Here is a 72,089-nt window from a genome sequence, read left to right as displayed (position 1 = left end):
GAGATGTTTGATATGGGTCTGGAAGGAGAGTTTACAGTCTAACCAGACACCTAAGTATTTGTAGTTGTCCACGTATTCTAAGTCAGAGCCGTCCAGAGTAGTGATGTTGGACAGGCGGGTAGGTGCAGGTAGCGATCGGTTGAAGAGCATGCATTTAGTTTTACTTGTATTTAAGAGCAATTGGAGGCCACGGAAGGAGAGTTGTATGGCATTGAAGCTTGCCTGGAGGGTTGTTAACACAGTGTCCAAAGAAGGGCCAGAAGTATACAGAATGATGTCGTCTGCGTAGAGGTGGATCAGAGACTCACCAGCAGCAAGAGCGACCTCATTGATGTATACAGAGAAGAGAGTCGGTCCAAGAATTGTACCCTGTGGCACCCCCATAGAGACTGCCAGAGGTCCGGACAGCAGACCCTCCGATTTGACACACTGAACTCTATCAGAGAAGTAGTTGGTGAACCAGGCGAGGCAATCATTTGAGAAACCAAGGCTGTCGAGTCTGCCGATGAGGATGTGGTGATTGACAGAGTCGAAAGCCTTGGCCAGATCAATGAATACGGCTGCACAGTAATGTTTCTTATCGATGGCGGTTAAGATATCGTTTAGGACCTTGAGCGTGGCTGAGGTGCACCCATGACCAGCTCTGAAACCAGATTGCATAGCAGAGAAGGTATGGTGAGATTCGAAATGGTCGGTAATCTGTTTGTTGACTTGGCTTTCGAAGACCTTAGAAAGGCATGGTAGGATAGATATAGGTCTGTAGCAGTTTGGGTCAAGAGTGTCCCCCCCCCTTTGAAGAGGGGGATGACCGCAGCTGCTTTCCAATCTTTGGGAATCTCAGACGACACGAAAGAGAGGTTGAACAGGCTAGTAATAGGGGTGGCAACAATTTCGGCAGATAATTTTAGAAAGAAAGGGTCCAGATTGTCTAGCCCAGCTGATTTGTAGGGGTCCAGATTTTGCAGCTCTTTCAGAACATCAGCTGAACGGATTTGGGAGAAGGAGAAATGGGGAAGGCTTGGGCGAGTTGCTGTGGGGGGGTGCAGTGCTGTTGACTGGGGTAGGAGTAGCCAGGTGGAAAGTATGGCCAGCCGTAGAAAAATGCTTATTGAAATTCTCAATTATGGTGGATTTATCAGTGGTGACAGTGTTTCCTATCTTCAGTGCAGTGGGCAGCTGGGAGGAGGTGTTCTTATTCTCCATGGACTTTACAGTGTCCCAGAACTTTTTTGAGATAGTGTTGCAGGATGCAAATTTCTGCTTGAAAAAGCTAGCCTTGGCTTTTCTAACTGCCTGTGTATAATGGTTTCTAGCTTCCTTGTACAGCTGCATATCACGGGGGCTGTTCGATGCTAATGCAGAACGCCATAGGATGTTTTTGTGTTGGTTTTAAGGGCAGTCAGGTCTGGAGAGAACCAAGGGCTATATCTGTTCTTGGTTCTAAATTTCTTGAATGGGGCATGTTTATTTAAGATGGTTAGGAAGGCATTTAAAAAAAAATCCAGGCATCCTCTACTGACGGGATGAGATCAATATCCTTCCAGGATACCCCGGCCAGGTCGATTAGAAAGGCCTGCTCGCTGAAGTGTTTCAGGGAGCGTTTTACAGTGATGAGTGGAGGTTGTTTGACCACTGACCCATTACGGATGCAGGCAATGAGGCAGTGATCGCTGAGATCTTGGTTGAAGACAGCAGAGGTGTATTTAGAGGGCAAGTTGGTTGGGATGATATCTATGAGCGTGCCCATGTTTAAGGCTTTGGGGAGGTACCTGGTAGGTTCATTGATAATTTGTGTGAGATTGAGGGCATCAAGTTTAGATTGTAGGATGGCTGGGGTGTTAAGCATGTTCCAGTTTAGGTCGCCTAGCAGCACGATCTCTGAAGATAGATGGGGGGCAATCAGTTCACATATGGTGTCCAGAGCACAGCTGGGGGCAGAGGGTGGTCTATAGCAAGCGGCAACGTTGAGAGACTTGTTTTTAGAGAGGTGGATTTTTAAAAGTAGAAGTTCAAATTGTTTGGGTACAGACCTGGATAGTAGGACAGAACTCTGCAGGCTATCTTTGCAGTAGATTGCAACACCGCCCCCTTTGGCAGTTCTATCTTGTCTGAAAATGTTGTAGTTTGTAATTCAAATTTCAGAATTTTTGGTGGTCTTCCTAAGCCAGGATTCAGACACAGCTAGAACATCCGGGTTGGCAGAGTGTGCTAAAGCAGTGAATAGAACAAACTTAGGGAGGAGACTTCTAATATTAACATGCATGAAACCAAGGCTATTACGGTTACAGAAGTCGTCAAAAGAGAGCGCTTGGGGAATAGGAGTGGAGCTAGGCACTGCAGGGCCTGGATTCACCTCTACATCGCCAGAGGAACAGAGGAGGAGTAGAATAAGGGTGCGGCTAAAAGCAATAAGAATTGGTCGTCTAGAACGTCTGGAACAGAGAGTAAAAGGAGGTTTCTGGGGGCGATAAAATAGCATCAAGGTATAATGTACAGACAAAGGTATGGTAGGATGTGAATACAGTGGAGGTTAACCTAGGTATTGAGTGATGAAGAGAGAGATATTGTCTCGAGAAACATCATTGAAACCAGGAGATGTCACTGCATGTGTGGGTGGTGGAACTAATAGGTTGGATAAGGTATAGTGAGCAGGACTAGAGGCTCTACAGTGAAATAAGCCAATAAACACTAACCAGAACAGCAATGGACAAGGCATATTGACATTAAGGAGAGGCATGCTTAGTCGAGTGATCAAAAGGGTCCGGTGAGTGGAGAGGTTGGTTGGGGGTCACGGCGATTTAGACAGCTAGCCAGGCCATCGGTAGCAAGCTAGCATAGGATGGAGGTCTGTTATTAGCCACCTCTTGCGTTCCGTCAGTTGATTAGTGGGGTTCCGTGTGGTAGAGGGGATTAATCCAAATCACACAACAACAACAAAAATAAAAACAATAGATATAGTTATAGAGGCCCAAGAAGAAAAAAAAAATATAATAATAATACAAATAAATAAATAAATTGTCCGATTATCTATTCAGATAGCAGCCGATAAGACAGCTAACGGTTAGCAGGCCGCAGATGGGCGTTCAGGTAACGTCGCGACGGAGGAGCCAGCCGGATAACTCCTTCGGGTAGATAACGTCGGCAGTCCATTTGTGAAGGCCCGATGGGGCAGTAAAACGGGTCCGGATAGGTGACTGCAGCCCAGGAGTGATTGATGGAACTCTTCAGCTGGCTAGCTCCGGAATAATTGATGTTTGCTCCGGAATCGAAGAAAGCCGATAGTCACACGGATAGCAGCTAGCTAGCTGTGAGATCCAGGTATGAATGTCCAGAGTTAGCGGTTGAAATCCAGGGACATGGAGAGAAAAATTGGTCCGGTATGTTCCGTTCCGAGCCGCGCTGCGCCGTACAAAACTGGCGATAGATTTTCGAGCTAAAGGATAGCTGATGACCACAAACCGTGGTTAGCTGAATACTAACGATTTGCCAGTAAAGAAGCTAACTAGCTTCTGAACTAGCTTCTGAACTAGCTTCTGATTAGCTTCTGGATTAGCTTCTGGCTAGCTCCTGGCTAGCTTCTGGCTAGTTTCTGGCTAGCTTCTTGGAGTTTCTGGCTAGCTTCTTGGAGGATTACAGATTTGAGGTAAATAATACTTTTTTTATAAATATAAATTGGTGAGGCGGGTTGCAGGAGAGTGTTTTGAAGATGAGTTTATGGAAAATTTAAAAAAATGTATGTGAAAAAAGTTGTACAAAAAAAAGTTGTAAATATTTATATATATACGGGACACGACAAGACGAGGACAAAAGACGTCTGAACTGCTATGCCATCTTGCTGCAGTAGTTTATGTGTCGGGGGACTAGGGTCAGTTTGTTATATCTGGACTACTTCTCCTGTCTTATCCGGTGTCCTGTGTGCATTTAAGTATGCTCTCTCTAATTCTCTCTTTCTCTCTTTCTTTCTCTCTCTTGGAGGACCTGAGCCCTAGGACCATGCCTCAGTACTACCTGGCATGATGACTCCTTGCTGTCCTCAGTCCACCTGGCCGTGCTGCTGCTCCAGTTTCAACTGTTCTGCCTGCTGCTACGGAACTCTGACCTGTTCACCGGACGTGCTACCTGTCCCAGACCTGCTGTTTTCAACTCTCTAGAGACAGCAGGAGCGGTAGAGATACTCTTAACGATCGGCTATGAAAAGCCAACTGACATTTACTCCTGAGGTGCTGACTTGCTGCACCCTCGACAACTACTGTGATTATTATTATTTGACCATGCTGGTAATTTATGAACATTTGAACATCTTGGGCATGTTCTGTTATAATCTCCACCCGGCACAGCAGAAGAGGACTGGCCACCCCTCATAGCCTGGTTCCTCTCTAGGTTTCTTCCTAGGTTTTGGTCTTTCTAGGGAGTTTTTCCTAGCCACCGTGCTTCTACACCTGCATTGCTTGCTGTTTGGGGTTTTAGGCTGGGTTTCTGTACAGCACTTTGAGATATCAGCTGATGTACGAATGGCTATGTAAATACATTTGATTTGGTGTCAAGTAGTGACCCAATCAGTTCTTTAAAATTGATTTTCAACTGTTCTGAGCTGCCCTTCATAATGTTATTGAATACCACATGAACTATGATATACTCAATTTCCTGATGCTGGTTTAAAATGTTTGGGAGCAGCTTATTGATGTCCTGTACTCTTGCTCCTGGCTAGCACAAAGTTTTTGACATTCCTCACTGTTGAACTGCCCAATACAACGGCCGGAGAAGGGAATTGAGAAAAAAATTACAGCAGGCCAGATTTACTAAATGAACTGGTTTCATTCAAACGCAAACGCTATGTAAATGGCTTTGCTTCTGAGTGTGCGCGCCTGTCACAAACGTATAGGGGGCAGGGAAGTCAGGCGCAGGAGAATAAACTCGGTAAATGGAGTAATTTAATAAAACAAAACATAACTCCAAAACCATAAATACAAATGAAACAAATTGGTTACGAGGACCGGTCGCGCACCAAATACAAACAACATGAAACTGAAACAAGAAACAATCTCTGACAAAGACATGATGGGAAACAGAGGGTTAAATACACAACAGGTAATGAATGGGATTGAAACCAGCTGTGTAGGAAGACAAGACAAAACCAATGGAAAATGGAAAATGGATCAATGATGGCTAGAAGACTGGTGATGTCAACCGCCGAGCACCACCCGATCAAGGAGAGGCATCGACTTCGGTAGAAGTCGTGACAGTACACCCCCTTTGATGCGCGGCTCCAGCAGCGCGCCAACACCGGCCTCGGGACGACCCGGAGGGCGAGGTGCAGGGCGATCCGGACGGAGACGGTGGAAATCCCGCAGCATAGAAGGGTCCAACACGTCCTCCTCTGGAACCCAGCATCTCTCCTCCGTGCCGTACTGCTCCCAGTCCACGAGGTACTGAAGGCCCCTCGCCCGACGTCTCGAATCCAGGATGGATCGAACGGAGTACGCCGGGACCATCCCAACAGAACACAGAGGGTTCTTTAATGGAAGCCTGTCTAACATAATCCTGGTAGAATCAGGAATTCCCTGGGGCAGCTGTCCAGCCCCTTACTTTTTTTCAATCTTTACTAATGACATGACACTGCCATTAAGTAAAGCCAGTGTGTCTATGTATGCGGATGACTGAAATGATTGCAACACTTAACAAAGAGCTGCAGTTAGTTTCAGAGTGGGTGGTAAGGAATAAGTTAGTCCTAAATATTTCAGAAACTAAAAGCATTGCATTTAGGACAAATCATTCAATAAACCCTAAACCTCAACTAAATATTGTAATGAATCATGTGGAAATTGAGCAAGTTGAGGTGACTAAACTGATTGGAGGAACCCTGGGCTGTAATCTGTCATGGTCAAAACATATTGATACAACAGTAGTTAAGATGGGGAGAAGTCTGTCCATAATAAAGCACTGTTCTGTCTTCTTATCAGCACTGCCAACAAGAATAACAATTATAGCACATTCCTCGGTGCGGTGGGTAATGATGGTGGTGCTGCAATTTTTCTCACTCACTGCTTGAAACAACCTAGAATGAGAACGAAACAGTCAGTGGGGGCAGGGGAAGTGACTCTTGTTCCAGCAGCGGAGGCCTTTTCTAAATAAAAGTCCCTCAACAAATCTAGAAGTCTTGCGCTTGTATTACACCTCTGGGGGGAGGTGGGCATTTCCCCCTGTCCACCCCAGCCTCCTGCACCCTTGTCATTGCATCTTTCGCAAGTGATACAATTGTGGGGAGAATCTTCTCATGTGAGTAACTGCTATTAGTCCTTTCTCTCTCTTTCATGCACGCACGCACGCACGCACACACACACACACACACACACACACACACACACACACACACACACACACACACACACACACATACATACATACCCTTTGAGTGGAAAATAAGGAGGCCCAGGTGTTAGCACAGCTAATGAAGCGCTGCGCCACCGGGTATTCAGAATAATGACCTGTGACATAAACCAATCTCTATCAAACATCTGTTTACAACAAGGGCAGGGAGGAAATGGGAGGGAGCGACATGGAGGGAGGGAGATATTGTAGGGTAGGTGTGAGTGGGTATACATAGAAAAGGAGAGGAGACAAGGAGAGAGAGAATACATAGAAAATATGAAGTTAGTGACAGAGACAAAAGGAAGGAGTGCGTAGTGCACCCTCAGCATACTGCAGCAACAGAAACCGTGTCCTCTGAGAAGATGAACTTCCTCAATGCCCATTTGGGGGCACGTAGTGAGGAATGATGGCACGCTTGGTCCTCCCACACTCACTGCTCTTCCTCAGACTCTGGTGAGGAGGCAGGGAGGGAAAAGGCCAGGGTTGAGGGGAAAAGTTAGAGAGGAGATGAGTGATGTTGTAGGGATGAGGGACAAAAGTTGAAAGGATGTGTATGTGAGAGAGAAACCATGTTTGTGTGTGTGTGTGTGTCGTCTGTGTCTGTGCCGTGATGTTCGTTGGCATCTGGCACACGTCTTGCCACAGAACAGGAGAGCTGACAGGGATACGCACACCATTACACTCAAAGCACATGGTGGCTTTCACACACACACATACACACCACTACAGTCTAGATACATAGGACTGACGCACACAAGAGTAAGACTAGTAGTTCACCATATAGTTACTTTCAAAATGAAGGCCTCCTGGGGACTCATGTCCATAATCAGAAGAACCTGAGGGGGGAAACAAACAATAGAATACACATTTAAAAATACAAAGCATAAACATTTCAGTCTCCCTCAATCTCCTCTCTTCCCTTCCTCCTTCCCTACCTTTCCTCCCTCACTCTTAAATATTTTCCGTTGAACTTGCCTGGACCCCCTCCCTTCCTCTCTCATTTCCTGACATCTTCATATATTTTCTCTTTCACTTCTCCTCCTCTCTCTGACATCTCCATTTCTCTCCTGCTCATCCCGTCAGGGGCGAGCTGGAACATATGTGGCGGTTTGTGTGTTATTCTCGCTGTGACACTGGCTGGGCCCAAACAGGTGCACGCTAAATAGATATGAATGGAGTTGTGAGTAAACAGAGTGAAAGTGCTAGCCAGGGTGCTAATATAATTAACACACATCAGGGATGAGCGGAGAAAAGAGGGGAGGGGGGAGGAAACGCAGGGGTGACCAGCTCTTTCTATCTATCCAATTAAAAGTGAGCGAAGGAGAATGAGAGAAATGTTGTAGGGAGAAAGAGATAAATCTTGTCTTCTGTATGCCGTTGTGTTCGTTAGTTTAGAAACAATGACTTTCGTTATCTTTCGTTAGACACATTTTTTATTTTTTTATTTTATTTTAAATTTTTTCCCCCTTTTCTCCCCAATTTTATGGTATCCAATTGTTAGTAATTACTATCTTGTCTCATTGTGCGTCACCCTACAGACCTCCTGGTCGTGGCCAGCTGCGACAGAGCCTGGGCGCAAACCCAGTCTCTGGTGGCAAAGCTAGAGCTGCGATGCAGTGCCATAGACCACTGTGCCACCCGGGAGGCCTCGTTAGTTGCATTTTGATTTGCACAGAGGAATGGAGAAAATTTCCTACTGGCATTTAGTAGTGTTGCTGAGTTGTGCGTAAACATAGTATGGATTTAGTTTTGTGTAGAACTACAACACTGTAGCACATGTTGTGTGTTGTAATGTGTCAATATTATTTGTGTGTTGGTTGTGTTCATAGAGCTGTGGCACTGGCCCGTGTTGAGCTCCATTGATTCTGTGTTGTGTAATGTCTGCTCTGCCAGCCAAGTCATTTCATGCTCCAGTGCTGGAGTCACTTTGCCAACAGCTGTTTGAGAGGACCAGTAATCTAAACTGACCTTGTGGCACCCCTAACAACACACACACTTCCTTCACTGACACACAGACACACTGCATTTCAACGGTTAGTATTACACACTGGCTTACATTCCCCTTCTCGTTGCCTTGAATCTAGCTGAATTTAAAGACCTGGATACAGTAGGTGAAAACAGGTAACACAAAAGTCTTTCTAGGAGATGAGATGAGTACAGGAAACCACAGGGTACATCTCAATAGTCTAAAGTGGTTTCCTTTCATTGACTTCTCGACTTCATCTGCACCGAGCTAAAATAAACCGTCTCTTTGACTGATCTTTAACTCCTTCCTCCCCAGACTGACCTTATCAATGACCCTGTAGGCCCTGAGCTCCCCGGCTGGACTCTGCTGGCCCCCTCTGCTGATGGGGGTGGAGCACTGTACCCCCAGGGCCTGAGATAGATGGACGTTTACAAAATATTTATTTGAAATAACCTTTATGTAGCCAGGCAAGTCATTGAGAAGAAATGTTGTATTTTACAATAATGACTATCAGGGTGCATCAGTAGCCAAAGAGATTGTCTATAGCCACTTACCGCTGCCTGTGTTGACCTTTGACCCATGTTTCTTCTCAGATGTTGATTGGATATCTGCTCAGCACGCATCAGATACTCAGCCATCCTTCTCTTCACCGCCTCCTGCATTGTAGAGCTGGGCTCGCTTGGAGAGGGAGAAAGTCGCTCCAGCCCTGACACCCACCTTCTCAGATTCTTCTGAAATTATTTCTGTAGTTAGAAACAGGTACGATTGGCTTTCCTGAAACAGTATTTTGTTGAAATGTAATTGTATCTTGGAGATATTAAGCTAATTGTTTGCACCAAATTGGCCATTTTAATTTATAGGATTCAGGCCACATTCTATAAATATAATACCCAACATCTGATGTGGACCAGACTTCCTCCTACCAATGAGTAAGACATGAGGAATACAAATTATAATAATCAAAAGCCACCCACGGACCCCCACACCCAATGCCAATCCCACCCCACCGACGGACACCCACACCCAATGCCAATCCCACCCCAACAACAGACCCCCACACCCAGTGCCAATCCCACCCCACCCACAGACCCCCAAACCCAATGCCAATCCCACCCCACCGACGGACACCCACACCCAATGCCAATCCCACCCCACCGACGGACACCCACACCCAATGCCAATCCCACCCCAACAACAGACCCCCACACCCAGTGCCAATCCCACCCCACCCACAGACCCCCAAACCCAATGCCAATCCCACCCCACCGACGGACCCCCACACCCAATGCCAATCCCACCCCAACAACGGACCCCCACACCCAATGCCAATCCCACCCCAACAACGGACCCTCACACCCAATGACAATCCCACCCCACCCACGGACCCCCACACCCAATGCCAATCCCACCCCAACAACAGACACCCACACCCATTGCAAATTCCACCCCAATAACCAGTAAACAGTATCAGTTCTCTATGTTTGACAAGTAGCATGAACCTGCAGCTTGGAGTATTGCTTCTCCACTCCTTGTAATGTATTCCCTGTGAATCTGGTGATGGATTTTTTTCCCATTACAGAGAAATTTGTAATGGAAGTTGCTTTCATTATTTAGTGTGAAAGTAGCAGGTTTTGACCACTGTCAAATGCTGTTGAAGTAATATGGCTACAGGTTCACCTGCCTCACCTAAACCCGATTCTGGTAGGAAGCTGCTATAGACCAACAAGTGCTAACAGTCAGTATCTGGATAATATGTGTGAAATACTTGGTAATGTATGTGATATCAACCGGGAGGTATATTTTCTGGGTGACCACATATTGACTGGCTTTCATCAAGCTGGCCACTCAAGAAAAAACTTCAACATCACTGTTAACAGTGGCTGCATCCTGGTTCAGCTTATCAGCCAACCTACAAGGGTATTTACAAACAGTACAGGAATAAAATCATCCACTTGTATTGACCACATCCTTACTAATGCTGCAGAAATCTGCTCTAAAGCAGTATCCAAATCCATCGGATGTAGTGATCACAATATAGTTGCCATACCTAGGAAAAACAGTTTCAAAGGCTGGGCCAACTATAGTGTATAAGCGGTCATACAACAAGTGTTGTAGTGATTCCTGTTTTCAAGATGAAAATAATATTTGCTGTTCAGTGTTGTGTGATAAGTTAGCAACCAAATGCTGCACTTGACACATTTTTGAAATTGCTTATTCCAGTTACTTATTCCAGTTACTTCAGGAGGCTGAATAAATTTGGCTTGGCACCTAAAACCATTACAATATTTTACAGATGCACATTTGAGGGCATCCTGTCGGACTGTATCACTGCCTGGTAAGGCAACTGCACATCCCGCAAACACAAGGCTCTCCATAGGGTGGTGCGGTCCGCATCACCGGGGGCAAACGACTTGCCCTCCAGGACACCTACAGCACCCGATGTCACAGGAAGGCCAAAAACATAATCGACGACAACAACCAACCGAGCCACTGCCTGTTCACCCCGCTATTATCCAGAAGGCTTGGTCTGAACAGCTGCATCAAAGCTGGGACAGAGAGACTGAAAAAAAGCTTCTATCTCGAGGCCATCAGACTGTTAATTAGCCACCACTAGCACATTAGAGGCAGCTGCCTATATACATAGACTTGAAATCACTGGCTACTTTAATAAATGGAACGCTAGTCACTTTAATTATATTTACATATCTTGCATTACTCATTACTCATCTCATATCTTGTATATATTGTATTCTATACTATCTACTGTATCTTAGTCTATGCCGCTCTGACATTGCTCATCCACATATTTACACTACCGTTCAAAAGTTTGGGGTCACTTAGAAATGTCTTTGTTTTTGAAAGAAAAGCATAACACCAAATCGATCAGAAATACAGTGTAGACATTGTTAATGTTGTAAATTACTATTGTAGCTGGAAACGGCTGATTTGTGATGTAATATCTACATCGGTATACAGAGAGAGGCACATTATCGGCAACCATCACTCCTGTGTTCCAATGGTACGTTATGTTAGCTAATCCAAGTTTATCATTTTAAAAGGCTAGTTGATCATTAGAAAACGCTTAAAGAAGCAATACAAATGTCCTTCTTTAGACTAGTTGAGTATCTGGAGCATCAGCATTTGTGGGTTCGATTACAGGCTCAAAATGGCCAGAAACGAATAACTTTCTTCTGAAACTCGTCAGTCCATTCTTGTTCTGAGAAATGAAGGCTATTCCATGCGAGAAACTGCCAAGAAACTGAAGATCTCGTACTACGCTGTGTACTACTCCCTTCACAGAACAGCGCAAACGGTCTCAAACCAGAATAGAAAGAGGAGTGGAAGGTAGTCATTAAGATAGTGTCACGCCCTGACCTTAGTTATCTTTGTTTTCTTTATTATTTTGGTTAGGTCAGGGTGTGACGAGGGTGGTTTGTTTAGTTTTGTATTGTCTAGTGGTTTTTGTATGTCTAGGGTTATTGGAAGTCTAGGTGTTTATATGTCTATGGTTACCTAGATTGGTTCTCAATCAGAGGCAGCTGTTTATCGTTGTCTCTGAATGGGGACCATAGTTAGGTAGCCATATTCCTTGGGTAGTTTGTGGGTTCTTATTCTATGTTTAGTTACCTGTTTGCAAGAGCCATATTAGCGGCATGGTTCGGTTTTGTTGTTTTTTGGATAGTTTGTTCAGTGTTTGTTATTTCATTAGGGAGTGGGTATGAGAAAATAACTTTTTCAATGGGAATGCTATTTTTTCCCACAATTTTTATTGAGATAAACAGTACCATATTGTAAATGTATCTGTTAAAAGGATGCTGTTTAGTGGCAACCCAATTGTCTGCCTTTTTTGTACTGAGGTTTACCAAACGGGCAACCGAGATAAAAGGCAGTGGTGCTGTCGGCTGGTGAGTGATGCCAAATAATAAGAGTAAGAGAGGGCAGCTTTAAAAAGCATTGCTCTGATTTATAACCACATGACCCTGTGGAGACAGTCAAATAAAACTGCACATAGCGATCATTATATCTGCAGCCGAGACGTTTTTGGGCCACCAAGACTTAAAGGTAGAACTTTGAGGACTACTGTCGCCTGGAAATGTCCCGCTATCACAGGATCCATCTGAGCCTGGGTAGGGACCTGATTAAAACAGATCAGCTGGCTGATTTAGCTTAATTAACATGTTGTTGCTGACAGTTTGCATGGAATTTGTCATTTGTTTTTTAGATTGATTTTTTTTTTTCTACTTTTTGGATCCTTATCCACCTGTACAGTAAGTGGCAGGATATGCACATATAATTGGTGCGAACTACTTTATTTCAAAGAAGTACCTTGTGATTGTGGCTACTGCTAGGAAAGTTTGAAGTAACGTCACAGTCAATCAACCTCATTCTAAATCAAAACAATACAGAAATGGCATATGCTCAAGACGACAAGCTTTACATGGCAAAAGTGGACATGCATCTTTGCAAGAAATGCCAAGAAACCATTGCAAAGGATTCTCTGCGAATGGTTGTCATGGTGCAGGTAACGTGGAGCATCTCTTTCATTCCGCGAAAACTGCAGAAATGTAACTGTATAAAACCCTTATATACGGTTATGATGTTGATTCTGCGCTAAACAGCCCATTATTGATATGTTGTGGATTTCCTTTACGAATACAGAATGTTTTGGCGATAAGCCCTCAGTAGCTTTTAAATGGCTTCTGAAGGATTTCATGTGAAAGCACGTTGATTCCTTAATGCATGTAGCGGCAGATTCCTTGCTGACGTTATTTACTTTACCGAAAATCACTCAATTAGTATTTCTTCAGATTGCCATCAATTGTGAAGTGATCTTGATGCATTAATTTGCTTTCCTATAGGCCCTTCCAAGGAATTTGACGTCAGGTGCCATTGTCACCTTGACCCATTTACAAATTAGCTAAGGGAGAATGTATTATACATTATTCTTTGTCATATTGACTTTTTAGTTAACCTATACAATTCCTGAGACTTGTGTGAATTGTGGCAAGAATTTTACATGGGCCAATGTTTACACTTCACAAGTGTAACGAGAAGCTAAAATTGCAAGTGTATGTTGCAGAGCTTCAAGTTCCTTGGTGTCCACATCACCAACAAATTCAAATGGTCCAAACACACCAAGACAGTCGTGAAGAGGGCACAACAAAGCCTATTCACCCTCAGGAAACTAAAAAGATTTGGCATGGGTCCTCAGATCCTCTAAAGGTTCTACAGCTGCAACAAAGAGAGCATTACTGGTTGCATTACTGCCTGGTATGGCAATTACTCAACCTACGACCGCAAGGCACTACAGAGGGTAATGCGAACAGTCCAGTACATCACTGGGGCTAAGCTGCCTGCCATCCAGGACCTCTACACCAGGCGGTGTAAGAGGAAGGCCCTAAAAATTGTCAAAGACCCCAGTCACCCCAGTCATAGACTGTTCTCTCTACTACCGCATGGCAACAGTTTTTACCCCCAAGCCATAAGGCTACCCGGACTATTTGCATTGCCCCCCCAACCCCTCTAAAATGCTGCTGCTACTCTCTGTTTATCATATTCATAGTCACTTTAACTATACATTCATGTACATACTACCTCAATTAGCTTGACTAACCGGTGCCCCCGCACATTGGCTAACCGGACTATCTGCATTGTGTCCCGCCACCCGCCAACCCCTCTTTTATGCTACTGCTACTCTCTGTTCATCATATATGCATAGTTACTTTAACCATATCTACATGTACATACTACCTCAATCAGCCTGACTAACCGGTGCCTGTATATAGCCTCGCTACTGTTATTTCTTTACTGTTCCTTTTATTTCTTTACTTATCTATTGTTCACTTATCTATTGAAAATTGCACTGTTGGTTAGGGCCTGTAAGTAAGCATTTTACTGTAACATCTACCTGTTGTATTTGGTGCACGAGACAAATACACTTTGATTTGATATGTGCTTGCTGGTGACTACAGTTTTTTTGTTGTCATATTTGCCTAAAACCTTGACTATATGTACAGTATAGTGGTGGTTCCCTCAGGTGTGATTCTACTCAACCCACCCTGACTCTCTTATTTTATTGTCCCCAGTCACCCATGTTTGACGATAAGGTGGCCCCTGGCAACACTTCTCCTGCTTCTGCCTGCGAGCGGCCGCCCAGTCTCATGCGGACATCGCTGGGTTCTCTGACCTGCGCTTAGGACTAGGAGAAGGTCAAGAAGGCCATCGAGACTGGGGGAGCCACAGGAGGTAAGGCTTTAACTTCTAACCGTTAACCTTTCCCCCAGCATGAAGTCATCTGTGTATCCCTGTGACGCAATTGAAAAGGCACACCCCAAAAAAGTGAATGCTCATTGACTGGAAGTCAAAGGTCAAATAACACGTTGGCTTCCCTCTTCCTCACGGGAAAAGTTGACGCAAAGGGTGGGGCAAAAGAAGAGAAGACTCTGAATGACTTTGCAGTGGAGTATGCCAAGTTCAACAGCAGCACATGCAAAGAGTGTGAGGAAAAAATTGAAAAGTTTAGAAGCCATTATTTACATCTGTTCATTATCTGATATACATCTGGCTGCAAAATGAAGTTGCCCTACATCTATTCTTTAACATCTGTTCAATGTGAAAAAAGGTTTAAGAATAAAGAGATTGTTAATTTCCATAAATGCATGAATAGCTACCCTACATAAACCCAAATTGACACTATCATAACAGCCCTAACACCTCTGTGCTCCAGGACTAAATCCGTGTGTTTAACAAGACCGTGGACCCAGAGAAGCCCCAGCTTGGGTTGATAGACCGCTGGTACCATACGGCCTGCTTCGTGGGTCTTCAAAGCAGAGTACAGCGCTGCCCAGCTCAAAGGCTTCAACACACTCAGGGGAAGACAAGGAGCTCAAGATGAGGCTGCCTGCCATTAAATCTGAAGGGTAAGGCTTTGGTTAGTGATGTAATTAAAGATGGAGTCTATTGTCTACGAACTTTAACTTTACTGGAATGTACATAAGTCAGGAGCAGTGTCCCTGATATTCTAGCAATGCATACATGTTTCACGTAAAGAGAGCAATGGTTGAGGGAATAGGGTATGTTCTTCCTAAACAACTGAGGGAGCAGAACTTTTCAGTCAGAAACATGTAAGAAACGAAATGGTTGAAATTATGTTGAAGCTTCAGCACGGACACCGCAATAAACACTTGCTGTGGTGCCCTTTTGCTGCAGCAAGGAGGAGAGGGACAACGTGTGCCAGTCACACAGGCAATTGCTTTCTTTTTTTTCTTTACACAGCTTGGCATCAGGCTCCCTCGAGTCATTTGTCTTAATTGTTTAATAAAACAGTGCGCTTAAAGCATCAGACAAGCTCAGTGCATATAGTTGATTTTATTAAAACACATAGGGTGTTTTGGAAGGACAGACAAAAAAAATTTCAGGGACAGCCCTTATTTCCAAATTTGACATCAACTTTGATCTCCCAGAGGAGATGGAAGGAGACATCAAGTCATCTGGCAAGGCCATGCAGGAGCTGGTCTCCCTGAACACCATCTACACCTGGAGGACAGAGGTCAAACTAGAGACCCATGCTACAGCAGTAGCCTCCAAGTCTGGAGCCATGGCTGCCAAGAGCACTAGGAAGGTAAGGAATCGGATGTAGCATTGATGAGTCATTTAACTGATTGGTATGGTAGAGTAATATGTTGCTATGTATATAGTAGTTGGGGTCAATTCTACTTTTTTCTATTTTTGCAGGTGGTAGCAAGGCCAGTAAAGAAGATGAAACTGACTGAAAGGAGGGGCAGCAGTGGACCCAGATTCTGGTCTAGAGAACAGTGCTCACGTCCTGGAGCAAAACGACAAGATCTTTAGCGCTATGCTGGGTCTGGTGGACATCGTCAGGGGAACCAACTACAAACTGCAGCTGCTGGAGGACGATGTTCAGAAACGGGTGCCACTTTCTCTCTTCCTCTCATCACTCTCTTTATCCTCCCCATTCACCACTTGTCTCCTCCTTTCCCTTGGCTACTCACTACTTTCCGTGAATTTCTCTTCCTCTTCTGCCTTTGTCCTTTTCCGTTTCCCCTCATCTCACCCTTCTCTCTTTCCTCTCCCTCGGTCTCCTGGCTTCTGTCCCTCCTCACCTTCTCTCTTTCTCCTCTGTGTGTAGGTACTGGGTGCTCCTGGGGCAGAGTGGGCACCACCATCGCGGGGCAATAAGCTGGATAAGTTCCATGAGAAGAACTCTACCATGGACAACTTCTTTGGTGTGTATGAAGAGAAGACAAGCAACACCTGGGGTTCTTCCCACTTCACCAAGTACCCCAACAAATTCTACCCTCTGGCAATCGACTATGGACAGGTACAGCTAGAACTTGCAGACACTGCTCAAGCAATGAAATCAGCTACAAGGATTGTTTGTGTTCATATTTAAGAAACATGTTGTGCATTTGACTTGACAGGACTACTTTTTAATGAGAAATGTTTGTGGACTACCCTGACTGGCCCATCCTCATTGGTTGTTTCCTCCACCAGCATGAGAAGGCAGAAATTCCTTAGCATTTCCCCCCCCCTTGTTGTTTTTTTAAACTATATTGTGCGTCTTCTGTGGTGTCTCGCTTCCGCCCTCTCAGATCTTCAGAATCGTTAGGGAGGGAGAGTACCAGGGGTACTGCCCTTTCAAGGATCTGCCCAATCTTCAGCTACTGTTCTCGTGCCACCAACTATGCTGGTATCCTGTCTCGGGGTCTGCGCATCGCCCTGCCAGAGGCCCCCGTGGTAAGTGTCCACCTCACGTTACAGTGCTGTCTAATGCATGGGATGCATAGCCCAAGTTCCTTTGTTTGTTTTTTTAATTAGAAGGTCTAGTGCATGTTATTTTTCGTGCAGTTCATATTTATCATTATATGACAACAGCTCCAGCTCAAATTCAGCTTTACTACATTGTGACATTTTGAAAAATGCTCACAATGTTTTGACACTTTCCAGATGGATTACATAGTGTCCAAGTTCGCCAACTACTGCCACACCGCCCAGTCCAACCCTACTGGCCTCATTCTACTGAGAAAAGTTGCCCTCTGAAACATATGCGTGACAGCTCAGGTTCTTAGAATGCTGTTAATATTCCATATTCTCTGCAGTCAACGACTATTGTCATTGATTATATATATATTTTTGTAAAGGCATGAACGTAAGAAGGCCCCGCACATCACAAAACTACCCAAGGGTAAACCAAGTGTGAAAGGTATGGCTTGATTTGAGGTAATATCAAAATGATCGAAAAGGCAGTATACAATCATGCACTATTTATACCAAAAAGTATATTGTAGTAACTTTACTTGCCATTTAACTCATTATTTTCTTCCGTCTCTCCCTGTTAGGTTTGGGTAGAAATGCCCCAGATTCTAGTGCCATTGTCACTTTAGACGGGGTGCAAGTGCCTGTGGGAAAAGGAACCAACACCAACATTGATGACAAGTCTGCTGTACAACGAGTATCCTTTGCTTCCTCCGAGGGCCTAACTTCTGACTGAGTCTTATACTTTCACATCCAATTGAGTTTGTGCATTGCACTTGTTATTGCAGCTCTACTACATTGTTATTACAAATGTATAAGGTTGGAACATAACCTCAAAAAAGAAACGTCCTCTCACTGTCAACTGCGTTTATTTTTAGCAAACTTGTGTAAATATATGTATAAGAGTCAACAACTGAGACATAAACTGAACAAGTTCCACAGACATGTGACTAACAGAAATGGAATAATGTGTCCCTGAACAAAGGGGGGGGGGGGGGGGGGGGGTCAAAATCAAAAGTAACAGTCAATATCTGGATAATCTCCTCCTCATGGACTGCACCAGATTTGCCAGTTCTTGCTGTGAGATGTTACCCCACTCTTCCACCAAGGCACCTGCAAGTTCCCGGACATTTCTCGGGGGAATGGCCCGAGCCCTCACCATCCGATCCAACAGGTCCCAGATGTGCTCAATGGGATTGAGATCCGGGCTCTTCGCTGGCCATGGTAGAACACTGACATTCCAGTCTTGCAGGAAATCACGCACAGAATGAGCAGTATGGCTGGTGGCATTGTCATGCTGGAGGGTCATGTCAGGATGAGCCTGCAGGAAGGGTACCACATGAGGGAGGAGGATGTCTAACCTGTAACGCACAGCATCGAGATTGCCTGCAATGACAACAAGCTCAGTCCGATGATGCTGTGACACACCGCCCCAGACCATGACGGACCCTCCACCTCCAAATCAATCCCACTCCAGAGCCTTGGTGTAACGCTAATTCCTTCAACGGTAAACGTGAATCCGACCATTACCCCTGGTGAGAGAACCTCGACTCGTCAGAGAAGAGCACTTTTTGCCAGTCCTGTCTGGTCCAGTGACGGTGGGTTTCCAATGATGTCTGGTGAGGATCTGCCTTACAACAATCTGCCTTGCGGACAGTCTGAGCACTGATGGATGGATTGTGCGTTCCTGGTCTAACTCGGGCAACTTGTTGTTGCCATCCTGTACCTGTCCCTCAGGTGTGATGTTCGGATGTACTGATCCTGTGCAGGTGTTACACGTGGTCTGCCACTGCGAGGACGATCAGCTGTCAGTCCTGTCTGCCTGTAGCTCTGTCTTAGGCATCTCACATCTGCAGTCCTCATGCCTCCTTGCAGCATGCCTAAGGCACGTTCACGCAGATGAGCAGGGAACCTGGGCATCTTTCTTTTGGTGTTTTTCAGAGTCAGTAGAAAGGCCTCTTTAGTGTCCCAAGTTTTCATAACTGTGACCTTAATTGCCTACCGTCTGTAAGCTGTTAGTGTCTTAACGACCTTTCCACAGGTGCATGTTCATTAATTTTTTATGGTTCCTTGAACAAGCATGGGAAACAGTGTTTGAACCCTTTACAATGAAGATCTGTGAAGTTATTTGGATTTTTAAGAATTATCTTTGAAAGACAGGGTCCTGAAAAGGGATTTTTTTTTTTTTTTTTTGCTGAGTTGACGTGTCATATTTTTGTTTTTTGCTCCAGGAATGTAACTTGCGTTTAATTTTATGCCATGCCCCCATACTGTACTCCCTAGTCCCTATTTCCCTTAACCTCCCCTCCTCCAGATACATTATGCATGATGTGGCAGAGGTGAACCCGAAGTACCTGCTGAAGATCAAGTTCAACTACCAGACGTCCCTGTGGTAAAGGGAACCGTAGTAGCCCACCACCACTCCTCCAAAAAGATCCAGCTGACCACGTAGCAACCCCACCGCTTCCAGCCCATGCCCCACAACAAAAGACATCTTTGCCCCCCTTTACCATCTTCCCAGCATAGTACCATGTTATGTTTTAAAATCCTTGCCACTATATACATGGCTTATTGCAATAGCAGATGGCTATAAATTGGATTGATGTATTGGCCTTGGTTTTATTACTCAGTACGTACCTGTTTGTCTTTACTAAGTTACTAATAAGACTGTGGATCATAAGGTCACAATTTGCCTTTCAGAATGGCTGAATTGAGGTACATGTGGAAAGAGATTCTCATTAGATAACAATATAAAATTACTTGTCTGTAAAATTGTACATGTGTACCCATAGTCCTAGGTAGTATTTGAGGTAAAAGCAATGCTGTGTTATTTACTCTTAACTGCAATTTGGCACAGTTATGGTATTAGTTTGGGCTAAATGCATTTAGACCACATTCTGTGAAATAAATTATTTACTTGGAGTAATTGTTGGTGTTATCAATCTTGTCATGACTTAATGATAACCTCTGGGGTTGCATGTACAGTATGTCTGGAGAATTAATGTCTACACCTAATATGTCAAACATCCCCAGGTGGCCCACTTACTGCATGTCTGTCATTTGGGGGTATCCTTTGAATCCTGTGTGAAACAAGGGGAGATTCTCTGCATGGTAAGGCAATTTAAACAGCATTCTCATTAATGTATTTTTGTCTTATTTGTGTGGTTGAATTATACAACAGGGATCATTGGAGTGTATCCCCCCCCCCTTCAAACAGGACGTTTGAGGTCTGTGCCAGTCTTCTCAAAGTTTTATACAACTATAGCTAAATACATTAATTTCATTGTAACTCAATTTGAACAGCCCTTTCCATAAATTATATATCTGAAAATAATAATGTACTGGTTTATTATAAAGATGACCGCTGAGTTAGTTGTATGCTCCAGACACCCTCTGTCCCAGAATGCATCTTGACAATACATCTTTGAAAAAACGGCGCGGCTAATTCAAGATGGCGGAGATGGACCAGCTGTTTGATGAGAGTAAGTAATAACACGAATTTTACAACACGTTTAAGCTACCAATGCCATTCTGTGAGGTAATTTGTTGTTTAAAACCTGATATGTTATTATTCACTGAATACTTGTCGCACCCTCCCCCAATGAAGTGTTTATAAGCTCACGATTTCTAGACTCAAAAGCTAGTGAGCTAATAATGCTTGTTAGTTACTAAGGTTAGCTAGCTAGTTATTTGCAAACGTTAGCCAGCTACACTAAACATAATTAGGCGATGGTCATAATGGTTAGCGAAATTATAGCAACCTTCTAGTCCTTTAGCTAAAGACTAAACTAGCTCATGCTAGCTGAGTTTTGTTTGTTTCTGAATCTTTTTATCCACTCATTTTTGAGCCAAGGGTGTAACTAACGCTAATTTATGGGATAATAATTACCCAACCACGATGAGCAGTCTAACTTACTGTTGTAATAACACATTTAGTTAGCTATTTGCTTACATTATCCACTGACACTGACAGCTGTCTAGTGGGTGATGTGAGGCGTCATACTAAGTTGGCTTGCTGTATGACATATTTTTCTGTATGGGGTGGACTGTATCAACTGTATTTTGTGGGCTCCCGATTGGCTCAGTGGTCTAAGGCACTGCATCTCAGTGCATCACTACAGTCCCTGGTTCGAATCCAGACTATCACATCAGGTTGTGATTGGGAGTCCCTAGGGCGGCGCACAATTTGGCCCAGCGTTTGCCCGGGGTAGGCCGTCATTATAAATAATTTGTAAAATAAATAAATCTCAAATTCATAGAGCTAGCTATTTCAATTAATTCTCCACTCCAATACCTTGACTTGGTTGTCCATAACTTTCGAAGTATGCTTGGTGTCATAGTCCATTTGGAAGCTTTAACTTCCTGACTGATGTTGCTTCAATATATGCACGTACAGTGCCTTGCGAAAGTATTCGGCCCCCTTGAACTTTGTGACCTTTTGCCACATTTCAGGCTTCAAACATAAAGATTGTATTTTTTTGTGAAGAATCAACAACAAGTGGGACACAATCATGAAGTGGAACGACATTTATTGGATATTTCAAACTTTTTTAACAAATCAAAAACTGAAAAATTGGGCGTGCAAAATTATTCAGCCCCCTTAAGTTAATACTTTGTAGCGCCACCTTTTGCTGCGATTACAGCTGTAAGCCGCTTGGGGTATGTCTCTATCAGTTTTGCACATCGAGAGACTGAAATGTTTTCACATTCCTCCTTGCAAAACAGCTCAAGCTCAGTGAGGTTGGATGGAGAGCATTTGTGAACAGCAGTTTTCAGTTCTTTCCACAGATTCTCGATTGGATTCAGGTTTGGACTTTGACTTGGCCATTCTAACACCTGGATATGTTTATTTTTGAACCATTCCATTGTAGATTTTGCTTTATATTTTGGATCATTGTCTTGTTGGAAGACAAATCTCCATCCCAGTCTCAGGTCTTTTGCAGACTCCATCAGGTTTTCTTCCAGAATGGTCCTGCATTTGGCTCCATCCATCTTCCCATCAATTTAACCATCTTCCCTGTCCCTGCTGAAGAAAAGCAGGCCCAAACCATGATGCTGCCACCACCATGTTTGACAGTGGGCATGGTGTGTTCAGGGTGATGAGCTGTGTTGCTTTTACGCCAAACATAACGTTTTGCATTGTTGCCAAAAAGTTCAATTTTGGTTTCATCTGACCAGAGCACCTTCTTCCACATGTTTGGTGTGTCTCCCAGGTGGCTTGTGGCAAACTTTAAACAACACTTTTAATGGATATCTTTAAGAAATGGCTTTCTTCTTGCCACTCTTCCATAAAGGCCAGATTTGTGCAATATACGACTGATTGTTGTCCTATGGACAGAGTCTCCCACCTCAGCTGTAGATCTCTGCAGTTCATCCAGAGTGATCATGGGCCTCTTGGCTGCATCTCTGATCAGTCTTCTCCTTGTATGAGCTGAAAGTTTAGAGGGACGGCCAGGTCTTGGTAGATTTGCAGTGGTCTGATACTCCTTCCATTTCAATATGATCGCTTGCACAGTGCTCCTTGGGATGTTTAAAGCTTGGGAAATATTTTTGTATCCAAATCCGACTTTAAACTTCTTCACAACAGTATCTCGGACCTGCCTGGTGTGTTCCTTGTTCTTCATGATGCTCTCTGCGCTTTTAACGGACCTCTGAGACTATCACAGTGCAGGTGCATTTATACGGAGACTTGATTACACACAGGTGGATTGTATTTATCATCATTAGTCATTTAGGTCAACATTGGATCATTCAGAGATCCTCACGTAACTTCTGGAGAGAGTTTGCTGCACTGAAAGTAAAGGGGCTGAATAATTTTGAACGCCCAATTTTTCATTTTTTGATTTGTTAAAGTTTGAAATATCCAATAAATGTCGTTCCACTTCATGATTGTGTCCCACTTGTTGATTCTTCACAAAAAAATACAGTTTTATATCTTTATGTTTGAAGCCTGAAATGTGGCAAAAGGTCGCAAAGTTCAACGGGGCCGAATACTTTCGCAAGGCACTGTACTTTTCCTCATCACAATGTCATCTATTTTGTGAAGTGCACCAGTCCCTCCTACCGCACCCTCCCACAACATGATGCAGCCACCCCCGTGCTTCACAGTTGGGATGGTGTTTTTCGGCTTGCAAGCCTCCCCCTTTTTCCTCCAAACATAACGATGGTCATTATGGCGAACAGTTCTATTTTTGTGTCATCAGACCAGAGGATATTTCTCCAACAAGTACGATCTTTGTCCCCATGTGCAGTTGCAAACCGTAGTCTGGCTTTTTTATGGTGGTTTTGGAGCAGTGGCTTCTTTCTTGCTTAGCGGCCTTTCAGGTTATGTAATATAGGACTCGTTTTACTGTAGATATAGATACTTTTTTACCTGTTTCCTCCAGCATCTTCACAAGGTTCTTTGCTGCTGTTCACTTCGCAACAAAGTACGTTCATCTCTAAGAGACAGAACACGTCTCCTTCCTGAGTGGTATGACGGCTGTGTGGTTTCATGACATGACATAATTTTCTGGAAATGTCCAATCTCTTTAAAGGCACAGTGAACTTAGTGTATGTACACTTCTGACCTACTGGAATTGTGATAGTGAATTATAAGTTAAATAATCTGTCTGTAAACAATTGTTGGAAAAATGACTTGTCATGCACAAAGTAGATGTCCTAACCGATTTGCCAAAACTATAGTTTGTAACAAGAAATTTGTGGAGTGGTTGGAAAAACAAACAAGTTTTAATGACTCCAACCTAAGTATGTAAACTTCCGACTTCAACTGTACTCACTCTCACACACACAACCCACACACATTCACATAAGCTTCATTCACACACACGCATACCGACACAACACACATACACTTACACATAATTTGCTGCTACTACTCTGTTCATATTTCTCTGATCTGTTCTGATGCCTAGTCACTTTACCCTTCCTTCGTGTACAGTGTATTCGGAAAGTATTTAGACCCTTCCACTTTTTTAAAGTTTTCATAATCGGTAATCTGCATTTTTGGATGCCGATTATGGCCGATTACATTGCAATCTAAGGGGAGACTTCGTGGCAGACTGACCACCTGTTATGCGAGTGCAGCAAGGAGCCAAGGTAAGTTGCTATCTAGAATTAAACTTAACTAGTGACTATATTAAGATTTATTGTTAACTTCACATGGTTGATATGACTAGTTTAACTAGCTTGCATATAGTCAATGTAGTGCCTTTTAATTTATCTTCGAATCACAGCCTACTTCGCCGAATGGGTGATGATTTAACAAAAGCGCATTCGCGTCAGGGTTTGTTTCTCTTAAAGTCCTTTCGATGCCTTTTGGCAAACTCCAAGCGGTCTGTCATGTGCATTTTTTACTGAGTGTCTTCTGTCTGGCCACTACCATTATGGCCTGATTGGTGGAGTGCTGCAGAGATGGTTGTCCTTCTGGAAGGTTCTCCCATCTCCACAGAATAACTCTGGAGCTCTGTCAGAGTGACCAACGAGTTATTGGTCACTTCCCTGTCAAATCAAATGTATTTATATAGCCCTTCGTACATCAGCTGATATCTCAAAGTGCTGTACAGAAACCCAGCCTAAAACCCCAAACAGCAAGCAATGCAGGTGTAGAAGCACGGTGGCTAGGAAAAACTCCCTAGAAAGGCCAAAACCTAGGAAGAAACCTAGAGAGGAACCAGGCTATGTGGGGTGGCCAGTCCTCTTCTGGTTGTGCCGGGTGGAGATTATAACAGAACATGGTCAAGATGTTCAAATGTTCATAAATGACCAGCATGGTCGAATAATAATAAGGCAGAACATTTGAAACTGGAGCAGCAGCACAGCCAGGTGGACTGGGGACAGCAAGGAGTCATCATGTCAGGTAGTCCTGAGGCATGGTCCTAGGGCTCAGGTCCTCCGAGAGAGAAAGAAAGAGAGAATTAGAGAGAGCATACTTAAATTCACACAGGACACCGGATAGGACAGGAGAAGTACTCCAGATATAACAAACTGACCTAGCTCTCCGACACACAAACTACTGCAGCATAAATACTGGAGGCTGAGACAGGAGGGGTCAGGAGACACTGTGGCTCCATCCGAGGACAGCCCCGGACAGGGCCAAACAGGAAGGATATAACCCCACCCACTTTGCCAAAGCACAGCCCCCACACCACTAGAGGGATATCTTCAACCACCAACTTACCATCCTGAGACAAGGCCGAGTATAGCCCACAAAGTTCTCCGCCATGGCACAACCCAAGGGGGGTGCCAACCCAGACAGGAAGATCACATCAGTGACTCAACCCACTCAAGTGATGCACCCCTCCTAGGGACAGTATGAAAGAGCCCTAGTAAGCCAGTGACTCAGCCCCTGTAATAGGGTTAGAGGCAGAGAATCCCAGTGAAAAGAGGGGAACCGTCCAGGCAGAGACTGCAAGGGCGGTTCGTTGCTCCAGAGCCTTTCCGTTCACCTTCACACTCCTGGGCCAGACTACACTCAATCATATGACCCACTGAAGAGATGAGTCTTCAGTCTGCCTACCTATGTGAGAGACGCAAACTCGGTCTCAACCTTTAAGTCTTTACTGAAGAGATGAGTCTTCAGTAAAGACTTAAAGGTTGAGACTGAGTTTGCGTCTCTCACATAGGTAGGCAGACCATTCCATAAAAATGGAGCTCTATAGGAGAAAGCCCTGCCTCCAGCTGTTTGCTTAGAAATTCTAGGGACAATTAGGTGGCCTGCGTCTTGTGACCGTAGCGTACGTGTAGGTATGTAGGGCAGGACCAAATCAGAGAGAGAGGTAGGAGCAAGCCCATGTAATGCTTTGTAGGTTAGCAGTAAAACCTTGAAATCAGCCCTTGCCTTGACAGGAAGCCAGTGTAGGGAGGCTAGCACTGGAGTAATATGATACATTTTTTTTGGTTCTAGTCAGGATTCTAGCAGCCGTATTTAGCACTAACTGAAGTTTATTTAGTGCTTTATCCGGGTAGCTGGAAAGTAGAGCATTGCAGTAGTCTAATCTAGAAGTGACAAAAACATGGATTAATTTTTTTGCATCATTTTTGTACAGAAAGTTTCTGATTTTTTCAATTTTACGTAGATGGAAAAAAGCTGTCCTTGAAACAGTCTTGATATGTTCTTCAAAAGAGAGATCAGGGTCCAGAGAAATGTCGAGGTCCAAAAAATCAAATAAAAAAGACAGCAATACTAACAATGACATTCATTGTACTGTTGAATGGGATGGCCAATTTTTAGAGGACAAAACAGTGTAGTAGTGTAGTTAAGCCAAAAATAGATATTGAGTGGAGTACAGCACAGAGTAGCAGCAGATCGTCAACCCCGTTATGAAGCGGGACTAGACCATTTATCCAGTATCGGCTGCCATATTTTGTAAAACATTGGACTTCTATTGGAGGTATTGTATCGAATCTTTTCCATATGTATTACATTTCCTAAATCCCGTAACCACATTTCAAAGGTAGGTACAGTCTCCAGTTTCCAAAATTGCAATATGAGCCTTTTGGCTAATAGAGTACAAAGAGAGACAGCTTTCCCTTCGTGATTATTCCCATCAACTGTGCCAAACAGAGCGGTCAATGGGTCTGGGGCTAGAACTCTATCAAAGGCTCTAGATAAATAATAAAAAATGAGAGACCAGTAAACATGTAACTTAGGACATGTCCAGAATAAGTGGGTCAACGTCCCCTCATCCTGCTTGCACCTCTCACACAGTGGTGAGGTGTCCGGGAATATTTTATGCAGTTTTACTTGTAGCACATCATACAGGGCTTGTAGCACATCATACAGTCTAGAGACCGACCCTTTTGAATGGGGTTTGACAAGGATCAAGCTATCTAATGTAGGACTATTTGGCTTCATGCCATACTGTGGGATATGTGTCCTTACGAAATTCCTGATTTGGAGGTATCTGAAAAAATGTGTTGTTGGCATGTTGAACTTTCCCTGTAATTGTTGAAATGAAGCTAACTGACCATCTATGTATAGATGACCAATTGTTGTGAGCCCCTTCTCCCTCCACTGTGAAAACACCACATCATCCAATGCTGGGTAGAAAGCATGATTCAGGCAAATCGGGCTGTCAATGTATACAGTGGGTATGTTAAGAAAATACCTAATCTGTTTCCAGATCCTAAGCGTATGACAAATGACTGGGTTAGAGTCATAAGTGGATTTTTTTCACATATGATGGGCTATTAACAAGTGCAGGGAGTGAGGAACATTGACAGGAGGCCTGCTCAATCAAAAGCCATGCAGGCATATCCTTCTGTCTCATCACAGGTAAGCTTTCCCTTCAGAAAGACACAATGTTCAGATTAGCAGCCCAATAATACAGTTTAAAGTGAGTAAGGCCAAAGCCCCCCTCTATTTTGCACTTGCATAAATGCTTCTTTGAAATTCTGGCTGCCTTGTTATCCCATAAAAATGGAGTTACTATTCAGTTTCCAGTTTCTTAAAATAGCTTTGTGGTATGAAATTGGGTAGACATTGGAAGAGGTAGAGAAACCTGGGTAGGAGAAGATCTCTTTGTTTCTTGGGACCTAGAACAAGCATCTCTGTTTTCTACTTTTAAACTCGGACAAAGTTTGCAGCCATCCACTTATGTCTGAAACACATGCTTCTAGCGAGGGCAATTTTGGGGCTTCACCATGTTTCATTGAAATGTACAGCTGTGTGTCATCCGCATAGCAGTGAAAGTTAACATTATGTTTTCGAATGACATCCCAAAGAGGTCAAATATATAGTGAAAACAGTAGTAGTCCTAAAACGGAACCTTGAGGAACACCGAAATTTACAGTTGATTTGTCAGAGGACAAACCATTCACAGAGACAAACTGATATCTTTCCGACATATAAGATCTAAACCAGGCCAGAACTTGTCCGTGTATACCAATTTGTGTTTCCAATCTCTCCAAAAGAATGTGGTGATCGATGGTATCAAAAGCAGCACTAAGGTCTAGGATGCCATTAAAAGGTAATTTACCACCTTCACAAGTGCCGTCTCAGTGCTATGATGGGGTCTAAAACCAGACTGAAGCATTTCGTATACATTGTTTGTCTTCAGGAAGGCAGTGAGTTGCTGCGCAACAGCCTTTTCTAACATTTTTGAGAGGAATGGAAGATTTGATATAGGCCGATTTTAGTTTTTTATATTTTCTGGGTCAGGGTTTGGCTTTTTTTTTTTTTTTTTCTCCAAAGGCCCTTCTCCGCATATTGCTCTGTTTGGCCAGGCAGCCAGCTCTAGGAAGAGTCTTGGTGGTTCCAAACTTCTTCCATTTAAGAATGATGGAGGGAACTGTGTTCTTACGGACCTTCAATGCAGCAGAGATTTTTTTGGTACCATTCCCCAGACCTACCTTTCCCCTCAACACAATAATTTCTTGGAGCGCTAATGACAATTCCTTCAAACTCATGGCTTGGTTTTTGCTCTGACATGCACTGGCATCTGTGGGATCGTATATAGACAGGTGTGGGCCTTTCCAAATCATGTCCAATCAGCTGAATTTACCAAAGGTGGACGCCGATCAAGTTGTAGAAACTTCTCAAGGATGGTCAATGTAAACAGGAAGCACCTAAACTCTATTGTGTGTAAATTATAAGGCTCTAAATGTAACAATGTGGAAAAAGTCAAGGTCTGAATGTTTATTTATTTAACTAGGCAAGTCAGTTAAGAACAAATTCCTATTTATAATGACGGCCTACACCGGCCGAACCCTAACCAGGACGATGCTGGGCCAATTGTGCGCCGCCCTATGGGACTCCGGATCACGGCCGGTTGTGATACAGCCTGGGATCGAACCAGGGTCTGTAGTGCCTTAGAATGCTGAGCCACTCGAGCCAATACTTTCCAAATGCATTGTATCTACCTCAAATGTCTCATACTTATGCTCACTGATTTGGTACTGGTACTCTTTATACAGTTCATACCCTTTATTAGTATTCATACCTCTTATTCAAGATGTTATTTCAGCCTCAATTCAAAATGGATTAAATAGATTTACACAATACCCCATAATGACAAGGTGAAAACAGGTTTTTACAATTAGTTAGCAAATGTATTGAAAATGTAAATACAGGTATCTCATTTACATTAGTATTCACACCCCTGAGTCAGTACTTTGTAGAATAACCTTTTTGGCAGCCATTACAGTTGAGTCATTCTGGGTAAGACTCTAAGTGCTTTACACACCTGGATTATGCAACATTTGCCCATTTTTTTTTTTACTTCCAAAATTCTACAGGGTCTGTCAAATTGGTTGTTGATTCATTTTCAGGTCTTGTCATACATTTTCATGTAGATTTAAGTCAAAACTGTAACTTGGCCACGCTAACGTTCACTGTCTTTTTGTTAAGCAACCCCAGTGTAGATTTGGCCATGTGTTTTAGGTTATTGTCGTGCTCAAAGGTGAATTCATCTCCCAGTGTCAGGTGGAAGCAGACTGAACCAGTTTTTCCTCTAAGATTTTGCTTAGCTCCCTTCGATTTATTTTCTTATGATATGGCTATGCTTGAAATTATGGAGTGGTACTCAGTAATGTATTGTATTTGCCCCAAACATATTCAGGACAAAAAGTATTGCTTTGCCACTTTTTTTTTTTTTTTTTCAGTATTACCTTAATGCCTTGTTGCAAACAGGATGCATGTTTTGGAATATTTGTTTGTTCTGTACCGGCTTCCATCTTTTCACTGTCTTTTAGGTTAGTGTTTTGGAGTAACTACAATGTTGTTGATCTGCCCTCAGTTTTCTCCTATCACAGCCTTTAAACTATATTAAACTCTGCAACTGTTTTAAAGTCACCATTGGTCTCATGTTTAAATCCCTTCTTTTCCGGTAACTGAGTTAGGAAGGACACCCGTGTCTTTGTGGTGACTGTTTTTTTTTTTTTTTTTTACACATCTACCAATATATGCCCTAATTTATGAGGCATTGGAAAACCTCCCTGATCTTTGTGGTTGAATCAGTGTTTGAAATGCACTTCTCTACTGGGGGACCTTACAGATGATTGTATATGTGGGGTACAGAAATGAGGTAAACATGAAAAACAATGTTAAACACTATTAGATTCCTTATGTGAGTTTTTAAAATGTTTATTTAACTAGGCAAGTCAGTTACGATCAAATTATTTGCAATGACAGCCTACCCTGGCCAAACCCTCCCCTAACTTGTTAAGCACATTTTTACTCCAGAATGTATTGTAGCTTGCCGTAAGAAAGGGTTTGAATACTTTTTATTACTTAAAAAAATATGTATAATTCCACTTTGACATTATGGGGTATTGTGTGTAGACCAGTGATACAAACATCTTAATTTATACTATTTTTAATTCGGGCTGCAACACAATAATGTGGAAAAAGTCAATGTGTGTGTGAACTTTCTGAATAGCTCCATTCTTGTGTATTTAATTTTTTTCCTGTTCTTACTATTTTTATCTTTAAACTCGGCAATGTTGGGAAGGGCTCGTAAGCAAGCGTTTACTGTGAAGTCTACACCAGTTGTAAATCACTATTTAATAGAAAAACAACAGAATTGGATGTTCTAAGTGAACAACAATGCTTAAACCACATTGAGGTCTTTTTTGTGTTACCTTTTTAGTTCAGGTGCGCACCATCCAGACTTGTGGCTAGTGGTGTTGTAGCATACTTGTGATGGAGTTTTCTACTCAAATGGCCACTGGATTAATGCAAGTATGTGATTCTGCCAGGTAGGCATCGGTTACATTGTTGATACCTTTCAATTGCCCGAAAAGGGTTAAGCCAGTGGTCACCAACCTTTTCTGGGTCAAGATCACTTTTGCAGTTTTACCTTAACCTCACACAAACAGTTTTGTAGGAATGAGGTTTGGGCAGTAGGCCTAATACATTATCACAGCATATTGGGTTTATGATTGGCCTGCCAATATTGTAAATCAGACCATATTATTTTTCAAAACTCGAGCTTTGATGAAATGGATCAGTTGGTTGAGCACTTGTAGAGCATGAATTGAAATAATTTGCTTTTTTATTTTACTGTACTGATGGTACCTGCATCTGATGGTCAACGAGGTCAAATCACAAAGTCGGTGATCTTCAGGTCAGCGCTCTAGAAAGATGCCCGAGTTTCCGACTTGGTATTCCGATTTGGATGACTGTTCAAAACAAATTTTCCCAACCGCCTCTCACGGTCCCTGCTCTCTCCTTCCTTTCCTCCAGTGAGACAGACCAGAGAGCGGGGATACCGTCTTCCACCTGATGGTGAAACTCGAGTCGAACCGCATGTCTCATCCACAAATTCATGTTGTTCCTATGACCAGAGAATGTTAAATGTTCCTTAATATTAAAATCAACACGACGAGCTGTTAATAATAATAAAACGCTGGGCTTTCGATACTTGGCTACTCATTCATTGCAGCTGCAGCCCGAGCAGAAGTACGGAGAAGTGTTTTGTAATAGTGTTGAATTAAAAACTTTAACATGAATTCATAAAAACAGCAACTCTTTGCTGTATTCGTTGAGTCTCTCTGTGTTCAAAGTTTTAAAAGTTATTAAATCTTACGTAGGCTAGTAACTATTTAACAACAAGCGCAACAGACAACACCCTTCAATTGAAGCCGTGGGAAACAAACGAAAGCGCCTACATCCGTAATAAAAACTGATCATGGTTCGAGTGGCGCAATGGTCTAAGACATTGCATCTTAGTGCATCACTGAAGTACCTGGTTCGAATCCAGGCTACATCACATCTGGCCGTGACTGTCCCATAGGGCGTGCACAATTGGCCCAACATCGACTGGGTTTGGCCGTGGTAGGCCGCCATTGTAAATAAGAATTTGTTCTTAACTGACTTGCCTAGCTACATTTAAAAAATAAATATATGTTTATTTTTAAAATATTTAAATATATTTTTATTTTATTTAGACAGCTTAAGTCATTTCAAGCCTTTATTCATACAGTTTTGTTGAATAGGAAATGGATCATATGAAATATTTTATCATATTTGTACTGTGTACTTGAGCTTGTCCTCAAGTGAGAACACCTCAGCAATTCTATAACTATTCTTACCAGAAAGGTGAGATTAAACCTTTCTTGGAGCATGCACATTACTAGGCATTGTTTATGGGCCTCTCATGCTAAATCATTTAAAGTGTGCCTTCCCTCACCTAAAAAAAGAATACTACACCGCTAATCATAACATGGAACATCTTTCCTACCCCTACTACTGTCGGTCTTTGCCTCACAACAACACACAAATTCCGCTGGCACTCTTGCGACCAATAAAAAAACTTGTCACACTACCAAGTCAAATCAAATCAAATTTTATTTGTCACATACACATGGTTAGCAGATGTTAATGCGAGTGTAGCGAAATGCTTGTGCTTCTAGTTCAGACAATGCAGTAATAACAAGTAATCTAACTAACAATTCCAAAACTACTGTCTTGTACACAGTGTAAGGGGATAAAGAATATGTACATAAAGATATATGAATGAGTGATGGTACAGAGCAGCATAGGCAAGATACAGTAGATGGTATCGAGTACAGTATGTACAAATGAGATGAGTATGTAAACAAAGTGGCATAGTTTAAAGTGGCTAGTGATACATGTATTACATAAGGATACAGTCGATGATATAGAGTACAGTATATACGTATGCATATGAGATGAATAATGTAGGGTAAGTAACATTATATAAGGTAGCATTGTTTAAAGTGGCTAGTGATATATTTACATCATTTCCCATCAATTCCCATTATTAAAGTGGCTGGAGTTGAGTCAGTGTCAGTGTGTTGGCAGCAGCCACTCAGTGTTAGTGGTGGCTGTTTAACAGTCTGATGGCCTTGAGATAGAAGCTGTTTTTCAGTCTCTCGGTCCCAGCTTTGATGCACCTGTACTGACCTCGCCTTCTGGATGATAGCGGGGTGAACAGGCAGTGGCTCGGGTGGTTGATGTCCTTGATGATCTTTATGGCCTTCCTGTGACATCGGGTGGTGTAGGTGTCCTGGAGGGCAGGTAGTTTGCCCCCGGTGATGCGTTGTGCAGACCTCACTACCCTCTGGAGAGCCTTACGGTTGAGGGCGGTGCAGTTGCCATACCAGGCGGTGATACAGCCCGCCAGGATGCTCTCGATTGTGCATCTGTAGAAGTTAGTGAGTGCTTTTGGTGACAAGCCAAATTTCTTCAGCCTCCTGAGGTTGAAGAGGCGCTGCTGCGCCTTCTTCACGATGCTGTCTGTGTGAGTGGACCAATTCAGTTTGTCTGTGATGTGTATGCCGAGGAACTTAAAACTTGCTACCCTCTCCACTACTGTTCCATCGATGTGGATAGGGGGGTGTTCCCTCTGCTGTTTCCTGAAGTCCACAATCATCTCCTTAGTTTTGTTGACGTTGAGTGTGAGGTTATTTTCCTGACACCACACTCCGAGGGCCCTCACCTCCTCCCTGTAGGCCGTCTCGTCGTTGTTGGTAATCAAGCCTACCACTGTTGTGTCGTCCGCAAACTTGATGATTAAGTTGGAGGCGTGCGTGGCCACGCAGTCGTGGGTGAACAGGGAGTACAGGAGAGGGCTCAGAACGCACCCTTGTGGGGCCCCAGTGTTGAGGATCAGCGGGGAGGAGATGTTGTTGCCTACCCTCACCACCTGGGGGCGGCCCGTCAGGAAGTCCAGTAACCAGTTGCACAGGGCGGGGTCGAGACCCAGGGTCTCGAGCTTGATGACGAGCTTGGAGGGTACTATGGTGTTGAATGCCGAGCTGTAGTCGATGAACAGCATTCTCACATAGGTATTCCTCTTGTCCAGATGGGTTAGGGCAGTGTGCAGTGTGGTTGAGATTGCATCGTCTGTGGACCTATTTGGGCGGTAAGCAAATTGGAGTGGGTCTAGGGTGTCAGGTAGGGTGGAGGTGATATGGTCCTTGACTAGTCTCTCAAAGCACTTCATGATGACGGATGTGAGTGCTACGGGGCGGTAGTCGTTTAGCTCAGTTACCTTAGCTTTCTTGGGAACAGGAACAATGGTGGCCCTCTTGAAGCATGTGGGAACAGCAGACTGGTATAGGGATTGATTGAATATGTCCGTAACACACCGGCCAGCTGGTCTGCGCATGCTCTGAGGGTGCGGCTGGGGATGCCGTCTGGGCCTGCAGCCTTGCGAGGGTTAACACGTTTAAATGTCTTACTCACCTCGGCTGCAGTGAAGGAGAGACCGCATGTTTTCGTTGCAGGCCGTGTCAGTGGCACTGTATTGTCCTCAAAGCGGGCAAAAAAGTTATTTAGTCTGCCTGGGAGCAAGACATCCTGGTCCGTGACTGGGCTGGATTTCTTCCTGTAGTCCGTGATTGACTGTAGACCCTGCCACATGCCTCTTGTGTCTGAGCCGTTGAATTGAGATTCTACTTTGTCTCTGTACTGGCGCTTAGCTTGTTTGATAGCCTTGCGGAGGGAATAGCTGCACTGTTTGTATTCGGTCATGTTACTAGACACCTTGCCCTGATTAAAAGCAGTGGTTCGCGCTTTCAGTTTCACACGAATGCTGCCATCAATCCACGGTTTCTGGTTAGGGAATGTTTTAATCGTTGCTATGGGAACGATATCTTCAACGCACGTTCTAATGAACTCGCACACCGAATCAGCGTATTCGTCAATGTTGTTATCTGACGCAATACGAAACATCTCCCAGTCCACGTGATGGAAGCAGTCTTGGAGTGTGGAGTCAGCTTGGTCGGACCAGCGTTGGACAAACCTCAGCGTGGGAGCCTCTTGTTTTAGTTTCTGTCTGTAGGCAGGGATCAACAAAATGGAGTCGTGGTCAGCTTTTCTGAAAGGGGGGCGGGGCAGGGCCTTATATGCGTCGCGGAAGTTAGAGTAACAATGATCCAAGGTCTTTCCACCCCTGGTTGCGCAATCGATATGCTGATAAAATTTAGGGAGTCTTGTTTTCAGATTAGCCTTGTTAAAATCCCCAGCTACAATGAATGCAGCCTCCGGATAAATCGTTTCCAGTTTGCAGAGAGTTAAATAAAGTTCGTTCAGAGCCATCGATGTGTCTGCTTGGGGGGGGGAAATATACGTCAAATGGTATATAAAATTAAGCTACTGGAAACAACTCATCTGGCTATAGCCTACCTGCTGATTGGGTATGGAGCAGTTTTGTACTTCAAACAATCAGTGTATATGGACATTTGTAGGTATACCGGATGAAGTTGATCATTTCCTAGGCGCACTACATGGCAAAAGCGCAAGAGATCACTGTAAAAACTTCCAAATGGTGAAAATCATTGGATTTTGAGAATGGTGAAGGTAGCCAACAACACCTCCGCCACACTGATCCTCAACACGGGACCCCACATATGTTCTTAAGGTTTTGTACACTGTGTATGTTTATATACACTATATGTATATACACTGAGTGTTCAAAACATTAAGGACACCTGCTCTTTCCTTAACATACAGTCTGACCAGGTGGAAGCTATGATCCCTCATTGAAGTGGATTAAACATCATTCAGTATGGGGAAGATTTTTAAGCCTTGAGACATGGATTGTGTATGTGTACCATTCAGAGGGTAAATGGGAAAGACAAAAGATTTAAGTGCCTTTGAACGGGGAATGGTAGTAGGTGGCAGGCACACCGGTTTGTGTCAAGAACTGTAATGCTGCTGAGTTAGTAGTAGGATATTGGCACCGGAGGAGTTGGCTCCCGTTTTAGGGGCTCCTAACCAATTGTGCTATTTTGTGTTTTTTTTTTTTTGGGGGGGGGGGGGGGGGTTGTACTTATTTTGTACATAATGTTTCTGCCACTGTCTCTTATGACCGAAAAGTGCTTCTGCATACAGGACAGCGATTACTGGCCAAAGATTGTTTTTCTTTAATGAGTCGGACGCGAAGGATTTACTGCTGATACCAGCACAGGCCAAGATCCCCTTAATTCGTATGAAAAAAGACACCAATACAGGGGACGCCTCTACCATCCGTCCAGCGTTCAATCATTGGAGAATAAACTGGATGAGCTCTGTTCAAGACTATCCTACCAATGGGACATTAATAACTAATATCTTATGTGTCACTGAATCGTGGCTGAATGATGACATTGATAATATACAGTTGGCTGGGTTTTCCGTGCATCGGCACGACAGAGCAGCTGCCTCCAGTAAGACAAGGGGTGGTGGTCTGTGTCTATTTGTCAATAACAACTGGTGCGCAAAATCTAATATTAAGGAAGTCTCAAGATTTTTCTCACCTGAGGTAGAGTATCACATGATAAGCTATAGACCACACTATTTACAGAGAGAGTTCTCATCTATATTTTTCACAGCTGTCTATTTACCACCACAAACTGATGCTGGCACTAAGACCGCACTCAACGAGCTGAATAAGCCCATCAGAATAAAGAACATTTTCATCTAGAGGCGGTGTGCCTAGTGGCCGGGAACATTAATGCAAGGAAACTTAAATCCGTTTTACCTCATTTCTACCGGTATGTAGAGGGGAAAAAACTTTACTCCACACACAGAGATGCGTACAAAGCTCTCCCTTTGCCCTCTATTTGGCAAATCTAACCATAATTACGAGCAAAAATTAAAGCAGGAAGGGCCAGTGATTCTTAATATGAAGTGCTCAGATGAGCTAGCTACGGGACTGTTTTGCTAGGACAGACTGGAAATTGTTCCGGGTTTCATCCGATGGCATTGAGGTGTATTAGTCACCAGCTTCATCAATAAGTACATCGATGACTTCGTCCCCACAATGACTGTACGTACATAACCCAACCAGAAGCCATGGATTACAGGCAACATCCACACTGCGCTAAAGGGTAGAGCTGACACTTAAAAGGAGCGGGACTCTAACCCAGATGCTAATAAGAAATCCAGGTATGCCTTCTGACGAACCATCAAACAGGCAACGTGTCAATACAGGACTAAGATTGAATCCTACTACACCGTCTCCAACGCTCGTCGGATGTGGCAGGGCTTGCAATCTATTGCGGACTACAATAAGTCCAGCCGGGAGCTTCCCACTGACACATGCCTACCGGACGAGCTAAATTACTTCTGTGCGCGCTTTGAGGCAAGCAACACGGAAGCATGCATGAGAGCACCAGCTGTCCCAGACGACTGTGTGATCACGCTCTCCGTAGCCGATGTTAGTAAGACCTTTTTAAACAGGTCAACATTCACAAGGCCCCAGGGCCAGACGGATTACCAGGGCGTGTACTCTGAGAATGCGCTGACCAACTGGCAAGTGTCTTCACCAACATTTTCAACCTGTCCCTGATTTGAGTCTGTAATACCTACATGTTTCAAGGAGACCGCCATAGTCCCTGTACCCAGGAACACCAAGGTAACCTACTTAGATGACTACTGATCCGTAGCACTCACTTCTATAGCCATTAACTGCTTTGAAATGCTGGTCATGGCTCACATCAACACAGTCATCTTAGAAACCCTAGACCCACTCCAATTTGCATACTGCCCTGACAGATCCACAGGTGGTGCAATCTCTATTGCACACCACACAGCCCCTTCCCACCTGGACAAAAGGAACACCTACTTAACTTCTTGGTGACAGGGGGCAGTATTTTCACGTCCGTATGAAATGCATGCCCAAATTAAACTGCCTGCTACTTATCCCCAGAAGATAATATATGCATATTAGTATATAGTATATTTGGGTAGAAAACACTCTGAAGTTTCTAAAACTGTTTGAATCATGTCTGTGAGTATAACAAAACTTATTTAGCAAGCAAAACCCAGAGGACAAACCATTGAGATTTTTTTTTAGGTCACTCTTTTCAATGGGTTTTCATTGGGAATCCTTCTTGCATTTCCTATCTCTTCCACTGGATGTCAACAGTCTTTAGAAATTGGGTGAGGTTATTCCTTTGTGTAATGAAGAAGAACGGCCATCTTGAACGGGGGTCACTTGAAGTGTACTGTTAGAGGCGTGTGACCAGAAAGCATGCTACAGTTTGTTTTACTCCTGTATTTAAAAAATAATAATAATAATAATAATAATTTTATTTCACCTTTATTTAACCAGGTAGGCTAGTTGAGAACAAGTTCTCATTAGCAACTGCGACCTGGCCAAGATAAAGCATAGCAGTGTGAACAGACAACAGAGTTACACAAGGAGTAAACAATTAACAAGTCAATAACACAGTAGGAAAAAAAGAGAGTCTATATACATTGTGTGTAAAAGGCATGAGGAGGTAGGCGAATAATTACAATTTTGCAGATTAACACTGGAGTAATAAATGATCAGATGGTCATGTACAGGTAGAGATATTGGTGTGCAAAAGAGCAGAAAAGTAAATAAATATAAACAGTATGGGGATGAGGTAGGTAAAATTGGGTGGGCTATTTACCGATAGACTATGTACAGCTGCAGTGATTGGTTAGCTGCTCAGATAGCAGATGTTTAAAGTTGGTGAGGGAAATAAAAGTCTCCAACTTCAGCGATTTTTGCAATTCGTTCCAGTCACAGGCAGCAGAGAACTGGAACGAAAGGCGGCCAAATGAGGTGTTGGCTTTAGGGATGATCAGTGAGATACACCTGCTGGAGCACGTGCTACGGGTGGGTGTTGCCATCGTGACCAGTGAACTGAGATTTTTATTTCTATTTATTTCACCTTTATTTAACCAGGTAGGCAAGTTGAGAACAAGTTCTCATTTACAATTGCGACCTGGCCAAGATAAAGCAAAGCAGTTCGACACATACTCCATGTGTAACTCTGTGGTTGTAAAACAAACATACAGTCAATAATACAGTATAAACAAGTCTATATACGATGTGAGAAAATGAGGTGAGATAAGGGAGGTAAAGGCAAAAAAAGGCCATCGTGGCAAAGTAAATACAAATAGCAAGTAAAACACTGGAATGGTAGATTTGCAATGGAAGAATGTGCAAAGTAGAAATAAAAATAATGGGGTGCAAAGGAGCATAAATAAATAAATTAAATACAGTAGGGAAAGAGGTAGCTGTTTGGGCTAAATTATAGGTGGGCTATGTACAGGTGCAGTAATCTGTGAGCTGCTCTGACAGCTGGTGCTTAAAGCTAGTGAGGGAGATAAGTGTTTCCAGTTTCAGAGATTTTTGTAGTTCGTTCCAGTCATTGGCAGCAGAGAACTGGAAGGAGAGGCGGCCAAAGAAAGAATTGGTTTTGGGGGTGACTAGAGAGATATACCTGCGGGAGCGTGTGCTACAAGTGGGAGATGCAATGGTGATCAGCGAGCTGAGATAAGGAGGGACTTTACCTAGCAGGGTCTTGTAGATGACATGGAGCCAGTGGGTTTGGCGACGAGTATGAAGCGAGGGCCAGCCAACGAGAGCGTACAGGTCGCAATGGTGGGTAGTATATGGGGCTTTGGTGACAAAACGGATTGCACTGTGATAGACTGCATCCAATTTGTTGAGTAGGGTATTGGAGGCTATTTTGTAAATGACATCGCCAAAGTCGAGGATTGGTAGGATGGTCAGTTTTACAAGGGTATGTTTGGCAGCATGAGTGAAGGATGCTTTGTTGCGAAATAGGAAGCCAATTCTAGATTTAACTTTGGATTGGAGATGTTTGATATGGGTCTGGAAGGAGAGTTTACAGTCTAACCAGACACCTAAGTATTTGTAGTTGTCCACGTATTCTAAGTCGGAGCCGTCCAGAGTAGTAATGTTGGACAGGCGGGTAGGTACAGGTAGCGATCGGTTGAAGAGCATGCATTTAGTTTTACTTGTATTTAAGAGCAATTGGAGGCCACGGAAGGCCTGGAGGGTTGTTAACACAGTGTCCAAAGAAGGGCCAGAAGTATACAGAATCGTCTCGTCTGCGTAGAGGTGGATCAGAGACTCACCAGCAGCAAGAGCGACCTCATTGATGTATACAGAGAAGAGAGTCGGTCCAAGAATTGTACCCTGTGGCACCCCCATATAGACTGCCAGAGGTCCGGACAGCAGACCCTCCGATTTGACACACTGAACTCTATCAGAGAAGTAGTTGGTGAACCAGGCGAGGCAATCATTTGAGAAACCAAGGCTGTCGAGTCTGCCGATGAGGATGTGGTGATTGACAGAGTCGAAAGCCTTGGCCAGATCAATGAATACGGCTGCACAGTAATGTTTCTTATCGATGGCGGTTAAGATATCATTTAGGACCTTGAGCGTGGCTGAGGTGCACCCATGACCAGCTCTGAAACCAGATTGCATAGCAGAGAAGGTATGGTGAGATTCGAAATGGTCGGTAATCTGTTTGTTGACTTGGCTTTCGAAGACCTTAGAAAGGCATGGTAGGATAGATATAGGTCTGTAGCAATTTGGGTCAAGAGTGTCACCCCCTTTGAAGAGGGGGATGAACGCAGCTGCTTTCCAATCTTTGGGAATCTCAGACGACACGAAAGAGGTTGAACAGGCTAGTAATAGGGGTGGCAACAATTTTGGCAGATAATTTTAGAAAGAAAGGGTCCAGATTGTCTAGCCCGGCTGATTTGTAGGGGTCCAGATTTTGCAGCTCATTCAGAACATCAGCTGAGCAGATTTGGGAGAAGGAGAAATGGGGAAGGCTTGGGCGAGTTGTTGTGGGGGGTGCAGTGCTGTTGAGCGGGGTAGGAGTAGCCAGGTGGAAAGCATGGCCAGCCGTAGAAAAATGCTTATTGAAATTCTCAATTATGGTGGATTTATCAGTGGTGACAGTGTTTCCTATCTTCAGTGCAGTGGGCAGCTGGGAGGAAGGGTTCTTATTCTCCATGGACTTTACAGTGTCCCAGAACTTTTTTGAGTTAGTGTTGCAGGAAGCAAATTTCTGCTTGAAAAAGCTAGCCTTGGCTTTTCTAACTTAGCCTGTGTATAATGGTTTCTAGCTTCCCTGAACAGCTGCATATCACAGGGGCTGTTCGATGCTAATGCAGAACGCCATAGGATGTTTTTTTGTTGGTTAAGGGCAGTCAAGTCTGGGGAGAACCAAGGGCTATATCTATTCCTGGTTCTACATTTCTTGAATGGGGCATGTTTATTTAAGATGGTTAGGAAGGCATTTAAAAAAAAATATCCAGGCATCCTCTACTGACGGGATGAGATCAATATCCTTCCAGGATACCCCGGCCAGGTCGATTAGAAAGGCCTGCTCGCTGAAGTGTTTCAGGGAGCGTTTTACAGTGATGAGTGGAGGTCGTTTGACCACTGACCCATTACGGATGCAGGCAATGAGGCAGTGATCGCTGAGATCTTGGTTGAAAACAGCAGAGGTGTATTTAGAGGGCAAGTTGGTTAGGATGATATCTATGAGGGTGCCCGTGTTTAAAGCTTTGGGGAGGTACCTGGTAGGTTCATTGATAATTTGTGTGAGGTTGAGGGCATCAAGTTTAGATTGTAGGATGGCTGGGGTGTTAAGCATGTTCCAATTTAGGTCGCCTAGCAGCACAAGCTCTGAAGATAGATGGGGGGCAATCAGTTCACATATGGTGTCCAGAGCACAGCTGGGGGCAGAGGGTGGTCTATAGCAGGCGGCGACAGTGAGAGACTTGTTTTTAGAGAGGTGGATTTTTAAAAGTAGAAGTTCAAATTGTTTGGGTACAGACCTGGATAGTAGGACAGAACTCTGCAGGCTATCTTTGCAGTAGATTGCAACACCGCCCCCTTTGGCAGTTCTATCTTGTCTGAAAATGTTGTAGTTTGGAATTAAAATGTCTGAATTTTTGGTGGTCTTCCTAAGCCAGGATTCAGACACAGCTAGAACATCCGGGTTGGCAGAGTGTGCTAAAGCAGTGAATAGAACAAACTTAGGGAGGAGGCTTCTAATGTTAACATGCATGAAACCAAGGCTATTACGGTTACAGAAGTCGTCAAAAGAGAGCGCCTGGGGAATAGGAGTGGAGCTAGGCACTGCAGGGCCTGGATTCACCTCTACATCGCCAGATGAACAGAGTAGGAGTAGAATAAGGGTGCGGCTAAAAGCAATAAGAATTGGTCGTTTAGAACGTCTGGAACAGAGAGTAAAAGGAGGTTTCTGGGGGCGATAAAATAGCATCAAGGTATAATGTACAGACAAAGGTATGGTAGGATGTGAATACAGTGGAGGTTAACCTAGGTATTGAGTGATGAAGAGAGAGATATTGTCTCTAGAAACATAATTGAAACCAGGAGATGTCATTGCATGTGTGGGTGGTTGAACTAATAGGTGGATAAGGTATAATGAGCAGGACTAGAGGCTCTACAGTGAAATAAGCCAATAAACACTAACCAGAACAGCAATGGACAAGGCATATTGACATTAAGGAGAGGCATGCTTAGTCGAGTGATCAAAAGGGTCCGGTGAGTGGAGAGGTTGGTTGGGGGTCACGGCGATTTAGACAGCTAAAGCGGTAGCAGCTAGCATAGGAGCAAGCTAGCATAAGATGGAGGTCTGTTATTAGCCAACTCTTGCGTTCCGTCAGTAGATTAGTGGGTTTCCGTATGGTAGAGGGGATGAATCCAAATCACACAACAACAACAAAAATAAAAACAATAGATATAGTTATAGAGGCCCAAGAAGAAAAATAAATAAATAAATAAAAATAAAATAAAAATTTGTCCGATTGTCTATTCAGATAGCAGCCGATAAGATAGCCAACGGCTAGCAGGCCGCAGATGGGCGCCCAGGCAACGTTGCGCCGGAGGAGCCAGCCAGACAGTTCCCTCGGGTAGACAACGTCGGCAGTCTAGCCGTGAAGGCCCGGTGGGGCTCCGCGTAGGCAACAAAACGGGTCCGGATAGGTGACTGCAGCCCAGGAGTGATTGATGGAACTCTTCAGCTGGCTAGCTCCGGAACAATTGATGTTAGCTCCGGAATCGACGAAAGCCGATAGTCACACGGATAGCAGCTAGCTAGCTGCGAGATCCAGGCATGGACGTCCAGAGCCAGCGGCCGAAATCCAGGGACATGGAGAGAAAAATTGGTCCGATATGTTCCGCTCCGTGCCGCGCTGCGCTGCACCGCGCCGTACAAAACTGGCGATAGATTCTCGAGCCAAAGGACAGCCGATGACCACAAACCGTGGTCAGCTGAGTACCAACGATTAGCCAGTAAATAAGCTAACTAGCTTCTGAACTAGCCCCTGAACCAGCTTCTGGCTAGCTCCCGGCTAGCTTCTGGCTAATTTCTGGCTAGCCCTCTCGGAGGATCACAGATCTGAGGTAAATAATACTTTTTTTTATTTTTTATATAAATATAAATATAAACCTAGCCTCAGTGCAGTGGGCAGCTGGGAGGAGGTGCTCTTGTTCTCCATGGACTTTACAGTGTCCCAGAACTTTTTTGAGTTAGAGCTACAGGATGCAAATTTCTGCCTGAAGAAGCTGGCCTTTGCTTTCCTGACTGACTGCGTGTATGGGTTCCTGACTTCCCTGAACAGTTGGATATCGTGGGGACTATTCAATGCTATTGCAGTCCGCCACAGGATGTTTTTGTGCTGGTCGAGGGCAGTCAGGTCTGGAGTGAACCAAGGGCTATATCTGTTCTTAGTTCTGCATTTTTTGAACGGAGCATGCTTATCTAATATGGTGAGGACGTAACTTTTAAAGAATGACCAGGCATCCTCAACTGTCGGGATGAGGTCAATATTCTTCCAGGATACCCGGGCCAGGTCGATTAGAAATGCCTGCTCACCGAAGTGTTTTAGGGAGCGTTTGACAGTGATGAGGGGTGGTCGTTTGACTGCGGATCCGTAGCGGATACAGGCAATGAGGCAGTGATCGCTGAGATCCTGGTTCAAGACAGCGGAGGTGTATTTGGAGGGCCAGTTGGTCAGGATGACGTCTATGAGGGTGCCCTTGTTTACAGATTTAGTGTTGTACCTGGTGGGTTGCTTGATGATTTGTGTGAGATTGAGGGCATCAAGCTTAGATTGTAGGACTGCTGGGGTGTTAAGCATATCCCAGTTTAGGTAAGCTAACAGAACAAACTCTGAAGCTAGATGGGGGGCGATCAATTCACAAATGGTGTCCAGGGCACAGCTGGGAGCTGAGGGGGGTCGGTAGCAGGTGGCAACAGTGAGAGACTTATTTCTGGAGAGAGTCATTTTTAAAATTAGTGGTTCGAACTGTTTGGGTATGGACCTGGAAAGTATGACATTACTTTGCAGGCTATCTCTGCAGTAGACTGCAACTCCTCCCCCTTTGGCAGTTCTATCTTGACGGAAAATGTTATAGTTGGGTATGGAAATCTCAGAATTTTTGGTGGCCTTCCGGAGCCAGGATTCAGACACGGCAAGGACATCAGGGTTAGCAGAGTGTGCTAAAGCAGTGAGTAAAACAAACTTTGGGAGGAGGCTTCTGATGTTGACATGCATGAAACCAAGGCTTTTTCAATCACAGAAGTCAACAAATGAGGGTGCCTGGATTTACCTCCACATCATCATATGGATTTTATCTCTGGTAATTCAACCATTATTGATTAAGTCGGCACTGACACTCTTATCAGCACTTCACATGAGTTGGGCTGGGGATTGCCACGGCCCTCACGATGCAATATTATCACAATACTTTGCTGGTATGATATGTATTGCGATTCTCACGATTTATATACAGTTCTAGTAAAAAGTTTGGACACCTGTTCATTCAAGGGTTTTTCTTTATTTGTACTATTTTCTACATTGTATAATAATAGTGAAGACATCAACACTTTGAAATAACACACATGGAATCATGTAGTAACCAAAAAAGTGTTAAACAAATGACAGCTTTGCACAGTTTTGGCATTCTCTCAACCAATTTCATGAGGTATGCACCTGGAATGCATTTCAATTAACAGGTGTGCCTTGTTAATTTGTAGATTTTATTTCCCCAATGCGTTTGAGCCAATCAGTTGTGTTGTGACAAGGTAGGGGTGGTTTACAGAAGATAGCCCTATTTGGTAAAAGACCAAGTCCATATTATGGCAAGAACAGCTCAAACGTAATGATGGACTGTCGTTTCTCTTTGCTTAACCTCTCTGGGATATGTGGGATGGTAGTGTCCCACCTGGCCAAAAGCCAGAGAAAATGCAGAGCGCCAAATTCAAATAAATTACTATAAAAATCAAACTTTCATGAAATCACACATGCAAGATCACACATTAAAGCTACACTTGTTGTGAATTCAGCCAACATGTCAGATTTCAAGAAGGCTTTTCGGCGAAAGCAAACGATGCTATTATCTGAGGATAGCACCATAGTAAACAAAGAGAGAGAAGCATATTTCAACCCTGCAGGCGCTACACAACTCTGATATAAAAATATAATTCATGCCTTACCTTTGACGAGCGTCTTTTGTTGGCACTCCAATATTTCCCATAAACACCACAAATGGTCGTTTGTTTGATTAAATCCGTTGATATATATCCAAAATGCCCATTTATTTGGCGCGTTTGATCCAGAAAAACACCGGTTCCGACTTGCGCAACGTGACTACAAAATATCTCAAACGTTACGTGTAAACTTTGCCAAAACATTTCAAACTACTTTTGTAATACAACTTTAGTTATTTTTTAAAGTAAATAATCGATAAAATTGAAGACTGAACAGTTCACTTCAAGTTATCCTTGTTCAAGATGGCCATACTCCTTCATTACACAAAGGAAAAACCTCAAACAATTTATAAAGACTGTTGATATCCAGTGGAAGCGATCGGAACTGCAAAAAGGTCCCTTAGAAATCTGGATTCCCAATAAAAACGCATTGAAAAGTGACCTAAAAAAAAAACAAATCTCAATGGTTTCTCCTCTGGGTTTCGCCAGCTAAATAAGTTCTGTTATACTCAGACATGATTCAAACAGTTTTAGAAACTTCCGAGTGTTTTCTATCCATATTTACTAATAATATGCATATCTTATCTTCTGGGGATGAGTAGCAGGCAGTTGAATTTGGGCCTGCATTTCATCCGGACATGAAAATACTGCCCCCTGTCACCAAGAAGTTAAAGACATGGTCAGTCAATGCGGAAAGTTTCAACAACTTGGAAAGTTTCAAGTGCTGTCGCAAAAGCCATCAAGCGCTATGATGAAACGGGCTCTCATGAGAACCTCCACAGGAAAGGAAGACCCAGAGTTACCTCTGCTGCACAGGATAAGTCCATTAGTTACAGAGTTCAAGTATAGACGCATCTCAACATCAACTGTCCAGTGGAGACTGCGTGAATCAGGCCTTCATGTTTGAATTGCTGCAAAGAAACTACTACTAAAAGACACCAATAAGAAAGAGACTTGCTCGGGCCAAGAAACACAAGCAATTAAAAAAAATAAACTTTTTTTTTAAACATTTAACCTTCATTTAACTAGGCATGTCAGTTAAGAACAAATTCTTATTTACAGTGACGGCCTACCGGGGAACAGTGGGCTAACTGCCTTGTTCAGGGGCAGAACGACAGATTTTTACCTTGTCAGCTTATTGATTCTATCCAGCAACCTTTTAATTACTGGCCCAATGCTCTAGCCACTAGGCTACCTGCAATGGACGTTAGACCAGTGGAAATGTGTCCTTTTGGTCTGAGTACAAATTGCGACACAGAGTATGTGAACGGATGATCTCCGCATGCGTTGTTCCCACCGTGAAGCATGGAGGAAGTGTGATAGTGTGGGGGTGCTTTGCTGGTGACACTGTCTGATTTTATTTAGAATTCAAAGCACCCTTAACCAGCATGGCAACCACACTTTTCTGATGCGATACACCATCCCATCTGCTTTGCACTTAGTCCCACTATCATTTGTTTTTCAACAGGACAATGGCCCAACACACATCTAGGCTGTGTAATGGCTATTTGACCAAGAAGGAGAGCGATGGAGTGCTGTATCAGATGAGCTGGCCTCCCCAATCACCCGACCTCAACCCAATTGAGATGGTTTTGGATGAGTTGGACTGCAAAGTGAAGGAAAAGCAGCCAACAAGTGCCCAGCATATCTGGGAACTCATTCAAGACTGTTGGAAAAGCATTCCAGGTGAAGCTAGTTGAGAGAATGCCAAAAGTGTGGAACGCTGTCAAGACTAAGGGTGGCTACTTTGAAGAATCTAAAATATATTTAAGAATTTTTTGGTTACCTGATGATTCCATATGTTATTTCATAGTTTTGATGTCTTCACTATTATTCTACAATGTAGGAAATAGTTTTAAAAAATAAAAATGTAAACCCTTGAATGAGTAGGCGTGTCTGAACTTTTGACTGGTATTGTATGTATTGCAATTTGATGCTGTGATTTTATTGCGATTCAATGTTCCAAACATATTGCTCACCATATCTCTGCTGCAGAGGGACAAGATAGCCATGAGAACACTTTTTTTATCAGTCATGGAAATAAAAGTACTGAAAACAAATTGGCTACCTTTTTTAAAAAAAGGATGGGGAACAAGCTATGAAGGAAAAATAGCCAACTAGGGCATGAATGTGATATTGTCTATATAATCGTCAAATAATATCACTATGTAACTCACTTTCTTTTTTTTTTTTACTACCCATGAGCAGTTTGTCTTTCTGTTCAAATAACCATCAATTGCACAATCAATTCTACCATGTTGACACTTCATTTGTATTATCAACAAATCAGTGCCCCAGTTTCATCTTAGATGGAGTAGGAATGTTTAATAAGTAAAACTATCTGCACATTTTAAAAACATGTTAAAACATTAACATTATCACCCATATGCTGACCCTGCCCTCCCTGTGTCCAGCCGACGCGGAGCTCCAAGAGTAGCAGACTGTTCGGGGAAGAGGAGGAACAGCGCCTCCCATCCAGATCCCCTAGAAGGAGCCAAAGGGTCACCTCTGTGCCCCAGGTAAGGGCTCCAGCTCACACAGATGGGCAATGCAGTCTCTCTTCTTGAGGTCGATCGATTAATTATGGCCGATTTCAAGTTTTCATAACAATCGGAAATCTGTATTTTTGGACACTGATTTTTATTTCATAAATAAAAAATAAAAAAAGTATTTTTTTATTTTACACCTTTATTTAAATATTGTTGTTACATTGTACAACCGTCAATGTTATTTCATAATTATGTACAATTCTGGCAAATTAATTACGGTCTTTGTTAGGAATGAATGGACTTCACACAGTTCGCAACGAGCCAGGCGGACCAAACTGCTGCATATACCTTGACTGCTTGCAAGAGTAGTGACACAATTTCCCTAATTCTAAGAAATGCATGTTAGCAGGCAATATTAACTAAATATTCAGGTTTAAAAAATATATACTTGTGTATTGATTTTAAAGAAAGGCATTGATATTTATGGTTAGGTTTGGTGCAACGACAGTGCTAAATCGTCATCCGTTTGGTGAAGTAGGCTATGATTCGGTGAGAAATTAACAGGCACCACACCGATTTATATACAATGCAGGACACGCTAGATTAACTAGTAATATCATCAACCATGTGTAGTTAACTAGTGATTATGTGAAGATGGATTGTTTTTTATAAGTTTAATGCTAGCTAGCAACTTACCTTGGCTTCTTGCTGCCCTCGCGTAACAGGTAGTCAGCCTGCCACGCAGGCTCCTCGTGGAGTGCAATGTAAGGCAGGTGGTTAGAGCGTTTGACTAGTAACCGGAAGGTTGCAAAAACGAATCCCCGAGCTGACAAAGTAAAAATCTGTCGTTCTGCCCCTGAACAAGGCAGTTAACTCACCGTTCCTAGGCCGTCATTGAAAATAAGAATGTGTTCTTAACTGACTTGCCAAGTTAGACTTAGGGATGCCACCCGTTAGATAAAATACGGAACGGTTCCGTATTTCACTGAAAGAATAAACGTTTTGTTTTCGAAATGATAGTTTCCTGATTCGACCATATTAATGACCAGGCTCGTATTTCTGTGTTTTATTATGTTATAACTAAGTCTATTATTTGATAGAGCAGTCTGACTGAGCGATGGTAGGCAGCAGCAGACTCGTTAGCATTCATTCAAACAGCACTTTCGTGAGTTTGACAGCAGCTCTTCGCTGTGCTTCAAGCATTGAGCTGTTTGACTTCAAGCCTATCAACTCCCGAGATTAGGCTGGTGTAACCGATGTGAAATGGCTAGCTAGTTAGCGGGGTGCGCACTAATAGCTTTTCAATCGGTGACGTCACTCGCTCTGAGACTTGGAGTAGTTGTTCCTGCTCTTGATGATGCAGCTGTAGAACCTTTTGAGGATCTCAGGACTCATGCCAAATCATTTTAGTTTCCTGAGGTGGAATAGGTTTTGTCGTGCCCTCTTCACGAATGTTGGTGTGCTTGGACCATGTTAGTTTGTTGGCGATGTAGACACCAAGGAACTTAAAGCTCTCAACCTGATTCACTGCAGCCCAGTCGATTAGAATGGGGGCGTGCTCAGTCCTCTTTTTCCTTTAGTCCACAATCATCTCCTTTGTCTTGATCACGTTGAGGGAGAGGTTGTTGTCCTGGCACCACGCGGCCAGGTCTCTGACCTCCCTATAGGCTGTCTCGTCATTGTCGGTGCTCAGGCCTACCATTGTTGTGTCATCGGCAAACTTAATGATGGTATTGGAGTCGTGCCTGGCCGTGCAGTCGTGAGTGAACAGGGAGAAACGGGGGGACCGAGCACGCATCCCTGAAGGGCCCCTGTGTTGAGGAGCAGCGTGGCAGATGTGTTGCTATCTACCCTCACCACCTGGGAGCGGCCCATCAGGAAGTCCAGGATTCAGTTGCAGAGGACGGTGTTTAGTCCCAGGATCCTTATCTTAGTGATGAGCTTTTAGGGCACTATGGTGTTGAACGCTGAGCTGTAGTCAATGAATAGCATTCTTACGTAGGTGTTCCTTTTGTCTAGGTGTGAAAGGGCAGTGTGGAGTGCAATAGAGATTGCATCATCTGTGGATCTGTTGGGTCGGTATGCAAATTGGAGTGGGTCTAGGGTTTCTGGAATAATGGTGTTAATGTGAGCCATGATTAGCCTTTCAAAGCACTTCGGCGAGATGGGACGAGTGTCAGTCGGTGTAGTACGATTTGATCTTAGTCCTGTATTGATTCTTTGCCTGTTCGATGGTTTGTCGGAGGGCATAGCAAGAGTTCTTATTATCTTCCTTGTTAGAGTCCCGCTCCTTGAAAGCGGCAGCTCTAGCCTATAGCTAAGTGAGGATGTTGCATGTAATACATGGCTTCTGGTTGGAGTATGTACGTACGTTGACTGTGGGGAGGACGTCATCGATGCACTTATTGATGAAGACATTGACTGTTGTGTACTCCTCAATGCCATCGGAGGAATCCCAGCACATATTCCAGTCTGTGCTAGCAAAACAGTCCTGTACCTTAGCATCTGCTTCATCTGACCACTTTTTTTTAATTGATCTAGTCACTGGTGATTCCTGCTTTAATTTTTGCTTGTAATCAGGGTGATATAATTATTTTCAGATTTGCCAAATGGAGGGACGAGGGAGAGCTTTGTATGCGTCTCTGTGTTTAGAGTGAAGGTTGTCCAGAATTTTTTTTTCTCTGGTTGCACTTTTGACATGCTGGTAGAAATTTGGTAATACAGATTTAAGTTTCCCTGCGTTTAAAGTCCCTGGCTTCTAGGAGTGCCGTCTCCTGGGTGAGCATTTTCTTGTTTGCTTATGGCGGAATACAGCTCATTCAATGCTGTCTTAGTGCCAGCCTTTGACTGTGGGTGGTATGTAAACAGCTATGAAAAATACAGATAGTGTGGTCTACAGCTTATCATGAGATACTCTACCTCAGGCGGGCAAAATACATAGTCCGCCGCCCCTTGTCTTACCAAACGCCGCTGTTCTATCCTGCCGGTACAGCGTATAACCAGCCAGCTGTATGTTGATAATGTCGGCGTTCAGCCACGACTCCGTGAAGCATAAGATATTATTGTTTTTAATGTCCCGTTAGTATTTTAATCTTGTGCGTAGGTCATTGATTTTATTCTCCAAAGATTGCACGTTTGCTAGACAAATGGAAGGAAGTGGAGGTTTTTCGATCGCCTACAATTTCTCAGAAGGCAGCCAACCCTTTGACCCCTATTTCTCCACCTACTCTTCACGCAAATCACGGGGATCTGTGCCTGTTCAGAGAAAGCAGAATATCATTCGCGTCGGGCTCTTTAAAGGGAAAAAAGGGTTTTGCCAGTCCGTGGTGAGTAATCGCAATCCTGATGTCCAGAAGTTATTTTTGGTCATAAGAGACGGTAGCGGCAACATTATGTACAGTTGGAGTGATTAAAACTCGGTTTTTCAACCACTCCACAAATTTCTTGTTAACAAACTATAGTTTTGGCAAGTTGGTTAGGTCATCTACTTTGTTTATGACACAAGACATTTTTGCTACAATTGTTTCCAGACAGATTATTTCACTTATTCACTGTATCACAATTCCAGTGGGTCAGAAGTTTACATACACTAAGTTGACTGTGCCTTTAACTTCTTACTGCTGGGGGGCAGTATTGAGTAGCTTGAATGAATACGGTGCCCAGAGTTAACTGCCTGCTACTCAGGCCCAGAAGCTAAGATATGCATATTATTAGTATATTTGGATAGAAAACACTCTGACGTTTCTAAAACTGTTTGAATTATGTCTGTGAGTATAACAGAACTCATATGGCAGGCAAAAACCTGAGAAAAAAATCTGAGGTTTGTAGTTTTTCAACTCATCCTGTATTGAAGGTATAGTGGGATATTGGTCATCTTGCACTTCCTAAGGCTTCCACTAGATGTCAACAGTCTTTAGAATGTTGTTTGATGCTTCTGCTATGAAGGGGGCTGAATGAAAGGGGAATGACTCAGAGGTCTGGCAGAGAGCCACGGGCTCGTGACGCGCAGTCATGAGAAACACCATGGGACCCTGCAGCCGTCATACCGCTCAGGAAGGAGACGCATTCGGTATCCTAGAGATGAACATACCTTGGTGCGAAAAGTGCAAATCAATCCCAGAACAGCAAAGGATCTTGTGAAGATGCTAGAGGAAACAGGTACCAAAGTATCTATATCCACAGTAAAACAAGTCCTATATGGACATAACCTGAAAAGCTGCTTAGCATGGAAGAAGCCACTGCTCCAAAACCGCTGTAAAAAAAGCCAGACTACAATTTGCAACTGCACATGGGGACAAAGATTGTACTTTTTGGAGAAATGCCCTCTGGTCTGATGAAACAAAAATAGAACTGTTTGGCATAATGACCATTGTTATGTTTGAAGGAAAAAGGGGGATGCTTGCAAACCAAAGAACACCATCCCAACCGTGAAGCACGGGGGTGCCAGCATCATGAGGCATGAAACAAAATAGATAGCATCATGAGGCAGGACAATTATGTGGATATATTGAAGCAACATCTCAAGCAATCAGTTAAAGCTTGGTCGCAAATGGGTCTTCCAAATGGACAATGACCCCAAGCATACTTCCAAAGTTGTGGCAAAATGGCTTAAGGACAACAAAGTCAAGGTATTGGAGTGGCCGTCACAAAGCCCTGACCTCAATCTTATAGAAGATGTGTGGGGAGAGCTGAAAAAGCTTGTGTGAGCAAGGAGGCCTACAAACCTGACTCAGTTACACCAGCTCTGTCAGGAGGAATGGGCCAAAATTCACCCAACTTATTGTGGGAAGCTTGTGGAAGGCTACCTGAAATGTTTGACCCAAGTTAAACAATTTAAATGCAATGCTACCAGATACTAATTGAGTGTATGTGAACTTTTGACCCACTGGGAATGTGATAAAAGCTGAAATAAATCACTCTTCTATTATTCAGACATTTTCACATTCTTAAAATAAAATGGTGATCCTAACTGACCTAAGACAGGACATTTCTACTAGGATTAAATGTCAGGAATTGTGAAAAACTGAGTTTAAATGTATTTGGCTAAGGTGTATGTAAACTACCGACTTCAACTGTACAAAATAAGTTTTAAAAAATGTTACAGAAAACGCAAATAAAACACAAAAAAACAATCGGTTGGACACGTAAAACGTCTGCCTTCTCCACCACCATTTTAGTATATTTGCATATATCCTTTTTTAAACCATGAGGAAGTAATGTGAATCATTGCCTATCATTTATCAACTTGTCAGGATCTGATTAACCTAGATGTCTCTAACTTAATTCTTGTTCATTTGTTTTGGTATGTTTTCTTGTAGAAGTTTACTAATGTGACAACCCCAGATAAGAAAGTGTCTCAGAGAATTGGTCTGCGATTGAGAAACCTCCTCAAACTGCCAAAAGCACACATGGTGCATCTACGAGTGGTTTTACTCTAACATAGACAGGTAAGCTGTATTCCATACTTTCACAGTGAGTTATTGTAAGTTCTTTATTCCATTGAGTGCTGCCAACTTTTTCTCCTTCCAGACCTTTATTTGAAGGGGACAATGACTTCTGCCTGTGTTTGAAAGAGTCCTTTCCTAACCTGAAGACCAGGAAGTTGATCCGTGTGGAGTGGGGGACAATCAGGAGACTGATGGGAAAACCCAGACGGTATTGTTCATTATTATAGCATATTCTCTTTTCAAAGCTTGGCCCTCCAAATCAGATTTTTATTTCAAAGCTCTCTTACATAGAACATTGTCCTGATCATATAGGCCTAGACCATGTCCAAAACAACAAAAAATACACTAAGTTCGTACATTTTCTGTCATTTAAATTGTGAAGTCATGTCTTTCTACACAATACCACTACTAATATATCCAATCTGGGAGGTAAACTTGATAAAGTATTCAATCATTTTGCTGTGTATTTCGGATTGAATCAAGGCATTAGAATGTCCAGAGGCCACCAAAATAGAGCTCCTTCTGCTAAAAATGTTTAACTCGGGGGTGGCCTGGCTTGTTATGTTCTTGTGGAAAACACTGATCCCTAGCCACCAATGATACTCCACGCAGAAACATGTTTAACCATTTATTGAATCATGCATGTCTTGGCGATATAGGATCTGCTCCTTCAGCATCAATATATACAATTAACTACAAGCAGTGAATGTGGTAAGCTATACCAATCCCCCAAAACAGCAAAGCCAGAATACTGTGTAGCTACAGCAGAAAGCACTATTTAGATATTATCAAATGATCCAGCTAAGTCATTCTACCATATCAAGGTTGTGGCCTATGAGGATCAGGTTACAGTGGATCATGGTTCTACAGAGATCTCTTCCTCCCGCACAGGTGGAAAGGTATAGAGGGATTGGTTGAGGGGTTTATGATCTCACACCCATCGTAAATTTTAAGGCAGCAGCCCAACCCTTCTGGTCTGTAACGTGAGAGGCTGGAATGTCTGTGTGCCTTAGGAAGAGTTTACAGCCCAAAATGCCAGAACATCAAATAAATTGACCTTTGGACATTATATTTCAGCCAAAATGGTGGTAAAACAATGATAGATGGAATATGAAAATGAATGTCAATTTTTGTGCTGTCATTAAAACTTAAATGAAGACGTTATAACAAAAACGTTACTTGAAGAGTTATTATTTGTATATGATGTTTACATCCTTTTTGTTGTGTAGAAAATATCCATATCAAAGAGAACTGTGATTTTAGTTGTCTAAACGAGATCATAGTAAGTTCTAATACCTTGCCTTGTAACTAGCTACAACCCAGGGAACCCAGAGAGCATGTCATAAAGACGGAAACGGCCCTTTTGACCCGAGGGTATAAAACGTGTGCGCTAAGAATTTACATATCAGACTAAGTTGACCATGCGCTGCAGCCGCGAAACGCAACACGAGTTTGAGGAAGACAAAGGAACCTTTTAACAATCAATGTTATGGTTGATTACTGTATCTAGGAAGGTGAATTCAAGCAGGGCCACCCAGTTATTCTTTTCAAGTCACCGGTTGTCTACACGGCCCTCCTACCCACGTTGGGAGTGTCGACACGGCTGATTAGCCTCGCCTCCTCAGAAGCTCACTCACAGAACGAGTGCAAGGAAACAGACAACTAAGAGAAAGGACATGGCTCTCCCGAGTGGCGCAGTGGTCTAAGGTTAGCTGTGCAACTAGAGATTCTGGGTTTTTAGAAAAAGTGCAACTAGGCCTATTTGTTTTTGGAAAAAGTTTCAAACTATATTGCTGTTCATTGTCTATATATACACTACTCGTTTAAAAGCTAAAGAGAGGCCAGTGGAGATTCAGTACGTGAATTGCGCATGAAGCGAACAGTGAAGAAAACCAAGATGTGTAAATTAGAAGTTAATATATTAATGCAAAAAATACCAGTAAGTGTTTGCACAGATTTAGATAAAGCACTCACTTAAATTAAAATGTAGTGTCATCATAGCCACCCACTGCTTCACTAAAATTGATCATTAGGCTATGGACAGGTTGTGTGCATTTGTCTATTTTCTAATAGTTGTCAATTAAATCTTCATGCCTATCACAACTGTTTCAAAACTCAGCAAAAAAAGAAACGTCTTCTCACTGTCAACTGCGTTTATTTTCAGCAAACTTAACATGTGTAAATACTTGTATGAACATAAGATTTAACAATTGAGACATAAACTGAACAAGTTCCACATACATGTGAATAACAGAAATTGAATAATGTGTAGCTGATAAGGGAGGGTCAAAATCAAAAGTCAGAATCTGGTGTGGCCACCAGCTGCATTAAGTACTGCAGTGCATCTCCTCCTCATGGACTGCACCAGATTTGCCCTATTATTTCTGTGAGATGTTACCCCACTCTTCCACCAAGGCAGCTGCAAGTTCCCGGACATTTCCGGGGGCAATGGCCCGAGCCTTCACCCTCCGATCCAATAGGTCCCAGATGTGCTCAATGGGATTGCGATCCGGGCTCTTCGCTGGCCATGGTAGATCACTGACATTCCTGTCTTGCAGGAAATCATGCCCAGATCGAGCAGTATGACTGGTGGCATTGTCATGCTGGAGGGTCATGTCGGGATGAGCCTGCAGAAAGGGTACCACATGAAGGGGGAGGATGTCTTCCCTGTAACGCACAGCGTTGAGATTGCCTGCAATGACAAGAAGCTCAGTCTGATGATGCTGTGACACACCGCCCCAGACCATGACGGGCCCTCCACCTCCAAATCGATCCTGCTCCAGAGTACAGGCCTCGGTGTAACGCTCATTCCTTTGACGATAAATGCATATCCGACCATCACCCCTGATGAGACAAAACCGTGACTCGTCAGTGAAGAGCACTTTTTGCCAGTCCTGTCTGGTCCAGCGACGGTGGGTTTGTGCCTATGGACGACGTTGTTGCCGGTGATGTCTGGTGAGGACCTGCCTTGCAACTGTCCACAATAGGGCTTGTAGGCCTGTCTGAGCACTGATGGAGGGATTGTGCATTCCTGGTGTAACTCAGGCAGTTGTTGTTGCCATCCTGTACCTGTCCCGCAGTTGTGATGTTCAGATGTACCGATCCTGTGCGGGTGTTACATGTGGTCTGCCACTGCGAGGACGATCAGCTGTCCGTCCTGTCTCCCTGTAGCGCCATCTTCGGCGTCTCACAGTACGGACATTGCAATGTATTGCCCTGGCCACATCTGTAGTCCTCATGCCTCCTTGCAGCATGCCTAAGGCACGTTCACGCAGATGAGCAGGGACACTAGGCATCTTTCTTTTGGTGTTTTTCAGAGTCAGTAGAAAGGCCTCTTCAGTGTCCCAAGTTTTCATAACTGTGACCTTACTTGCCTACTGTCTGTAAGCTGTTAGTGTCTTAATGACCGTTCCACAGGTGCATGTTCATTAATTGTTTATGGTTCCTTGAACAAGCATGTGAAACAGTGTTTGAACCCTTTACAATGAAGATCTGTGAAGTTATTTGGATTTTTACGAATTATCTTTGAAAGACAGGGTCCTGAAAAGGGGATGTTTTTTTTTGCTGAGTTTATATATCTCCCTTAACATTTCCTTGTCAATTAATATGATAGGCTACATTGATTTAGCGTCATCCGATAATGTAGACAAAAAAATAATTATTCTACAGGATTTGAAGGTAAGGCACCGTTCTTGAGTGTGATGCACTGCAGGTGACTTTGAAATGAGTCCTTTTAGGTGGGTCGGTGTGCATGTATAAGTTCACTAATTCTCTATGTCCATTCATAAAGTTTTCTAAAATAGCTTAGACTGTCTGGACTTCGTCTCTTTTTGCAGGGTCAGAATATATGCGAGGAATGACGACGTGCCAGTTTTGCATTGGCTCTCTTATTAAATGGGATGCAATTGAATGAAACGTAGCCAAGCTGCGTTTCAATAAAATTCATGATTCATCCTATCAGATACTTAGCCTATATCCTAATATTTTCAGTAGCATATTTTTCCGGAAGTATATAATTTCATCTCATTACTGTGTCCCCTCTTACCACTTTTAACAACATATTGCCATATGGAATAACTACAGCAGCATTAGTGACGTTATGCGAAATGCTCTGAAAAGTGGAGGGAAAAACACATCGGACATAGTATGAATGGTTTAGTGCGTCAAAATTCGAATTCCTCTCCAATCTGACATTTTATTCATTTGTATATTAAAATAATATTTAGAGGTTATAACTTGAATATTAATAAAATGCTACTGATAATAACGAAGTGTCATGGTTATAGTGAAGTTGCAATAAAAAGCCACGTGTTTCTTTTGAACGGTTATGTCGGTTACTGTGTACATTGGCCTGGCCAATTACCATGATTTCAAATTCCATACTCTCACAGCATATTGCTTGATCGCTAACAGCTAATCGCCATATGGGTGTTTAGCAAGCCAACCGCATGCTAGGTAATGCTAGTATCAACTGCTCATCCAACACAGCTGAAACTATAGCAAGCCTTAATTGGTCATCTCACAGCTATAAAGCGTCAGCTTCCCCACTAAGGTATACGGTGATAACTTGAAATCTGAGGAAGAAAGCTTATGGTTTGGGTTAGGCAGTAGTAACTATTTCAAATGAAGCTGTACCTCTGTGAAAATATTCTTAATGATGGAAAGACCCAGAAAAGTTTAGCTGACGACAGCCTTACTCCATCCGAGTAGCACAAGATATCACGCTGCCCGACTGCTGAACAATGTGTGTAGAGGCCCGCAGCATTTGGGCCAGCGGTGGTAGATATGAGTCATGTTCCACTACAGTGACTGTAGCAGTGTGAGGGTATTAGATACCTTGCATACACACCATGTACAAGCATGCATGATAATGCACGTAAACTTGTTTACCACTATCCTAAAATGATGTGTGCCATCGTACTGCGATGCTCCAAGCAGATGCTATTGAAGGGGTAGACAGTGTTGGCATCTGTCACCACAACATCGTGTGCTATTGGCAATAGCAATAATAGCAACCATGCCTTAACGACTATGTGCAGATCATACAAGACGTAACAAGAAATGCATGAATTAGCACAAGATCATGGATACGGAGCCAAACCATGCACATGCTCCCATGAATGCAATATCGGCAGCCATTCCAATTATGCAGTACTGTGTGTAGATAATGAAGCAAAGAATATCAGCTACAACCTGAATGTGTTATCATTCCCCACAGCATAAGAGTTGAAGCCTAAAACGCTTGATAGAACTAAATGAATTAATAACAGTAGCTAATGCATGATTACTAGAATGAAACGATCACTAAAATTAGAATACAATAGCATATGATAGAATTCGAATAGAGTCACAAAACTGTCACTCGAAAAATACTAATAGAATGCAAAGATGAACCGACAGGAAGGACTACATATGTAAAATGCATGATTAAACCTGGCTAATAAATCAGCCTAAACCTACTGCTGCAGATAAGGATGAAGTAAATGTAACTACTTTGTCTGAAACTATGCTGTAAAATGTATGCCAATAGTGTGACTCGTGAAACAGTATGCACAAATGTCCTAGCAGACACTCCTGATTTGATCAAATCAAACTTTGTCACATGCTCCAAATACAACAAGTGTAGACCTTACTGTGAAATGCTTACTTACAAGCCCAACAGTGCAGTTCAAGAAAGAGTTAAGAAAATATTTACGCAAAATATTTACGCAATAAAATAATAACGAAGCTATACACAGGGGGTACAGGTTAGTCAGGTAATGTGTCCATGTAGGTAGGGGTGAAGTGACTACGCATAGAGCAGAAGTGTAGCTATACAAGTACACTAATCCAGACCAGTCTGCAAGTTCATTTGAATGCATTTCTAGCTTTAAAATGTAACAGGGAAAAAGGTTCCAAAGAATAATAACCATAGTTAGAAATCATTTGTACAACATTTACAATGTGACTGCCGGCGCAAGTCACAATAACTAATGTGATTGGGATGATCCCTAAAATGTAGAATATTGCTGGAAGGCACCGTATCAGCAGTCTCGTGAGGTGCACGACATGCAGTGATAGTTAGGCTACTTTCGATATTGATGCTACACTAAACAAATTACTGACTGCATAGAGACTGAGATACTATCGAATCGCCATAAGTACCATCTCCTGCTCCTGATCAGAAAGCATTGCTCCTCACTCATGGAATATCAACGCCTAGGCCTCTATAGCTATCCTAGCATTGGCTACTTTCTAATTGTATGGACGAGGGATGATTCTCCATGATGGGGTGTGAGTTCACCGAGCGCACAGACTTCCTGAAATCTGGCATTGGGAACAAAGTAGGCTATACGATAGGCTACTGTTAGTGTTCAAATACTGGAGAGTTGAGACCAAATCACAGACGCTGGACAGAGTGGATTTCAGTTGTAACAAAAGACAGTTTTAATGAGTCAGAGATATCTTGTCCCGCAGTTTTACGTGCACGGACCTAGTTCACATAACTCGGCAAGGAGCCAGGTGAAAAAGAGACCTATACAATGGTTACATACATTTTTATACATAGAATAAAGTAGGTGGAGTCTTGTCGTTTCGGTCTTCTTGACTGGTCGGAGGGTTGGAGGCGGGCCTTGCTCTAGCCAGAGCGGGCCCCATTGGTGCACAGCAAAAGTTCTTTGCTCTTGGGACCGGCCAGTTAGAGGGAGATGAGATGTGTGTTTATATAAGGAAGAGGGGGTCAGTCTTATGGCTGGGTGTATGTGTTCTTACGACGGAATGTCTTTGTTTATATGAGCTATGTGTATGAATATTTATATAACACTACTCCCGAGACGACTAATTATACTAAGCTAGCTAGTTTGTAGCTGGCTATTGATGGACAACATTCATGCAGCAACATAGTTGATCCTCACAATCAATGACATCCCCCGCAGCAGCCATACATTTCATCATGAGCATATTGAACCATGCATGTCAGGTTAAAACACAGCTAGCGAGCATTCACTAAGAAAATGTATCATAAAGCGGTAGCATGGCGATGAACCGCTAGCTGCAGCATACTAGCAGTAGCAGCAAGCGGCAGCAGGATGTGTGAGCAGAACCGGGCAGCTTAAGTGGGCCGCCAAGTAAGGTAGGTGTGATTGCACCAATTAGATGTTAGTGATAATCTCAGTTGAGGTGGGCACTCAGGTTCCCTTTCTGAACTGGCTTCTCTTTATGGACACCATGGAATCTCTGGGAAATATCAATGCAATGGAATCGAAATAAACATTTTTTGGGGTTTTCTTTTTCATGCACACCAAGTGTACCAGTTATTTGTGTCTGTAATTAACTCAAATGTTCCCCTCTAGGTGTTCATCTGCATTCTTTTCAGAGGAGCGGACTGCACTGAGGCAGAAGAGGCAGAAGATGCGTCTGCTGCAGCAGAGGAAGCTTGCAGACGTGTCACACTGCAAAGACCTCCCCGATGAGATTCCCCTGCTGCTTGTCATAGGAACCAAAGTCACTGGTACAACACTGTTGTCATGGCAACCAAAGTGACTTGTTAAATATCAGCAGCCCTTACCCTAAAAGTAACTATCATAGTCATCTGTAAAATATCCACAAACCTGTAGCCATAGCAACCAAAGTCACCTGCAAATATCTCCAGATTAGATTTCCTTGTTTTTGTATGTGCAGCCAGCTTTGAGTATTGATGATGTCTGTGTGTATTCCAGCTCGTCTCAGGGGAGTCCATGACGGCCTGTTCACTGGGCAGATTGATGCTGTGGATACAGGCGCTGCCACTTACCGTGTGACCTTTGACCGGAATGGGCTCGGCACACACACTGTGCCTGACTACGAAGTGTTGGTATGCCTTCATAACACTCATTCAGCATTATGTTAGAACCGGGATTCTAACCTCATCAGACATCACAGACACAAACACATAAGTCTTTGGCCATCACTAGCAGTTTTGTCCAAGCCCCAAGAAAGCATTACCAACCTAGAAGACGATACATTTTTCTTCCTCGATCACGCTCATAGGCTTTCGGAAAATCAGCAGCAAGGGAGGGAACATGTACAAGATATTGCCAATACCATTGTGATTTATTGCATTACCAGCTAGAGTTGATTTAAAATATCTGTTGTGTTTCTTCCCTCTCCAGAGTAACGAGCCTAACGAGACCATGCCCATCTCAGCCTTTGCCCAGAAACAGAGACCCTCCCGCTTCCAGAACTTCATGACCCAACCTAGGGAAACTTACCCCTCTGCCACCACACCCGTCCTCATGGTAAGCATGAAACAAGGGCTTCAGTGCACATTATAGTTGCCTTTCCAGTTTTATTTGTGATCATTTGAGATTACGGGGAATGCTTCATGTACTTCTATTGCTATAAGATGAATATGACGGACCCTTACATTGAATATTGTTTTATTTATTTGGAATTGACACGTCAATTCCTGTGACAGGACAATGACCCCCTCATCAGCCAGTCTCCATGGAAAAGCAAACTCTCCGGAGCTGAAGGGGATACACTCGGCGGATTCCCTGTCAAGTTCCTCGTTCAAGTGGTGAGTGTTCCCGTCTTTGCTTTGCCTCTAGGATCATATATCATGTAAATATGTCCCACTAAAATCTCTCCCTCTCCTCTATCTCCTAGACGAGGCTTTCCAAGATCCTTATGATCAAGAAGGAACACATCAAGCACTTGAAAGATATGAACTCAGAGGCTGAAAAACTGGTATGGTCATAGATAGTTCTATAACAATATTATAACAGAATATTTTCAAGACAGTATATTCAGTCAAAGAAATTTGGAAATAAGTGACAAAAAGTAAATGTATACCACTTAACATTGATATGTGTGTTTGTCTTTGTAGAAGTCGTATTCAATGCCTATAGGCCTGGAGTTCCAGAAGCGTTATGCCACCACAGTCCTGGAGCTGGAGCAGCTCAATAAGGACCTGAACAAGGTGCTGCACGAGGTCCAGCAGTTCTGCTGCGAGGTGAGGACTTATTTCGGGCTCATCAAATAAATGGGCTATATTTGATAGTTTTGCAGTTAAATGTGTAGCATGTAGCCAAGCCTCTTGTGAGGGTACTTAGTGAGAAGACATACCGAAGACTAGCAAAACATCAGCAATAGTTGTTTTAGATTGTCATCAGCGAAAGGGCGTCTTAATAATAATGTAAATAAAATGTGTTTGTGTTTACAAAGCTTATATGAACTTCTTTCTCTTCAGCTGCTCCCAGAACAGTTTTGCAACAACATGAATCTAAGTATCTATGTCCCTGCGCCCTCTCTAGCTGGCCCCAGATCAGGGCATGGCGCCTGCAGACCGGCCCACAGAGCTGCGTCAGCACTGTGAGGAAGAGGCCAAGGAGATAGTGCAGCAGACCAACTCCCTCCGCGACGACCAGCAGTGTGTTTCTAACTCCAGCCTCACACACCTCATCTCAGGCCTCACCGCCTTGTTGCTTCAGATCAAGGTTAGTGTAAGGTACACACACACAGCCTCACAGCCCTACTCAAGTTATTTGTTTGCCTGATCATGCATTTGTTTGTGCTCCAGTGTCTGGCTGAGGGAGGAGACCTGAACTCCTTTGAATTTAAATCACTGATGGACTCTCTGAATGACATAAAGAGCTCAATAGACCCCTCCAACCTCAGGTGAGTGCCTCTACATATCACACTCATTCTCTGCCCCAATGTTTTGTCCTATTTAGAGTTATGCAGGGAGATGGATGGCGGTGATAGAAGTCTTCAGAGAAAGGTCTATAAATATGGCCAAGATGACGGGTGCATGTTCACATGGTCAAAATGTGTGTGTCTTGTCTGTGCAGTTGCTTCCAGAACAACGTAGAGATCCACGTAGCACACATCCAGAGTGGCCTGAGTCAGCTGGGAAACCTGCATGCCTTTGCAGCCAACAACACCAACACGGTCTGAAGCCGGCATCATTACCACACACAGAGAGCAGCCTGGTCAGCACCAACTGAGTGGAACATACACACACACACCATCTCGAATGACTGAAAGAAAATATGTCCTTTGTGGATCCCCTAACTTCCCTCCAAGAAAGGCCCCACTGAAATGATCTGGTTCAACATGTATTTTTTAGGTTGTGGGGAAATATCCAGATTTTTATCAGTCTGTCGTCCACTTTTATTGTGGATGTCTTTTGAAAATGATTTGTTTACTATAATGAAAACTGACATTTTAATGTCAAAAAATTGCCCTGGTCTCTAAACTAGATTTTGGTCATTGCGGGAATTCACGTACATTTCCTGTTGTAGATTATTCTATAGTCTCATGGGCCAAACAGTACGTTAAACAGTTTCTATAATAATCCATATTTATTTATTTATTTTTGAGTGATATAACAATTTACCATTTGGAGCTTCCCTTTGAGTCAATGTTTTGTGTTCCTTTACTCAACTGGTAGTAAGCACAGGGGAGGCTAAAGAATGTTTTGTACATTTTCTTTATTGTGGATATATGTAGAATGCCTTTATGATTACTAGGATTTATCATCAACATTTCTGTAACCTACTCAAAGATGGCTTTTGTAATTTTGTGTGCACTGAAGAGATTTTTGTAAAAGTAGGTTTGACAGTCTCGAACAGGGCATTGCTGTTGCTGAAAGCTCACATCAGGCCTACATCACTGATGTAACCAAATTTCAAACACAAAACTGAGTTGGTAAAGTTTGTTACCAGAATTTCTCCATTTCACAATTGGTTTTGTAAATCTGTATATGGGAATGCCCCAGGGCAATTGTAAATATTCCTTGCTGTCATTTTGTATTAAACATATAGCAAAGCAAACTGATTACATGCATTTGTACACAGTGCTGGTACATTAAATGTCGTATATATATTATTTTGCATGTTTGCAAACGAAGATAATTAAAATATTTATTTAAATATACTAGTGTTTCTTTATAACAAACTGGCATCATTTCATTTTGAAGTTAAGAACCCACATCAGAATACTCTTGCTCCTCACTGGCACAAATAGGAAAGGAGTGGCCAAAGGTGTCTGGTCTTCACTTTAGGATGCTGGACTTAACATGCTTTGGAGAGGACCTGCCGAAGTTGTTCTGTGTTTGAATTGGAGGGATTACCACTCATCTCTGGACCAATGGTTTCATTTGAGGGAAAGTTGTCATATTCAACCAGGACATGTTTTGGCCCTGTGCTAACGCTTATGTTGTTTAAAGACTTGATGTAATGTCCATTTTCTTTGTGATACAGATGAGTGTTGTTGTACGGAACCGCAATGCTCAACTCGTCGAGTCTCATTTGCTCAATTTTGCTCCTATTCACCTCCCTGGCATCATAAACACAAATGATAGTCGAGTGTATGTGGTTGCCCGTTTTCCTGGGTAGTGTTGCCTTCACATGCGTTTCTTCCACCCGGGTGTGAAGTGGTGGTCTGAATTAGTTCCTGACTGAATCTCTTGGGGCATTAGGTTATAGGGTTGTGTGAACGGGGCCACGGGGGTGTTGGCAGCAACACCGTTGAGATTCATGGACAAAGGCAAACCTTCCTGGTGATGGGATTTGGCTCGTCGGTTCTGTAACCACAAATTATTGCATTTTAAAGTTGTGGTTTAGTGGCTAGTAGTCCAAGACCAATTTGTTGTCATGGAAACTGTTTTGTGTCTTAACCGACTTGAAATGTGGTGCCTTACCTGAATTCTGGGTTCTGGTAGGCCAGTGAGAGCCTCAAGTCTCTCGCGGAGGTAGATGTTGGGGTATTTGGTGTCAGAGTACACTTTCTCCGGCACCCCTATTTACTGCTGGTTGATGGGTCAGCAAAGCCATGCTATCCGCTCTTGGCCCCGTGGGGTTTGTAGAGTTGAAATTGCTTATCCTATCGGCAGAACCATAAATGGTTCAAACCAAGAATGATGGCATGAGTATAACAACGTAACCAATGTAGACCGTGTTAAAACTTACACAGTAACCAACCTGAATGCAGCATGCTATTCCCCTCCATGTGTCCTCGGTACATCTGGAATTGATTTAGGTAACAGCAGTGAGCTGCTGGCTGGTCAGGGCATCATGCACACGCCAGTGATCAGCTGAGCTGTTTTATAGCAGGCACTGGCAGCTATTGGAGAGACAAATCATGTCAACCATCATATGATGTTCTGTTGTCTATTCTATTTAGGCCTGTAACCTGTGGGTGATGATACAAAGGATCACAATACAATTGTATTTGTCACATGCGCAGGGGTAGCATGTAATTGAGGTAGCAATGTACATATACAGTGCCTTGCGAAAGTATTCGGCCCCCTTGAACTTTGCGACCTTTTGCCACATTTCAGGCTTCAAACATAAAGATATAAAACTGTATTTTTTTGTGAAGAATCAACAACAAGTGGGACACAATCATGAAGTGGAACGACATTTATTGGATATTTCAAACTTTTTTAACAAATCAAAAACTGAAAAATTGGGCGTGCAAAATTATTCAGCCCACTTAAGTTAATACTTTGTAGCGCCATCTTTGCTGCGATTACAGCTGTAAGTCGCTTGGGGTATGTCTCTATCAGTTTTGCACATCGAGAGACTGACATTTTTTCCCATTCCTCCTTGCAAAACAGCTTGAGCTCAGTGAGGTTGGATGGAGAGCATTTGTGAACAGCAGTTTTCAGTTCTTTCCACAGATTCTCGATTGGATTCAGGTCTGGACTTTGACTTGGCCATTCTAACACCTGGATATGTTTATTTTTGAACCATTCCATTGTAGATTTTGCTTTATGTTTTGGATCATTGTCTTGTTGGAAGACAAATCTCCGTCCCAGTATCAGGTATTTTGCACACTCCATCAGGTTTTCTTCCAGAATGGTCCTGTATTTGGCTCCATCCATCTTCCCATCAATTTTAACCATCTTCCCTGTCCCTGCTGAAGAAAAGCAGGCCCAAACTATGATGCTGCCACCACCATGTTTGACAGTGGGGATGGTGTGTTCAGGGTGTTGCTTTTACGCCAAACATAACGTTTTGCATTGTTGCCAAAAAGTTCAATTTTGGTTTCATCTGACCAGAGCACCTTCTTCCACATGTTTGGTGTGTCTCCCAGGTGGCTTGTGGCAAACTTTAACCGACACTTTTTATGGATATCTTTAAGAAATGGCTTTCTTGCCACTCTTCCATAAAGGCCAGATTTGTGCAATATACGACTGATTGTTGTCCTATGGACAGAGTCTCCCACCTCAGCTGTAGATCTCTGCAGTTCATCCAGAGTGATCATGGGCCTCTTGGCTGCATCTCTGATCAGTCTTCTCCTTGTATAGGCTGAAAGTTTAGAGGGACGGCCAGGTCTTGGTAGATTTGCAGTGGTCTGATACTCCTTCCATTTAAATATTATCGCTTGCACAGTGCTCCTTGGGATGTTTAAAGCTTGGGAAATATTTTTGTATCCAAATCCGGCTTTAAACTTCTTCACAACAGTATCTCGGACCTGCCTGGTGTGTTCCTTGTTCTTCATGATGCTCTCTGCGCTTTTAACGGACCTCTGAGACTATCACAGTGCAGGTGCATTTATACGGAGACTTGATTACACACAGGGGGATTGTATTTATCATCATTAGTCATTTAGGTCAACATTGGATCATTCAGGGATCCTCACTGAACTTCTGGAGAGAGTTTGCTGCACTGAAAGTAAAGGGGCTGAATAATTTTGCACGGCCAATTTTTCAGTTTTTGATTTGTTAAAAAAGTTTGAAATATCCAATAAATGTCGTTCCACTTCATGATTGTGTCCCACTTGTTGTTGATTCCTCACAAAAAAATACAGTTTTATATCTTTATGTTTGAAGCCTGAAATGTGGCAAAAGGTCGCAAAGTTCAAGGGGGCCGAATACTTTCGCAAGGCACTGTACATAGGGGTAAAGTGACTAGGCAACAGGATAGATAATAGATTGAGCTGTAGCAGCAGCGTATGTGGTGAGTGTGAAAGTATGTGTGCACATGTTGTGTGTGTGTGTGGGTGTATGCAGTTTGGGTTTAGGGGTGTGAGCGTGCGATTAGAGTCCAGTGTGTGTGTGTGCATGGTCAGTGCAAGAAATGTAGTAAAAAAAGGTCAATGCAGGAAGTCCGGGGTGCCATTTTATTAGCTATTTAGCAGCATTGTTTAGCAGTCTTATTGTTTGGGGGTAGAAGCTGTTCAGGGTCCTGCTGGTTACAAACTTGGTGCACTGGTACTGCTTGCCATACATTAGCAGAGAGAACAGTTATTTTTTCAGCCTCCCTGAGGGGGAAGAGACAACGTCGTGCCCTCTTCAAAACTGTGTGGACCGTGTTAATTCCTTAGTGATGTGGACACCGAGATATATATATATATATATATATATATATCCACTGCAGCACCATCTTTTCTTTTTGTTATTAATCTAAAACTGTAAAACCCTATTAGCCAAGTAATTGAATTTTTTAAAAATTGAACGAGTTTCGTATTTGATGCATATTGCATTGGAGGGTCTGGTTCATTGGTATGGTTGAGGGAAAATAGAACTCATAGCCCCATAAAAATTATGCATGAAGATCTTTCTATAAACTAGGCTACCAGTGAGGATTTCCTACGCTGGACAACTTCTTACTTGACAATAATCTACCAATTTCTTTAATGTCATTACATTAAGCTATAAGGGGGAAAATAGCTATATTCAATCAAATTCACAAGTCCTTTTCTGTCCTTGCATTTATGACAGTGTAAGTTGTTATCATATAGGCCTATTAAATTATAGGCCTCAGTTAAATGAGACACTGAACTTGAACCCTTTAAGAATCCTGGATCTAACTGTCAGACAGTTCTTTGTATAGAAATCTCAGACATGCAGTGTATCTAGGTAACATTTTGTGTCTCCTTATGTTACGGGTGAAAGCTGTTTTCATGGGCACACCAAGACGCAGTCGGTGGAGAAGAGGTATTTGGAGTGGACTTCTGGTCCGACTCAGGAGGCGTGCACACCATCCACCACTTCTAAGTATTTTACTCACAAATGTTCAGTCCTTGGACAAAAAAGTAGACGAGCTCAGGGCGAGGATCTCCTTCCAGAGAGACATTTGGGACTGTAACATACTCTGTTTCACGGAACCATGGCTCTCCCCGGATACACTGTCCTTCTCCATACAGCCAGCTGGGTTCTCAGTACATTGCACAGACAGCAATAAAGAACTCTCCTGGCAGAAGAAAGGCTGTGGTGTATATTTCATAATTAACTACTCATGTTTCTTGGTAATTTCTCTGCCTAGAAGGCCAGCATCCCGGAGTCGCCTCTTCACTGTTGATGTTGAGACTGGTGTTTTGCGGGTGCTATTTAATGAAGCTACCAGTTGAGGACTTGTGAGGCGTCTGTTTCTCAAACTAGACATGTACTTGTCCTCTTGCTCAGTTGTGCACTGGGGCCTCCCACTCCTCTTTCTATTCTGGTTAGGGCCAGTTTGCGCTGTTCTTTGAAGGGAGATGTACACCACGTTGTACCAGATCTTCAGTTTCTTGGCAATTTCTCTCATGGAATAGCCTTCATTTCTCAGAACAAGAATAGACTGATGAGTTTTAGAAGAAAGGTATTCCTTTCTGGACATTTTTAGCCTGTAATCGAACCCACAAATGCTGATGCTCCAAATAGTCTAAAGAAGGCCAGTCTTATTGCTTCATTAATCAGGACATCAGTTTTCAGCTGTGCTAACATAACTGCAGAAGTGTTTTCTAATGATCAATTAGCCTTTTCAAATTATTAACTTGGATTAGCTAAAACAACGTGCCATTGGAACACAGGAGTAATGGCTGCTGATATTGGGCCTCTGTACGCCTATGTAGATATTCCATAAAAATCTGCCGTTTCCAGCTACAATAGACATTTACAACATTAACAATGTCTACACCGCATTTCTTATCACTGATGGTATTTTAATGGACAAAAAATGTGATTTTCTTTAAAAAACAAGGGGGCGGCATTTTTGTAGCATGAGTACTACAGGCAATGTTTTGATAGAACCTCAGTAGCATTTTCCTCAAATTTGATTTTCCCTGGCACCACTCCACCAGGGCCCTCAGTCAAAAGTTTAGACACACCTACTCATTCAAGGATTCTTCTTTATTTTTACTATTTTCTACATTGTATAATAATAGTGAAGACATCACAAGTATGAAATAACACATATGGAATAATGTAGTAAGCAAAAAAGTGTTAAACAAATCAAATATATAAGTAGCCACCCTTTGTCTTGATGACAGCTTTGCATTCTCTCAACCAGCTTCATGAGTCACCTGGAATGCTTTTCCAACAGTCTTGAAGGAGTTCCCACATATGCTGAGCACTTGTTGGCTGCTTTTCCTTCACTCTGCGATCCAACTCATCCCAAACCATCTCAATTGGGTTGAGGTCGGGTGATTGTGGAGGCCAGGTCATCTGATGCAGCAGTCCACCACTCTCCTTCTTGATCAAATAACCCTTACACAGCCTGGATGTATGTTTTGGGTCATTGTCCTGTTGAAAAACAAATGATAGTCCCACTAAGTGCAAACCAGATGGGATGGTGTATCGCTGCAGAATGCTGTGGTAGCCATGCTGGTTAAGTGTGCCTTGAATTCTAAATAAATCACAGAATTATCACCAGCAAAGTACCCCCACACCATCACACCTCCTCCATGCTTCACAGTGGGAACTATACATGCAGAGATAATTTGCTCACCTACTCTGAGTCTCACAAAAACACGGTGGTTGGACTCATAAGACCAAAGGACAAATTTCCACTGGTCTAATGTTCATTGCTCGTGTTTCTTGGCCAAAGCAAGTCTCTTATTATTGGTATCCTTTAGTGGTAGTTTCTTTGCAGCAATTCGACCATGAAGTTCTGATTCCCGGTCTCCTCTGGACAGTTGATGTTGTGATGTTACTTGAACTCTGTGAGGTGCAATCTGAGTCTGGTAATTCTAATGAACTCTGCAGCAGAGGTAACTCTGGGTCTTCCAGGCCTGTGGTGGTCCTCATGAGAGCCAGTTTCATCATAGCGCTTGATGGTTTTTGCGACTGCACTTGATTTTTATTTTATTTTTAAGTTCTTGACATTTTACGGATTGACTGACCTTCATGTCTTAAAGTAAAGATGGACTGTCATTTCTCTTTGCTTATTTGAGATTTTCTTGCCATAATAATGAACTTGGTCTTATTCCAAATTGGGCTATCTTCTGTATTCCACCCCTACCTTGTCATAACACAACTGAATGGCTCAAATGCATTAAGAAGGAAAGAAATTCCACAAATTCACTTTTAACAAGGTACACCTGTTAATTGAAATGCATTCCAGGTGAATATGACATAAAGCTGGTGGAGAAAATACAAAGAGTGTACAAAGCTGTCATTAAGGCAAAGGGTGGCTTCTTTGAAGAATCTCAAATACAGTATAAAATCTATTTTGATTTGTTTAACACTTTTTTGGTTATTGATAATTCCATATGTGTTATTGCATAGTTTTGATGTCTTCACTATTATTCTACAATGTAGATAATAGTAAAAATAAATAAAAACTCTTGAATGAGTAGGTGTGTCCAAATTTTTGACTGTTACTGTACGGGTATGTGACCAATAAAATTTTATTTATTCTGAATATAATGACAAAACATTACTTAGCCTAGTGGGCTTATTCAGATTATCATCTAGTAATGAAATAACATGACAAATACATTTTGTTTTCCATGTTACAACTGCAATTTCAGACAATACAAGGGTTCTACTTGGATTTGGAGCTCAGAAATTCAAGTACTGTAATTTGTATTGGTATTTATTATGGGTTCCCGTTAGCTGCTGCCAAGGCATCAGCTACTCTTCCTGAGTTCTGGCAAAAATTAAGGCAGTTATACAATTTTAAAACATTACAATACATTCATAACAGATTTCACAGCACACTAAGTGTGTGCCCTCAGGCCCCTACTCCATTATCACATATCTACAACACCAAATCCATCTGTACGTGTGTGTATAGTGTGTATGTTACCGTGTGTGTTTGTGTGCTTGTGTCTGTGCCTGTGCCTATGTTTGTGTTGCTTCACAGTCTCCGGCTGTACCATAAGATGTATTTTTATGTTTTTTAAAACTGATTCTACTGCTTGCATTAGTTACATGATGTGGAATAGAGTTCCATGTACTCATGGCTCTATGTAGTACTGTGCGTCTCCCATAGTCTCTTCTGGATTTAGGGACTGTGAAAAGACCTCTGGTGGCATGTCTTGTTGGGTATGCATGGGTGTCTGAGCTGTGTGCTGGTCGTTTAAACAGACAGCTCAGTGCTTTGAACATGTCAATACATCTCACAAATACAAATAGTAATGAAGTCAATCTCTCCTCCACTTGGAGCCAGGAGAGATTGACATGCATATTATTAATGTTAGCTCTCTGTGTACATCCAAGGGCAAGTCGTGCTGCCTTGTTCTGAGCCAATTGCAATTTTCCTAAGTCCCTCTTTGTGGCACCTGACCACACGACTGAACAATAGTCTGGGTGCGACAAAACTAGGGACATGCCTTGTTGATAGTTCTGTTAATAAGGTATTATGGACAGACTTCTCCCCATCTTTGCTACTGTTGTATCAATATGTTTTGACCATGACCTCAACTTGCTCAATTTCCACATGAATTGTTACAAGATTTAGTAGAGGTTAGGGTTTAGTGAATTATTTGTCCCAAATACAATGCTTTTAGTTTTAGAAATATTTAGGACTAACTTATTCCTTGCAACCCACTCTGAAACTAACTGCAGCTCTTTGTTAAGTGTTGCGGTCATTTCAGTCGCTGTAGTAGCTGACGTGTATAGTGTTGAGTCATCCACATACATAGACACACTGGCTTTAC

The 72,089-nt window shown here is 43.0% G+C and overlaps 1 protein-coding gene and 1 pseudogene across 1 annotated transcript; both read left to right on the top strand.

Moving 5' to 3' along the window:
- Positions 1-12,743: 12,743 nt before the first annotated feature.
- Positions 12,744-19,506, top strand: LOC139415445 (poly [ADP-ribose] polymerase 1-like; annotated as a pseudogene).
- Positions 19,507-42,943: 23,437 nt separating this feature from the next.
- LOC139415444 (protein lin-9 homolog) lies at positions 42,944-64,051 on the top strand. Its single transcript, XM_071163533.1, is given in 14 exon segments — positions 42,944-43,039; positions 47,737-47,841; positions 53,130-53,218; positions 53,220-53,258; positions 53,341-53,466; positions 60,590-60,747; positions 60,956-61,089; positions 61,388-61,513; positions 61,693-61,794; positions 61,884-61,964; positions 62,104-62,229; positions 62,531-62,713; positions 62,797-62,894; positions 63,068-64,051. Coding segments are annotated over 14 exon segments (1,569 nt in total). The 3' UTR covers positions 63,174-64,051.
- Positions 64,052-72,089: the final 8,038 nt, after the last annotated feature.

Source organism: Oncorhynchus clarkii, chromosome 8 (assembly GCF_045791955.1).
Source record: "Oncorhynchus clarkii lewisi isolate Uvic-CL-2024 chromosome 8, UVic_Ocla_1.0, whole genome shotgun sequence".
Lineage (NCBI taxonomy): Eukaryota > Metazoa > Chordata > Actinopteri > Salmoniformes > Salmonidae > Oncorhynchus > Oncorhynchus clarkii.
The sequence above is the reverse complement of the archived record's forward strand: the minus strand, read 5'-3'. Positions and strand labels throughout refer to the sequence as shown.